Source organism: Coptis chinensis, chromosome 7 (assembly GCF_015680905.1).
Source record: "Coptis chinensis isolate HL-2020 chromosome 7, ASM1568090v1, whole genome shotgun sequence".
NCBI classification, from domain to species: domain Eukaryota; kingdom Viridiplantae; phylum Streptophyta; class Magnoliopsida; order Ranunculales; family Ranunculaceae; genus Coptis; species Coptis chinensis.
The window spans coordinates 1,574,000-1,632,475 of NC_141462.1; the positions used below are offsets into that span (position 1 = coordinate 1,574,000).

Consider the following 58,476-nt stretch of genomic DNA (forward strand, 5'->3'; position numbering starts at 1 on the left):
CTCCTAAATACCAACACGTTAGAACCAGCTATCTTTAGGTTGTACTCCATAACTATCTACAATTTCGTAAGGAGCTTAACAGATTGTTGTGCCAAGAAACTAACAGTGTTGAAACTGAACGGAATGAAACATTGCTGGTTAACTTTAAAAGCCTCCTCGTGTTATCATACAATAGGAAAGAGAAAGCACATAAAATGAGACATGTGCTTTTGTCTGAACATTCTTACGTGGTATGTGCGTGAAAACTTAAGTTTTGCAAGATGGGTTTTTTAACTTCAGATTTCCTAAATGAAGATCGTGGCTTTGTAATGAGGTAGAACATATGGAAGAATGTTTCACAAGGTAGTTAGACTAATATGTATATTTTGAATTGATGGCGCAAACTTCAATAGTGGAAGTTGTTTGGAGCTTTTAGAGTAGTGCACGCGACTGTATTTGAGCAAAATAAGTTCAGTTCGCTTTGCTTTTGTGAGTTTTTGATTTGTCTTATTTTGATTTGTTTTGATTTGTCTAATTATTTTTTGTTTTTGTAGTGGATAATCTACGAAAAAAAGAAAATGATGATGTTGTTGATGTTGTTGTTGTTGTTTTTTTTTTTTTTTTTTTTTTTTTGTAGTGTATACTCTTCGAATAAAAGAAAATGTTGTTGTTGTTGTTGTTGTTGTTGTTGTTGTTGTTATTTTTGTTTTATTTATAGTATATACTCTTCAAATAAAAGAAAATGTTTTTTTTTTGTTATATATTCTCTTCGAATAAAAGAAAATGTTGGTTCTGTTGTTGTTTTTTAGTGGAAATTTTATTTGTAATGATTACAAAATTAACAAATAATTAGGACAAACGTGCGACAAGCTGTGACGCAAGTCCTTTCTGAATTGCAAATCCTATCCTCCTCAATACAAACTCTCGTTAGAACCAATCATCATTAGGTTGTAGTCCATAACTATCTGCAATCACTTAAGGAGCTTAACAGATTGTTGTGCCAAGAAACCAACAGTGTTGAAACTGAACGGAATGAAACAATGCTGGTTAACTCTACAAGCCTCCTCGTGTTACCACACAATAGGAAAGGGAAAGCACAAAAAATAAGACATGTGCTTTTGTCTGAACACTCTTACGTGATATGTGCGTGAAAACTTAAGTTTTTCAAGATGGGTTTTTTAACTTCAGATTTCCTAGATGAAGATCGTGGCTTTGTAATGAGGTAGAACATATGGAAGAATGTTTCACAAGGTAGTTAGACCAACACGTATATTCTGAATTAATGGCGTAAACATCAGTAGTGGAAGTTGTTTGGAGCTTTTAGAGTAGTGCACGCGACTGTATTTGAGCATAATAAGTTCCGTTAGCTTTGCTTTTGTCAGTTTTTTATTCGTCTTATTTTTATAGGGTTTTATTTTTATTTTTATTATTTTGTTTTTGTAGTGGATAATCTACGAAAAAAAGAAAATGATGATGTTGTTTTTTTTGTTTTTCTTTTTAGTTTTTTTGTAGTATATACTCTTCATATAAAAGAAAATGTTATTGTTGTTGTTGTTGTTATTTTATTATTTTTTTTATAGTATATACTCTTCAGATAAAAGAAAATGTTTTTTTTTTGTTTTATATTCTCTTCGAATAAAAGAAAATGTTGGTTTTGATGTTGTCTAAAATTAGCCAACGATAGTGGATTTTCACTGAGTTACAATAGATTAGCTTTTGCTATTGAGATAGTTGTCGACTTGTGATCTTCCGGACCCGAAACCTTTTTATTATCTCGTGTGTTTTTATCCGATCTTTTGTTAGCGTTTTTTGACGGATGTTTCATTTTTACATTCTTACGGAATAAAACATTCCGTCCAGAATTTTAAAATCACATTTGCATTCGGCAACCCCTAGTAGCTTCTCACCAAGAAAGTAACTATGAGAATAAATAGTCTTATGTGGAGGTAACAAGTTATTGCTTGCATTGAGAATGCTCTAACGAGAACAACACAATTATCTCGACATACATCGGCTTCTCATGCAATCAAGAAAAATAGATATTAGCGGGACCAAATGGATTGATGTGTGGGACATAAGCAATGAATGTGCACTGTTTGTAGGACGAATTGATTTGAAGGGCAGGACACTGGTGTATTAGATTTGGATGATGGTGGTGTTGAGACTTGAGAGATTCTTCGGAAGTGCTACCAAGTTAACTAACCCGCCACCTATCTGGTTCACAACTAATTAATAAGTTCGCACGAGCAATGTAAGTTTTAAGTTGGCAGGGGATGCTGCTTCTAGAAATCATTAGCTCAATGCCAAATGTGCTAACTGTCGTGAACTTAAATTCTATGCACTTATATAAACTATTCATTTTACACAATTAATCTAAGTACAAATTTTTGTTGCTAAACGAAGATTACACAGGATTCTCAAGTAACATCCTTTATAAATCAAGAAATTAGATCTTACGACTGCGCATTAAATTGTTTTGTAGGACACTACGGTTCCCTCAGTATTTTAACTTCAGATATACCTTGAAGTTGGACTTCACTGATATTGCTAATCAGTTTAGACCCAGAGGTAAAAAGTTGATAGCCGTGACACTGGTGTATTAGATTTAACTGATGATTGGGCAAGTTGATAGCTAGTGTGTTAATTGCTATAACTTGGATTGAGATGAAATGAGGAACAACAATTTCACATATCCTGCCGAAACAATATTCACTTTTGAGACGACGCATGCTTCTTTTATTTTTTTTTTCTGCACTTAAACTAGCGAGCGACACAACTGCCTAGTGCCCATACTCTGTCATCAACTGTCTAGAAGACTCATTCAATTGGTAGTTTGTTGATATAATAATACTTTCGTCCTACACCATGCTCCTGTTTGACTCTGCTAACAGAGTTTTCTGATTGTACTATACTTTGGTATTTATAAAGATATATTGAGTAGTTCAAAATCAACATGATGATCATGAACCTATGCTGAAGGTCCTGCCATATGAAACTAAATTGAGAAGAGGAAAAGTAACACAATATTTCGATACCATATGATGGGTGTGTTGGAGGATTTCATTTAGAAAGTCACACCTCAATCTTAGTTCTTTATCCCAAATGATTTCAACTTGGAGTTCACACCATGAAATCACTCCACTGAACTTTGGTAGTTATCGCAACAACACAAATAAAGCAAAACCACTACAATATCATCACAATTGCAAAGAACAATAATAATGGAAGTAACAATGAAGACAGAAAGATTTAGGTGGTTCGGCAAAATGTTACCTACATCCACACACACAAGAGCCAGTTTCCTTTATAACAAAGATTGGAGAGTTCTGAAAGATCAGAATCAATAAGAGGCCTCACTCAAACCACAGCTCAACGAGGCTCCCCAATACTAGAAATGAATCTCTCAAAGTTGTCCTTCAAAACCCAATCTATTTCCTTTATATAGGTGTACGACAAGGGAAAGTAAATGGGCTTCGGGCCGCACTGGTGCGGAGCGACGGGCGTGGCATATAGGTGGCGCCCCTTCATTAAAATCATTAAGGTCGCGGCTTAGGTGGCCTTGGCGCCCTCTTCATTAAAAGCTGGATGCTGAAAGTCTTTTGGCCTAGGTCAGTAAAGCCCTCTTGACAAAAGGCTGGGCCTTGAGCGGCCAGGTAGGCCTTGGCCTTCTAACTTTATTCTTCTTTGTTGCGTCGAAGTGGCCCATGCATGGACGAGCGGTCGGCGCCCTCTTCATCAGTACAGGTGAGTGTGGTATGGGACAGCCGCGGGAGCAAAGCTTCGGCGGTTCCTTCAACCCTAACAATCTCCCACTTTGGAACCTTCGAGATTCTTCATGCACATCACATCTCAATTGTAACAACTCGATCCAAATCCAAAAACTAAAAAACACACCGGCATCGTCATCATGGTCTTCAAGCAAGAAGACCCCGGCGGATGAACACAACTTCAACTTCTCGATAACGCGACGCCTTAATTGACATATATCGGGGATTCTCACTCCGCGGATCTTCTCAAGTGCAAAACCTCATCCTCAACGGTCGGATAAAATGATCCCAGGAGACCAAATGTGGTTGGTCCTAGAATGAAAAGCGGAATTCTTGGCAAGATGTATAGCACTCGACTATCAGCGTAAATAACACACTTTCTTCTTGCTTCATCCCGAGCTCTTCCATCGATCCCAGAACGGATCGTCTCTTTGCTTGCCTGCGTATGCGATACATACTGCGGTAGACAAAGCAACAATCTTAAATGGCGAAATCCAACTTCAGCTGCGGTAGCACCCTCAGAAAGACATAACGGTGTGCTTCTTCTGCGATCTACCTCACCGCAAATTCCGGCATCCCATACCCTTGCGGGTTCACAACCCCCTTCCATAACATAGGCATTTCTCTGAAGTACCTCTCCGGATATCTCAATATCCACTTCACGGCTTCAATGATGTTGCTTGCGAGTTAGACATAAATCGGCGGCTCCCTTTGGCTTGGCTATATCCGGACGTGTGCAAACCATGGCATACATAAGACTTCCAATGGCGGTATGGTACCTTAGCCATGAAGTTTCTTTCCTCAACGATCTTGGGAGAGTGTTCCTTGGACAACTTGAAGTAAGTGGGTTGAACAAAGGTGTGCAAACCGGTTTCGCGACTACCCATCTTGAACCTCTTGATACCTTCTCAATATACTCGACCGAGACTGACTCGAATACCTTTCGCCTATCTCTTACGATCCTCGTCCCAGAATCGTTTTATTTGCACCCCAAATCCTTCATAGAGAACTCACTTGCTAACTTCTCTTTCAATCTCCCAATTTCGACATATCGGAACTTCGCTACTAACATATCATCAACATATAGCGGCGGGATGATGTGTAGGAGTCGAACCTCTTGAAGTAGCAACAATGAATGGTGACGTTGCACTTATAGTAGCCATTTCCTTGCATGAAGTTATCAAACTTCCGTACCCGTACCTAGGGGCTTGTTTCAAACCATACAAGCTCTTTCGAGCCTGCATACCATATTCTCTTTACCGCTTCTTGATGAAACCCTCCGGTTTCTTTGCATATAAATTTCCTCAACTAGGTCACCATGGAGGAAGGGGTTTTAACATCCAACGCTCAAGATACAAATCTTCATTTGCCAATACTTTCAACACCTTAACCGAATAGTATTGGTTTCACCCATTTGGGGAGAATATCTCGTGAAGTCAATGCACGCTTTCTGCTGAAAACCCTGACTACTAGCCTTGCCTTGTATCTCTGGGAACCATCATGTTCTCTTTGACTCTATACACCCATTTGTTACGTAGAGGCCTTCTTGCCCGTGGGTAGTTTGGCTAACTCCCGCGTGCCACGGAGATGGGGACTTCATCTCATCTTGCATAGCAAGCTCCACTTGCTTGCATCACTCACCTCCAATGCTTCATCATAGCATTGAGGCTCGCCACCATCGATAAAAGTAGCAAGTAATTCACATAGGTGGAGGCGGATATCTAGAACTCGGTACATGTGGCACGGATGTCTTCCTTGGGGCCGAGGTGGAGATGGACTCGTGGTGTAGTATCCTCATTATTCTCTCGAGTCACTACCATTTGTCATCCTCATTTGTGGGGCTCCCACTATACCCGACTTACATCAAAGTCTTCCAACTCAACATACTGCGTCGCGGCTCTCTGCCCGATTCCTTGGTTTTGGCTTCATCTCGTCTTGTACATCACCTTTTCATTAAACACAACATCTCTACGAATGATTTTCCGATTTTGATCATCCCAAAAGCGATACCCAAAATCATCACGCCATAAGCCGATGAAGGTGCACTTTAGTGACTTAGCATCAAGCTTGCTTCTAGCTTGGTCACTAATGTGAACATAGGACACACAACCAAACACCTTCAAATGGGAAAGGTTCACATCCTTCCCGCTCCACACTTCCTCCGGAATCTTAAAATCCAAAGGCACCGATGGTCCTCATTGATCGGGTAAGGCTGGTCGTGCTAACACTTTCTGCCATAACAGGCTTGCAAAGCGAAGTGTCAACACCTAGCTTCTCTCTCTCATCGGTGTTCTATTCATCCGCTCCGAACCCCATTCCATTGAGGTGTCTTTGGCAAAGTCTTTTTCCATCTTGATGCCATTGTCGACCGCGGTGCTTCTTTTAAAACTGAATCCTCATACTCTCCGTTGTTTGGGATCTCGGCTTCTTTACTTTCAAGCTTGTCTCATTCTCAACCATGGCCTTCCCAAGTCTTGAACAACTTCAAATGCCGACTTGTGTCTCGAAATAGACCCACACCTTCCTAGTATGGTCATCAATGAAAGTCACAAAATATGACTTTCCGCCAAGTGAAGAGACATTAGTCGCCCCCGGACATCTCAGAGATGTATCAACTCAAGCCTTCTAGCTTTGAGTTCGACCCATTCTCGAAAACTCACCAAAACTCACGCTTTCCAAATACACGTTCTCTCGTAAGTCAATTTCGGGTCGGTCATTAACTTTGGGGTTTACCGGAAGAGTGAAGGATTTTCATTCCTTTCTCACTCATGTGACCAAGTTCATGCGGTGCCAAACATTCGGATCCTCTTTTGCCATGTGCCACGGCAATCGACTCACAACCATAATGCGGTCGTGTAGAAAGTACCATCTTTCTTACCATTTGCAACAATCAATGAACCGCCGAGGACCTTCCAAGTATCACCGGTAAAGATTGTAACAAATCCTTCACTTGCCAATTGCCCCATTTGAAATCAAATTCTTCCTCGAATCCGAACATAATCGGCGTCCCTCAATAACCATGCCGAGCCATTCATCTTGATATGCACATCACCCTTGCCGACAATGTCACAAGGTTGGTCATCACCGAAAGGCCGTTCCAAGGTCACCCGGGTGTAGTTCTCAAGGAACTCTCGATGTGAGGTAGCATGGAAAGATCTTGGCGGAATCAAGTACCCAAGACTCTTCTTGTGCTCCATGAACATATCAAAGCGTCATCTACCATCTCAACAACATTAGCTTCTTGATTCTTTTTCTTGTTCTTATTAATGTTGTTGTTGTTTCTTGGTGCGGGCAATTGGGGCTATAGTGGCCGGGCCTACCATACAATTAAAACACCACTTCACTTATGTCTCGAGGTTTGTGTTCAACGCTTTGCAATTGGGAGGCTTGAGATTTCGATCTCCCCTCCACTTTTTCTTACTCGACTCTGTTTGGCTTTCTTCCTACTTTCGATGCTCAATGCCGACCTCGAAGTTGATCCGAAGATGACGGACAATCGTCTCGGATTTCCTCGGTTAGTACCATACTAACAACATGCTCAAACTTCAACTTGGTCATTCCCAGAGAGCCACTAATAGCGCCATAATTAGCGCTTCCAACTTGAGGCAATTGTCCAAGTATCGCCAAAGCTAGCACCTCATCACTAAATGTAATCTCAACCGACTCAATTGGTCCTTAGTTTGGTTGAATTCATTTAGGTGATCTGAAGGAAGTCCCTCCAACATTTTCATACTAAACGACTTGGTGATCAAATAGACTTTGTTTCGCGGTAGGGTTGTTCATACATCGTAGTAAGTGCCTCCATGGGAGACTTCGCCGTCTTCCGGGTTTTAATATTGAAGGCTACCGACTTCGAAAGACTCGCCGGATTTATTGGCCAAGGCCTTTCTATCTTGCAAATCCCATTTATCTTGTGGAATCTCCTCGGGCTTCTCACTTATCAATGTTTCCATCAAATCCTTACGATAGAGAACATCCTCAATTTGCATCTTCCAATAGCCGAAGTTTGTTAGTCAAACTTCTATCTTGTAGCTTTTCCTTTTCGGTCGCCATAACTTTCTTGAATAAAAACCTCACGATTGGAGTACCTCTCGGAGGAATTTCCTCAAACACCACCAGAGCTCGACGACGGTCACCTATGCTCGATACCACTTGTTGGGAGATTTCACTAGAAAGTCACACCTCAATCTAGTTACTTTCTATCCCAAATGATTTCAACTGGAGTTCACACCAAGGAAATCACCCACCCAAGACTTTGGTAGTTATCCGCAACAACCTCAACAAAGCAAAACCACTACAATATCATCACGATTCATAGCAACAATAATAATGGAAGTAACAATCTGAAAGAGACACAAAGATTTAGGTGGTTCGGTGAAATGTTACCTACATCCACACACAAGAGCCGAAGTTTCCTTTATAACAAAGATTGGAGAGTTTCAAGAGATCAAGAATCAATAAGAAGAGGCCTCACTCAAACCCTAGCTCAATGAGAGCCCCACAATACCCTAGAAATGAATCTCTCAAAGTTGTCCTTCAAAACCCTAATCTATTTCCTTTATATAGGTGTACATAGACAAAGGGAAGTAAATGGGCTTGGGCCGATTCCGGAGCTTGGAGCTTCATAGGTGAAGATATTATACGCGCCTCTTCATTGGAGCGGAGCGAGTCTTGCAACAGGTGTGGTGCGCCCTCTTCATTAAAAGGATGCGGATCTTAGCGAGGTGGTGAGCCTCTCTTAATAAAGGCCGGGCGAGTGAGCGCCATCTTCTTCTTTAGGCATCGGCCTTTCTTTAGGCTGGCGCCGAAGTTGCGTATGGACGGCAGATGCGTTAGCGCCCTCTTCATCGATGCCGGGGATTGAGTGTGGTATCTGACAACCCGACAAAGCTCGACGGTTCCACCAACCTAACAGGGTGGCTCAAAATGTTGATGATGATACACACACTCACAAAATACAGATTTGCGACCTATCATCCATGATAAGTTTTTTACGCGCGTACAAAATCTTGTTTCTCTGAATTACAAACCTTTTACATTATGAAAGTATGGCTCTTGTAATTGGTGCGCATACATAGACATGGCGTATTGATATTACATCATTGATTCCTAGCTTGGTCACATTTTTTTTATTCCAAAGGAAAAAATGTTCACTGTGCATATTGATCGAATTACTAGGCCAGTATGAAATGGTATTGAAAGGAAAATGGCAAAGGAACTTGCATACTTGCGTTAACATTTCACATTCACCTCAATGTACTCCATGTCTCCATGCAAATAGAATTATAGATGTGATCTTTTACTTATTTTGTGATATGGTTTTGATTTTACCAAAAAAATACATTGGTTTTGATTTTCATGAAAGTATGCACATGGAGCCGAAGAAAATTGACCAAGTACCAAATCATTAATCGCATTGGCCTCTTGTAGTTAAATACAGTAAAAAAACGGGGTGGTTGTAAATATTTATGGAAAATGGATCAAAAACGTTGCATTATATTCTTCAGCCTTAAACCCAACTGATCATTTTTAGCACTTAATATAAACATTTGGTATCCAATGAAGAACCATATTTAATTTTTCTAACAACTAACCAACACACTCACTTATTAATTGTACTGCACCAAATAAATACCTCCATTCACTCCTTTCATTTAACTAGTGAAACCAAAGCTGCAGCAGCATTTCACACTGCTACAATGGCCATGAAATTGAAATCACATTGTCTTATTGTGGAATTCTTCATGATGCTGATGTTGGTGTTTATGATGGTTGATTATGCAAGGTGTGATGATCAGAAACAAAGAGAAGAGTGTTCCCAGCAATTAATTGGTCTGGCAACGTGTTTAGATTATGTAGGTGGACAAGCTAAAGCTCCAACTCCTGATTGTTGCAAGGGTATGAATACAGTTCTTGCAAAGAGCAAGAAATGTTTGTGCCTTCTTGTTAAAAATCGAAATGATCCAAGCCTTGGACTCAAGGTCAATGCTACTCTTGCTCTGAACCTACCTTCCATCTGCAAATCGGATGTTAGTATTGCTGATTGTCCTGGTATGTAATCTTCATAGCACTACATATAGCAACAAATAACTTGATTGTATGTTTGGCACAATCGTAGTTTGGCCATAATAAGTTGATTAATTAACCATGAAACCAGCATCCTCCAACAACGGATTCAGAACCTGGTTTAGTACAACATGTCCCATAGAAACTACGGTTGTGAGCTTGTGATCTAAAACTGTGTTCAACAACTGTGTCTGTATAGTATATAGTTTTGCATGTTTATGCAAATGCATGTGTTCAGCCAACTTTGAACAGCCTCAAAATTGTATGTTTCACTTACCTCAGCTTGGTAATTAGTGTAGTAGAACTATCTCTGTAAAGCAAGAATAGTACTATTAATTGTTTCCAACACTCTTATGTTTATTGTTATTCACATACATTATTGCTGATAATTCTTGTGAACCCATGTTACTGGATGGATGATATATTTGGTGGATCAAGCTCTTCTAGGTTTGGCTCCTAATTCAACAGATGCTCAAGTTTTCAAGCAATTCGAAAGAAGCTTGCATAATAAGACGTCTTCATCTTCTACTGGTAACATACTAACTTAGCGTGTTGTTGTTCATTAGATTCTGAGGGAAAAATTAAAACACAGAAAAAAAAATTCTGAGGGAAAAATTAAACACTAATTTTCATTTAAGTCCCAAGTGAATTGGATACCCCACACAAGTCATTGGTGGGTGCAGTATGGACCATTGGACCATCATATTTACTAGTCCGATATTAATGTATGAAGTATGTACAGTAGCAGTAGTTAAATGGAAGACTTAACATGTATGATGTATCTGACCAAAAGGGTTCCTGGTTCTGTGGTTCATACTTCATACAATCATACCCTATGTTCCCTGACAATTAATCTGTAACCTCCTTTTTTTAATTAATTAATTTTTCGAACTTTTTAACCTCCATGTAGTGTACTAAGAATATAAAAGATTCCCCATATACTAATAATTCTCTGACTGGTTTTTGTCTGGGAAATTCAGGCAATTCCACTGCTACTGGATCAACTGCATCAGGGAACACTAGCACTGTGGTGGGACTGAAGTTTGATGGACTCATTGCCCTTTTGTGCTTTGCATTGATCTTCAGGATTGGAGCATAACAGGATGATCGGCATCCCTAATTAGTTATTTAGTCTTCGTGCTAATGTTGTATTATTCAAAGTGAATCCTAGTGTTCATATTCTGTTTAATTTCCCTACTTACTTATGGACTCTGGTCATGTGTTAATATATATATGAGGATGTTGACTTGTTAACAAAAGTTCCTTCCGGAAATTTGATGCAATCATGCAAGTTTGGTAATTTTTCCGGTGTGGGGTTACGTTATTATTTTGGGTTTTATACTTCATGTCTCCTTATCTTTCTCACTGCTTGCCGACGGAAATGCTCGATATTTAGAGCAACACTTGCCATGAATATTGCATTTTGAATGAACATTCTGGAAGGCAATGACCAAGTTTATCTATAATCTAATATGAGACCGTCTGAATTAAGTCATCAAATTAGAAGCAGTAGATATGAATTTAATCATGAATTATAGCCTCAAACTTGAACAAGATTCAAATGCTACAAAAGTTCTATTTGAAAAGTTAGTCGAGGGAGCGGAGCAAACGTTCTTAGGCAGTTATGCCTAGGGGGTATGGGTCCATAATGTCAATTGACATAGTTCTTCTCACTGTCTCTCCAAACTCTCATCTCTTTCTCCTCACATAACTTCTCTCTCTCTTGTTCTTCTCCTAAGACTCTCAACTCACCCTTTGCTCTGCTCATGCCCCCTCTGCAGTTTTTCTAGTTAATTTGGAAATACTATGATCTTCAGATCTCATGAACAGGAAAATTACCTATGAGTTGAACTTTTAAATTTATATGACAAAAAATAAGGTAGTATAACTTTTAGGACCAATCAATTGGTAATTAACAATTTTTGTTACCAAAAACCATACTAACCAATTAAGGGTCCAATTATATTAACGCAATGGCATTGTTTTATTACGTTTTTTTTTCTCATAAATATTATTTTTTCAAAATTTAAAACGATGCATGATTCTCTCCCTTCTCTTATCTGTCTTTGTTGCTATTAAACCTCTTCATTTTTCAATAAGAAGTTAGAATACCCTATTCGTTTCCTCTTCATTATTACATCAATAATTGATATAAGTAAACAACATATTCAGCAACTTCAAAATCAAAAAAAGAAAATTTAGAGTTTATGTAAAAATTTTAAAGTAACATTTTAATTGGAGAAAAAATCTTTAATTATAGTGCTTATTGGTTTGATAAGGTGAAGCTAGAGTAGAAAAGGAGAATGATGAAGTAAAGAAGATCAAGAATTGACTAAGAGAGAAAGAAGAGAATGGATGTAGATGTGAGAATATTTGAGTGAATTACTTTCCGGATTCATAGATTTGAAAAAGAGTAGAGGTGAGAATATTTGAATGAATCACTTTCCGGATTAATAGATTTGAAAAAGAGTAAGGTTGTTAGTAAATAAAATTGAAATAAAAAGAATATGTCTGGAAAAAAGAATTAATTTATGTTAGTTAGTGTGGTTTTTTATAACAAAAATTATATATTACACTAGTTTTAAAAGTTAAGACCACCTAATTTTTTTGTCATAGAAATTTGAAAATTCCAGGCCCAAATCCTGATTTAAGTTATAAGTTTTAACTAACAAATAATGGGCTGATAAGTGGGCAATGATGATGATGAATATATAATTACTTAAATAGCCCCTTGCCTCACTCTTTCATTTTCACTCAAAATAAAAATAAAAAACAGAGTCGACCAAATACAGAAACACAAAAACAAAAACACGATAAAATTCCTTCACCTCATTTCTCAACCGAGAGAAAAAATAAAAAATAAAAAATAAAAAAATCCCTAATTTCAACAAATTTTTTTTTTTCTTTCCTTAATTCTCCTCTTCTCAATCTTCAATTCGATTCAACCATCTATTCTTGACAAACTCAAAAAAATAAAAATCTAATCTTTTCATTCTCAGATGCAGAAAGAGTGATTTTTTGTGGGGTTTAAGGATTAATATGGTTATATTTATTGAATTTTAAAGGGTTTAGTTGAGAGTGATTTAAAGGCTGGCAAGTTTTAATGGTTTATGAGTGATGGCGGATCTGCCTGACTTCTGTCTGAGTTTAACAAGTGAAGAAGAAGAAGAAGAAGAAGAAGAAGAAGAAGAAGAAGAAGAATGCTAAGTGTGCTTAGAGTACATCTTCCGTCCGACATTCCAATTGTAGGATGTGAGCTAACTCCTTATGTACTTTTACAACGCCCTGATACTTCTATTACTACTGATGATGTTCCTGAATCTTCCCCTGTTGATGGTTTTTGCTTGAGGTATAGGTGGTAAGTTTCCCACCCTATATGGAAGTGTAAGAGACTAATAGGAGGATGCACTAATTTTCTTTTCCATATGATGTTATTGGCTTGTGTATGTTAGTAGGTAATATTGTTTGGGCTGTTGTTTAGAGGCATCTATACTTAGAATAATAATCACATTTTATATGGTAGAGTGGCTCTGTTGCATGGGTACGCCCTAATTTCCTCTGTATCTCGTACCCGTGTCCTGTGGACACTGGTACGGACACGGACACCCGGACACAAGCAAAACAGACCCTAATTCTCAGATCTCGCCTTGTCCAAATCGTCGTACCCGTGTCCAAACCAGACACTCCGTCCCGTACCCATGCAACACAGAAGAGTGGCCTATAGCCTTGACAGAGAGCTTAATTTAGTTTTGTACTTGCTGTTCATAACTAAGGGAAAGAATAAGTAGTGACTGTTTATTGGACGTGTTAGTAAAGACAACTGTTTGTGATGATGGAAATGGGAAGTGTCCTTGATCCATTCACTTGAATTCTCTCTAACAATGTTTCAAGCAATGCATAGTCATGCTATGTTGTTATTGAGATTGCAAAAGTCATTCATGTGATGTAGTTAGATGTATGTTTTCTTTTGCAGGTATCGCATCCAAAGTGACCGAAAAGTTGCAATTTGCAGTGTGCATCCTTCTGAACAAGCAACCTTGCAGTGCCTTGGTTGTGTCAAAGGAAAGATACCTGTTGCGAAAAGTTACCATTGCTCTCCTAGGTGCTTTTCAGATGCGTGGCAGCATCATCGTACCTTACATGAAAGGGCAGCTATTGCTGTAAATGAAAATGGCACTGAAGAGGAAGAGCTTTTTGGACGCTTTAATACTTCTGGATCTGGAGCTAGCAATGCGAGCCTGTCCGGTTCTACTCCAAGTATAGGGCACAATACTAGTTTAAGTAATGGATCTACTCCTTCATATCCAGCAGCTGTTACCGAAAGGAGTGGTGGTGAAACCTGGTTTGAGGTCGGACGATTGAAGACCTATACACCAACAGCTGATGATATTGGGCATGTTCTCAAGTTTGAGTGTGTGTCATTTGATGCAGAAAAGAAATTGCCTGTTGGTCATGCTAACACAATATTGACTTCCCGTGTAATTCCACCCCAACCCCTAGCCCAAAGGCTTTGGTTCCAGTGAATGGTGTTGATGTGATGGGCAATTTAGATTTGGACGGTCGTACTGCATCTTCAGGAACCTTTACTGTGCTCTCATACAATATTCTGTCAGATGTGTATGCTTCAAATGATTTGTACAGTTATTGCCCTTCTTGGGCCCTTTCTTGGGCCTACCTTGAATAAAACTTATTATTGCGAGAGATTGTTGGATATCGTGCAGACATCCTTTGCCTTCAAGAGGTACTCTCACGTTTTATTGTCCATTATGAAAAATCATTTGATTCGTGTTTGGTGGGTCTGCAAGTCAATATCTTGTTTTAATTGTTGACAACACTTGCAATTTCTTATTCCAGTCATGTTACATCTTATTTATGACAGTCAGCGGCTAGTCAAACTGACAGGAGTAGTGAATTTGCTTGCGCTAGTTTGTTGAAATTGTTCCATTAGGAAGTGTTATGTTTGCGAATGTCTATCTTTTTTCTGAACAGAGAAGCTAACCAGAAGTCATCAAAGTATGATAATGTCTAATCTTACCCTGTCTTGCCTGTATCACGAAGTATATTGGTCTGTTGTATATTTTTATATTAGATATGGTCTTGAAGTTTTGAGGATGTGATCTTGTAAGATATGACTCAAACTAAGCATCATAAAATGTTTTCAGGTTCAGAGCGACCATTTTGAGGAATTTTTGCACCTGAACTGGAGAAGCATGGCTATCAAGCTCTTTACAAGAAAAAGACAACGGAGGTTGGTTTTAAATTGGCTTTGTCATGGCGTGATCTCAAACTGTTGGATGTGTTATATTGATGTTTTTGTTAAGGTGTGCAGGTATATAGCGGAACTATCTTTGCAGTTGATGGTTGTGCAACATTTTTCCCAGAGACAGATTTTCCCATGTCAAAAATATGAGGTATAAACTTTTCCTTTCTGTGTCTGGGGTAGATTTTCTCATATGTTTAAGAGGTTCCTCTTTCCTGCAGGTTGAATTTAATAAAGCTGCACAATCCTTAACAGAGGCAGTGGTTCCAACTCATCAGAAGAAAACTGCTTTGAATCGGCTACTGAAGGTGTCCTAAATGCACCAAGTGTTCTTTCTGCGTACTTTCCTTGGTGTCTGTAACCTATTAATTCTTGTGAATATTCCATTAATTTGCAGGATAACGTCGCTCTAATAGCAGTTTTAGAAGCAAAGTTCAGTAACCACGGGGCGGACACCCCTGGAAAAAGACAACTTCTCTGTGTGGTTAGTATATAACTTAGGAACTTAACTTTTTATTCTTCCTTTTTCTGGTTTAACATGCTACTTAGTCCAGCTTTATACTCTTTGATTTGGTAGGAATTGTGTTTTTTCCCCCGCATACATAATGGAACTTGGGATCTGTCAAGGGAGACCTTTCATCTCACTCTCGCCGCCCCCATTTTTCTAAGGAATAGCTTGTGCTTTACCCCCAAGCATGGTTCACATGTTACACCGCATTTCGAGTTTGTAATAATTCACTTTGCAGATTGTATCCATCTTTGTAGTTCTTCTTCATGGTGGTACCTGAGGAAAAAATTTCTTTAAAGGGTTAAACTTGTCTTTGACGTCTCCTAAAACAAGCTTTGCTCTGTTTTGAGCCTTCATGTGTCCTGACACGAGTTTTGCCCTGTTCAGTACCTTTTAGCATCTTTTGTTAATGGTAGAGTGATTAAAGTGCGTCTTGATTGGTGCACTTTCGTCAAATATCTCAGTAGGAGAACAACAGATTAATATGGAGAGATTATCTGGTCTGTGCACCTAGAGGAGTAAGTGACGATGAGAGTCATTGCCAAAACATCGTTATGTGAGCAATTCTATATATGAATTCATTCTTTTCTAGACATGTAGAGATCTAATAATCCCCTAGCTCTGGCTGGATATTGACTAAAAATTGATGAGTTACTGTTTGCACTTTGCACCCAGTCGTTTTGGGAACAGGCTTGTTAATGGAGTGATCTGCTTGATTCCATTTTTCTATGGATCTCTTTTATACAGTCATTGAATGTGCTCCAAATCTCTACAAATTTGTCACCCTATATGTAGATTAGTAGATGGTCCTCTTTAATTGTTGGGCAGAGTCTCGAGTAGGAGTAGTTCTAAATAGTTTTGTAGTAATCATTATATTGGCCAGATATCTGCAAAATGTTATATGTTGCGTGATGTTTACTTTTATCCTCTTGCTCGGAGTACAGGCAAACACACATGTAAACGTTCACCAGGATCTTAAGGATGTTAAGCTCTGGCAGGTTCTCATTCTAGCATTTTACTTGTGTTGAGTTGATATTACTCTTGGATCTTATCAATATGTTTGTTAATTTTGAAAATCTTATCTTATTAGGTGCATACTCTCTTGAAAGGTTTGGAGAAAATAGCTGCCAGTGCTGACATCCCGATGCTGGTTTGTGGGGATTTTAGTTCTGTTCCTGGAAGGTGTGAACAGTCGTAATACAACTGTTTCTGATGTAAACATGTAATTTAAAGTAATATGCAGTAAAACATCTTATGAACAATTTTGGACTTCATTGCAGTGCTCCGCATGCACTTCTTGCAATGGGTAAGGTTGATCAGTCGCATCCAGATTTAACAGTAGACCCTCTCCAAATAGTGCGCCCTGCCAGCAAAATAACTCATCAGCTTCCGCTGGTACACTCATTTTTAAGTTATAGTCTGGTTACCAAATTTTACTGTTCGGAGTTATGACTATATTTTTAAAACAGGTCAGCGCATACTCGTTGTTTGCTAGAATGGGTATTGGCATTGGTTTGGAGCAACAGAGAAGGAGAATGGACACAACTACAAATGAACCTTTATTTACAAATTGCACTAGAGATTTTATTGGCACCAATGATTACATATTTTACACAGGTAATGCTTTGTCATTTCTTTGGTTCTGTTTCTTAGCATTTTCATCAGCTTGAATTTTCAGAATCAGATGTAACTGATGGAAAAATGGCTTCTTATGTAAAAGAATCCTAACATATTGTTTTGTGACTTCAGCGGACTCTTTGACGGTGGAATCCTTATTGGAGCTCTTGGATGAAGAGAACTTGCGAAAAGATACCGCACTGCCTTCTCCAGAGTGGTCCTCTGATCATATAGCTTTGTTAGCTGAATTCCGTTGCATGCCTAAAACGAGGCGTTAATGGTACTGGGTAAGCTGCTGATTTCTTTTTTTCCCCTCCATTCTAAGTTTCATTTTTCCTATTGATAGGGATCATTTTGACCCCCTTGAGGGTTACCCCCCCTCCCACTCTTGTCATATTTACTACTTGTTAACCCTTCTTTTTATACCCCCTCACCCTCGGCCCAAACTAAAGGAGAAAATGTTTTTCTAATGACCATTTTTTGTTGTATGCAGGCGTTCAAATGTGTGTACCCGACGAAACCAATGTACTTAGATTCATTTAGGTAGTTTATGAAGTGGAGGGGGCAGATTCGAAGTCCTGGTTCTTCCCCAGAGGTTTCTTTATTGTGATCGATCCTGATCTGTTGTATTATGTTACTTGCTTCTTGAAGTGGGGAATCCACTAATAAGTTTTCTCCATTTTCTTTTCCTCCTACATTTTTTTTATTTGTTTCTTAACGGTGAATCTGTTCATCTGTTAGTAGGTATAGATTTAAAACTAGAATAGCCAACAGGTCAATTCTTATACCACCTCGACCAAGCCTTACATGGTGATACTGGTGTCGAGCTGTTTTGAATAGTTTAGCTGGCACCAAAAACGAAATATTGAAGTAGACTTGTTCAATACTCTTCATCTTTGAATGAGTTAATGTTCTATATGATCAGTTATTTAGAAATACTTTCTTTGAAGCCTCAAAATTCAGATGTGCATGTGAATCAGACATTTGAAAATCACTTCATGCAACTCGCAAGCTCGTTAGCCACTTGCAAAAAAATGTGATGGTTGGTAGTTGTAATTGGTTTGTGCTACCTTGTATTATTATTGTACAGTATCATTGATAATGACTCTAAACTTGACAAAAAAGAAAAGTGATACGAGAGGAACTCAAAGTCGACAATGTAATCATAGAGGTGCACCGTATATGTCGAACAAAAGAACTCAATACTTGGGCCGATGATAGCCCATAAGGCCCAAACCCTCAATATTTGGGCCGGTGATGGGCCATAAGGCCCGAAGTATGGGCCTGAAGTGGTTTATTATTAAATTAAAGAGGAGAACGGCTTCATTCATTCGTTCATTTATATTCGAGAAAATTTGGAGCGCACTCGAATCTCCCTCTTCCCTTCATTCATTCCAACATATAATAATAAATTTGCAGCATACGAATCAGTAAGTTTTCCTCTCTCTCGATTTTAATCTTTTATTCATTGTCAATAAGAGTGTCTATGGTTTCTGAGATGTGAATTTAATGGAATAATAGAATGAAAAATATCTGTCATTTGATGGTCTCAGATGAATGTAAATTCCAAGGTGTCCAAGTTTGGAGTCAAGTCTGGATTTGTCATACCAAAGAATAAACTATCAGGATCCCTGGTTCCTGGAAAAGTGGAAACTGATGCAGTAAAAGAAGAAAGTAGTAAAAAGATCCAAAGGAAAACAAAATGGGGAAATCATCTAACAGAAGATGATTCTGTTCGAAAAGGAAGAGCATTAGCTTATCAGGTATATTGCCAGTACACTACACTGATGACATAAGTTTTAAGAAATGGGTATCAAACATTTTTAGCCCCTTTCAATGAGGAGAAATTTCACTTGCGGACTTGTGGCAAGTGAATATTTTCTCGACCAGGTTGGGTGCTAAAATGTGGTATCTTCCTTGTGAATTCTCACATGGAAGGTTCCCATTCCAGGTGGCATTAAGTGATATTACTGCCTGTGTGCTGGAACATATTTTGAGCAGACTCGAGTGGAGCAAATCACAAAACAGTTGAAGTTGGGTATACTGGAAAAGGGAGAAAGCGATCTTAACTCACACTCACCAAACCATGTTCCAGATGACGAGTCTTCTAAGCACCGGGTTGATGATCAGGTAGTATTGCGGATGAGGGTTGATTAATTTCGGTCACTCCTTTTTATTGAATCTCAATGTTTATCAAGCTTGATCATTTACGCAAATTTGGCATTCACAGAAGTTGGAGATCTTGGAGTCGGAAAAAGGGGAAGCTATTGGTAAATTTGTTTAGCACTCTTTCTTGATATTTTTTCTTCTGTTTTATGTCTAAATTATTTTTGGTGATGTGCACACTTTGGTCAAATTATATTTGGGTGTCCAGGTGAGATATTGAAGTTAAATCCAAGTTATAAGGTTCCACCTGATTACAAACCGCTGGTGAGAGAGGCCAAAGTTCCTGTTCCTGTAAGTCTGTTGGCATTGTCTTCTCTTCTTTCCACATCAGAGCTTACTGTTTTTCTTATAATGTGAAATTGTAAACAGTTTTTCTGTATTTACTATGATACTGTCAGTGTTTTGTTATATCATATATCTTATCGGAGGGTTATTAATGTCTACTGCTTTAGTACAAGTGCAAAACTAGTGATTTACTTGAAGTGGTTTCGAGGTACCCTTTATACTTGTAACCTCTATGTCAATCATAGAAGTTAAACGAAAAATATTATGAAGATAAGTAGAAGCTTAGCATTAAATTGTCTATGTGTTTAAATCGAGTAGTGTATAGAAGCGATTATGCTCTGTGATTGTAACATTAAAGCTTATCAGACGAAAAGCAAGTTGCCAGTTTAGTTCACTACTTGCTTTTTTTTCCCCTCTCGTTCAGTGTATGATTTTTTATTATTAAAAATCAAGATTTAATTGTTGTGGGAAACATGTCAAATCAATTATGCTTCCTACGAAATTTTTATCCTCGTCTCTTCTGCAGGTTAAGCTTTATCCTGGATTGAACTTTGTTCGTCTAATATTGGGGCCTGAAAGCAATACTCAAAAACGTCTTGAAGTGGTAAGCTGGCTGAGAGTCATATGTTATTTGTTTTTGTATTTATTTTATTCTCAATGATTGTTTGAATCTGTTTGATATATTGTAAGTGTTCTGCTATCGTTGCTTTATCTCCTTAAAGTAACTGAGACTGGTCGCATGAAGGGTTTAGTGTAGAATATTTTCTCTTTATCCCGATTCCTTTCATTTCTCATGGCTTAGGAAACTGGAGCTAAAGTACGAATCCAAGGCACTAAAGCAGGTTCAACAGAGAAGGTAGTAAAGCTAATTTGTTGTTTAAGACAGAGTTAAATGTTTTTTCATCAAAGTAATCTGGTAGTTTAGAATTGTTTATCTTGGATTAAGTTTTAGTGTAGTGGTGACGCTTTAATGAGTAATCTATTGATGTCCAGGTTGAGATTACTTTGTCAGATAGAAATGATGATCAAGGTTGTTATGAAGAGCTCTATGTCCATGTATCAGCTGATACATTTGAGAAGGTTGATGCTGCAGTTGCCCTTATTGAGCTGCTAGTCACCCCAGTATCTGTGAGTTCACTATGCTAGATAGCAACTATATTCCTTTACACACAACCTCGTTCTATAGCTTATCTCATGATATATACATTGTTTTCTCTAGGGGAGTTCAGGGATGGCTTCCACAACTCCATCTTCAGTTTCTCGGGACGGTACAAATGTGCTTGAACAGAGTCAGAATACCACCTCCAGTTATGTGATGCCTAGTACTATGGTTAACCAGGGGTTGATGCAGTCAATGGTGGGATCCATGCAGCCTGGTCTTTTTCCACAAGTTCAGTTACAATCATACCCTGGTCCCTGGTTTCCTTCTGGTCCAATGGGTCCGCCTAATAACTTTCACACCCCACTAAATTCTTCTTCTTCCGTACTCAACAACACCATGCAATTTCCTTCATCCCCTCTAAATTCCTCAAAAATGCCACAGTTTTCCATTGGACAGCCTCCCTCTGCAGCTGCTTCTGGTTTCACATTGAAAAATCCTTCCCTTGTTTCTCCTGGACCACAGTCACCACTGCAAGGTTTTCAGTGGCCTTACTTCCACGAAGCACCTCCCCATAGTCAAGCTCCCCCGGTGAGAGTGCAGCCTATTTCAGGTTCTCAGGCCCATTTGGCATATCCTTCCCTACCTCCACAATCTAATCCTGCTTTGCCACATCAACCAAGGACTACTGGACCAGGCCCTGGGTTCCTCTCGCTGTCACAACCATTGTTGACTGCTCCATCTGGGCAGCCACCTTATAGACCATTAGCATCTTCTGCATGGTCTGGTTCAGCTGTACCTACTCCAGCACAACCAGTTGATCTGTTTCAAAGACTTCCGTTAGTTTCACAACCTCTAATGGCATCAGTGACAGCTTCATCGAATGCGACGGGAAATATATCCAGAGGACCTTCTGGTAATATGGTGGCTCCTGCTAGCTTTCCTTCTCGACCTTCCACTGCCCAGCTACCGAATACACCAGTTAATCATACTATTACTGGCCCAAAATTTTCTTTTGTAATACATCAAAGGTCTGCATCAACTCCTACAGCCAATGCACCAGTTGCCTCTATCCCAGCATCTGTACCTTCAAGTGTGCCTCCACCCACCTTAGGACCTTTACAAGCACCTTTTTCAATGATGCCACCCTCGGCTATGAACCAGTCTTCTCCTTTGGCACCTAAGCAAACAGTTGGGCCATTAGGGCCAACACCTTACCAATCAATAGTGGGGTCTGCTCTAGTTCCTTCACAACAATCGGTAAACGCGAATTCCATCTCTGGAAGCCTACCTAGTTTCACATCCTTAAAGCCACCAATGAGTAGTCCCCAAAGTATTCCAGCTACAGCACCAAGACCCCAACGACCGAGCTCTGGTGATTTCACTTTTCAGCCTCTTGGGTCACCTGTAGCAGTTTCTCAGACAGTTCTGAGGCCAAGTGATCAACTGTTAAAAGGTTCATCAATGCAACTAAATAGAACAGTGCAGCCTCCTTCGGGACCATCTTATCAGCCAGCTCTGCAGAATTCAGAACAACAGCTTGTCATGCAAGGATTTCCAGGTACTCGGCCGAGGAATCAGGCGCTTCAATCTCAATTTCAAGTTCCATCTCCCACACCATCTCCCACACATCCACCAAGGTTTTTGAACCCCGTTTCACCAACAGCTTCAGGCCTGCATATGGGACCACGAAGCCTTACACAAACACCGCAAATACCCAATTTTCCTGCACCATTTCCTCCCCAAATGATGAATTCATTGCAATTACAGCCGAATCAATCAAATTCAGTAATACGATCAGGTAGTTTCTTGGTGCCAAACCAACACAACCTCGCTTTCTCATCTGGTAAGCCAGCTCTGTCTCCTCGTGGAAACCAAGTATATGATCCATTCGCCCCCACTTCGGCATCTTCTGCTCCTCAACAGCCAGAAAACCATGCCAAAGTCAGGAAACAGGAGGATGATCCTGAGTACGTTGATCTTATGGCATCAGTTGGTGTGAGATAGTTGAAAAGGTTTATTAGTCCAGTTGGTTTGATGATAATGTACCAATCGAAAGAAATGGGAGAATAAATGTGGAGGTGGTTGATGTAACTGGGATTTCTTCAGCTTTGTTTTATTACTGGGGATGTTATGTAGGCAACATTATCTGAAGCTTTCTTATTTGTTTCCAACGTAGGCAACACACCTAGTTCCTACTAACCATACATTATGTTGAGGTGTAAACAGGGAAATAGGTATGAACAGTGAGTGTTCATATGAATAGTGATTGTTCATACTCATGTAGTCATGTGTGGACTCGTCATATACTACTAAGGATGAGTCTGAAAATAAAGCAGTGGAGGAGGAGCCAAGTTCTGAAGAGACAGCGGAGGAGCTGACAGATCCTAAAACGAAAAGAGTCGTGAGAGTCTTCAGGATACGATTCCTAGCCATCCAATGCTGAGTGTACTCTCCTTTAATGGTCTGAACAACAACCAAAGAATCTGATTCAAACCATACCTCTGCATTCCATAGAGGATAGCAAGTTCCACAGCATACTGGATTGCATCCAATCACTGGATATTCTTTTGTCTTTTTGAAGTTGAATTAGCGTTCTTCTCGTCACATTTGACATGATAGCAAATTTCAAGTTTGTACAAAGATATTCGACACAGTAATTGTGTAATTCAAATTTCATACTTCACAGGAATGAAGTATGCTTTTGGTCCGAAAAGACAATGTGTGATTTGTTCTGTTATGTAGCTTACTACCATTCTTTCTGTCACTAAAGTGCTAGCTGGGAAAGTCAAGTATATCTCCTATTAAGGTTTGGAGACGTCCTCGACTAATTTTTTGCTATGGCGAGGAAAACAGCCATGCATTTAACTTAACATTAAGACAGCCAAGTCCATTACTCAGAAGTCAGAATCATGAATATGCTTGGCAAGGAAAAAAACAGTTCTTGGTGAAATATGTAACATTTAGAGCTGAATCTATTCTAGCAGACAGATTTTTGTTAAAAGAGAAGAACTGCGCGCATTATTCAAAATTGTTTACATGAAAGTGAGTTCAACAACACTGAAAATCTCTATTTTAGTGTAGGTACATTAACTACAAGACCAACTAACCAAGTAACTATGGATCCTATAATCCAGATTACCAAGAACAACACTATAACACCAGCCAAGATGGTCAATAATGGAGGGCCTCGAGTAGTATCACTTTCACTCCCCTCGGATTTCCCTTGGATGATATCCCCTTCTTTATTATTAGGACTTGCAAAAACAATATGTGGGATTTCCTTAGAGTTTACTAAGTGGCCAACATCCCCAGACCTGGACAAGGAAACCAACAGTAATCAACATAATAATAATAATAATAATAGCCTAGAAAGCAAAGAAATATATGTACCTGAAATTAGAAATGTTGGCATAGCGAAACTTTAGAGTGGAGATGGGGGTAATTAAAGTCAGTTTGGGATTTGAAGTGTGGAATTTATTAGAGATGATGAATTGGTTGGTTGGGAGCAAGGAAGAGAGAGTGGTCATCTCTTTACTTACCAAGATGCAGATGCTAAAATGTCTGCGTTTATTGAGTGTGAACTCGTGACTTGTGTGTGAAATGAAAATAGACACTGAATTACAGTAGAGTTTTAGACCATGGACTGTCATTTCTGTAAGGGTTATTGATGAGTTACCGTTGCAATTATATGGTCGAACATTGTATTATATATACAACATATAACAATCAGAACAACTTGTGGACGTTCAAATTGACTTGATGTGATTCAATCTTGGCAAGTAGGGAGTTGTTTTCGTTGGCTCTTGGACTACAAAACAATCACTGCTCTAGTGATCCATCTCACATGAGTTGGTTGTTACATTTGAACCGAAAAAATAAAAAAACAAGAGAGACTAAATAAATACATTTAAGACTCAAACCCATAAAATGTTATTACATTTGTTTCACTCCATCTACACCACAATTACCCGTGTATGAACATGTTTTAAACAGATACCATTCTTGCTTCCTCACAAATGCAGCTCTCAATCACCTTAACCTCCAATTCCACTTAAAAGTAGACAACAAAATAAAAAAACAAGTTACCACTGCAAGGCTTTGTGATGGAACCAAATATAAATGCAAGTGCCCATATATTCTACACATGCTCCCCCGATATAACAGTATATAGCTGTTTTGCTGTCCAAGTTACCACTGCAAGGCTTTGTAATGGAACCATAATCTCTTCCCCTATTGTCCTCATTAAGACCCTGCACTCTGCAAAAAGAAAGGAAAACTGGTAACTTTGTTGACAAGACTAAAGTAACACACTCGGGCAACATAAAAAAGTGGAACAAAGGAAAGTTAAGGAGATATAGTTGTCTTCTGGGTTCTGACTTATTAATTTTCTTTCCCTTTGCTTCCATAACTGACATATTTCTCATTTTTTAGCAGCCATATCTTAACCAACAATTAGAAAAGAATGTTGAGATTTCATTCATTAGGGGACATAATGTGTGTACGAGTAGAACCCTGCTTCAAGGAGATACTCTTTGCAAAACCCTGATTCGAGGCCCTGATTTGAAAACTGAAGCTGGCGTGCATTGACAGACATGAGACGCGCCTTTAAGAAAAAAGCAAACTAACCTGAAATCCTGCTGAAATTGAGCAGAGCCAAGGAGGCGAGAACCCTGTGCTCAACTTGGTCCCCATTTTCCAAGATTTCTTTCAGCCGAGGGATCAGAGCTGTAAATGCAGAGAGCTGGAATTCTGCGTCAGACATTTTGGTAAGTGCTCGACTCATCCATGCAACAGTGACCAGGCAAGTTCTCACCAAACTCGAGTCTTCACACCCTAAACATTTGGAAATGATCTCCAAAAACGACTTCCTCCCATTACCAAGTAATGATGCTGCCAACTTTTTCCACCAATCTTCTATTGCCATTTCTTCTTCAGTCTGAAAATGGTGAGCAAAATTCAAGAAATTACAAAATCTGGTGGCTCAACATGAAAAGGTTGAACATGCACATATGAAACCTTGGAACAGTACTTCCTAATGTGAAGTGATCTGCAAACTCTAGAAAAATCATCAACATTTACAATGTGTCCCTAATACGTGTGTTTCTGCAATGTAGAGTAGAAGAAATAAGATTTAACACACCAACAAAATTGTTTCATCAATTTGAAAGTTTTCTTCAACTTTTTCAACGTAGTTGATGTTGCAGCCATCATAAAATCCAGCATGCCTTAAGAGCCAATTCTCCGTTACTAACTCCCCAGAGAAAGAAATGTGCCCACCCAAGATGAGAAGAGCTCTGCAACATAGCACTCGAACTTTCTCATCAGTCAAACTGCATTCTAGAGCCACTGCAATGCTATCAACAGCCTCCTCCCTATATATACTATATTTCCGTTGTTCTACCTGCACCAGAAAATTTTGGAAATACCATTACAGTTATTCAAATACACAATTTCAACTAACAACATAAAATTGATAAACTTAAAACGAGTTAAGGCGAGGAATCTCTATTCTTATTTAATTATTTTATCAATGGGTAGTTTAACTATGTAAGTCATTGAATGTTAACATTGGTCTAGTTAGACAACAACGGTATTCAAATAGCACCAAATGGTATATGGACTAAAGGCGTAAGAAGCATACCAAAAGATCAAAATGTAGCAGAAGAACAGCAACCAAGGGTCTTTGATCAGGTGGGGAGCTCTGGAGATACACAAGTAAAACATGCATTGTGTTCATTATCTCGTCTTTTTGCATGCTACTTAAGAATGATGTGATCTCTGTTCTCCTGTAATTACCAAATAAGGTAACATGGTAAACGTGAGTAAGGATCAATTCATGTCAACAATGTAGTTCAGCAAGCAGTTTGAGCTCATGAAAAAGCATGCACATCTTGTTTATTTTAAGCCAATACTCAGTTTACACTGAGCTCCCTAAATGCCCACAGCGTCTAAAAAGAACTAGCACAAAGGCTATAAAAGGGTGAGGCTATATCTTCAAATTTGATGATCTTGGACGGGTCTTTCCTAAAAATGCGATCATCTTCTATAGTTGCTTATTCCCAAATACTTTTGGCAAAATCACATACCTGCATAGGCAAATCAGTTCCATTAGCAGCATCACAGCATTTCCCCTTGACTTAACTTGCTTATTGTGAAGGAGCTCAAGAAGACATGTCTTGTTGATGTTTTTTGCTATGTAGTTTCTACAATCTCCATCTGCTTCAATACAGCAGGACAAAAGCACAAGAATACGGCTTTTCTCTTCCAAGTTGCCAAGTTCAAACCTCAGTATTAGAAACTGCAAGCCTCCCAAAGAGATGAGGTGTTTGGCATTTGTCAATCTGTCCTCGGTTCTGAAACCAACTAGAAGCTTCTCTAAAATCAAAACAGCTCTTTGATCCTTTGATTTGAAACCATGCTCAGATGAGGTCCCTTGCATTTTAGATGCAAAAGCCAAGAGATTACCACAGTGCTCTGATTTCCAGCGATCAATAACGCGCTTCAAAACAAAGTTTGTAATTGGTAAACCAAGGGACTCCAAGTTTTTTCCAGTGATTGGACATGTTCTTTTTCCTTTATCAAACCACTCCTTGATGGCTGTTCGTTCAAATGTTTGACCAGTCTCTAGTGTTACTGGTTCTTCAAACAACTCTCCAGTTAAAGGGCAAATAAAGTCATTCGGAATGTTAGAGAAATAAGATTCTTCCTCAAGATATTCGTCACTAACAGACTGCCCTGCACTGAGAAAAATTAGCCTTGAGAAACTCGGTCACAACTGGCCTTGCAACATTTTATCTCATTACATAATCTGGCAGTGATTTTTCTAATTTAAGGGAGTTGCAAAATTCAGATTATTCAGTAACCTGCCTAAGGGTTCTGCAGTTTTTCGAAACTGTAGTAATTTTTATTTTGTCAACATGGTAAAAATAGTATTGGCATCCTCAGAAACCTACTATGAGATATTTGAATAAAATGGTGTGTGTGCACAGTTCTGCCTGCTAAGTGCTGACCATACAAACTTTTAAACCAAATTAAGCTCCACAAATGCTCACATTATCAAAACTGGTATTCCATCCTATACTACCATTTCACATTTCAGAATCAAAATACAACATACATTAAGGCGATTTTATGTATAAATGCAAAGTAAATTAATAATATGGGCTCCATATGGAGAGCAGTCGATGGGGTTTTCGGGCGAAGATAATTCTCTCATTATAAAGATCACCCTAGAACATCATTCTCTAATTAAATAGCTGTAGAGTTGATGTTCTGGATCAACATATATTCTTGGAAAAAAAATTATGTTATCCTCTTCTTAAATGTGAATATGGAATGTTCTTAAGCTCACCTTTGACATGGAGACTTAAGTTGCTTAGCTGCATTCCAAAACAAGAAGAACCATCAGAAAGTGATGACAGCTATTGGTTTTGAGAAAGAAAGAAAGAATAACGTAACAGTCATTTTTTGGTACCTTGAATGAATCATGCATAGAATGTGAGATTTGGACGGAAGCAGAGTTATGATTACAATTGTTGGCCGCCGGTTGCTCAAAGACGGACTCAGCCAACTTCTTCAGTATAAGCTCATTCGCCTTCTTATGTGGAAGAACATGTAACATATTGGTACTTCCAAGGGTTGTACACCACAAAGGAGTAATCTGAGCTTCACCCTTGAGATTATCTTCGAGAGGAAAAGCTTTATGTAATTGACATTCTTCCTCCGAAGTTGGTAAGAATTCATCTGCCTGTGGGATTTTGAAGTTCTTAATGATATGGTACTTGATAGATTGGCTTGTCAAATCTTTATATAAACAAACTTAACTATTTCATAACAAACATGGGGTCTAAAGACACTTGCAAATAGCAACACTGGAGTACATAGATATTGACTCAGGCAAAATACAATCAGGGATCCTAACCACCAAAAAGAAAGAAAAAAAACTGAGAATAGAGCTCAGGAAGTAACCTAGCAGAAAAGAGTGGATGTGTTTCATGATGAACTTGCTATGTTCATATAGAAAAATAAAGATGCTAAAGAAACTGGCAATCCAGGTAATCCCAGTGTAAATTCGGCTTCCTCACGTATAACTAATTACAAGGATATGCATAGGTTGTTGGTACAACTAAAGTATGCATAGCAGCTTTTAGGTGCATGGGCCATAAAGTTTGTTTGTTTTATCGTTGTGAACTTTTGCCAAATCTTTCAAACACACTATAAGTTCATCTTCCTATAAATACTCTTTCAAACTGGAAAATGAAAGCAACTAAATCTATAAAGAAGAAACTGAAGTGAAGTGTATATTACACATCGTAACTCCCCTTGAATGTAGCTTTCAGCAACCCAATCTGTTTGACTACGGTACAAAATACTATAAGCAGTTCCTTACTAATTCGATATAGGAGCACGAGCTGGAAGTAGCTATGCTAAACATTAAGCAAGCACAACAAGAATAAAGAAAGACTTACTTGATGGGGTGCACCAGTTGCTATATTCATAGTAGTCTGTTCATGAAAATTTTCTTCTATATACCTCCCTTGTTCAGGAGAGCATGTCACTGTTCTTTTGTCTTCATCAGCAGTACCATCAAAGCTGCTTGCACAATTATCAAAGTCCTCTCCCTCATCTCCACCTTCAACTTCATCAACACCTTCCAATTTTTGGGAAAGGCCAAAAACAGTGTCATATAGCTTTTTACTGATCAATGGTTGAGATGAAACAGAACCAACCGGACTAGCTAGCTCTGGAGAATGTCCATGTGAACTTCCCTTGGGAAATCCCAGGACCGACATTGAAGGGACGTGGATAGAGGGAATGGAAGGAGTTTCGACTCCTTCAGTCAGCCAATCCTTGTAATACACTGCAAACTGGTAAGTACCAGAATCCAGAATCTCATTATATACCTTCTCAAGAAGCTTCAATTTCCTTGACTTGCTGGAAGTATCTTGTATGGATGATGCCTCTTGGTCATACCATACCTTCAAATGAGAAAGATTAGGAAGAAAGAGAACGTCCCACAGTTCTGGCAACAATCTCGTCCGTGCTTGAAGGGGCGAGTCACAGAACACTTGCAGAAGATGCTTTGCAGATAGCTTGTCCTTCTTCTGTAGATTATAGACCACGCTAAGGTAGAGATGAGCACAAGCGGACAGCTGCGCATTAGGAATCCCGGACATAAAGCCATCCTTTAATTCCTTTGTATTCAAACTGGTAATGACACTCAGCTGAAAAGAAGCTTTCTTCAATTCTTTTGCATATCCAGTCTCCTCTGTAAATCTTTCTACTGTCTTTATTGCCTCTTGAAGATTAACTATGACTTTGATGTCCACATGTTCACTTTCTTCTGGTGTAGTTGGAACTAGGCATGACAAACAACCGTGACGAAGCGATCCTCGGAACTCCTTATCTTTGAGAAAACGTCTGATATAACCACTCAAAATAGAGATGGCGGCTTTGACAGCAGCCTCGTCAAGTGCAGGTTCAGGAACTGATTTTTCCATATCTGGATGCTTTCGACTATGTAACGTTTTAGTAGCTTTCCTGGAAGAAGATGCAGGTTTCTGCAAGCCTTTACCAGAATTACTGCCAAAGCTCGAGCGTCCCAGCATAAGTTTTTCAGAACTGTTCTTATATTTCTCCTTCTTCTCAAAACCACTGGAGTAACCATTAGTCCTGCTCTCACCTTCAAACACCTCATTAGAATATATGTCTTTAAATCTCTGAGTTTCTGGTGTATCACTTAGGCGCCGTCCGTTCACCATCTCATTACCTGGAATATCTTCGGACAACCTGGCATTTAATCTCTCGACTTCCTGTAAAACATTAGGATGTCTTTCTTCATAAGTTTCAATTTCCTTTGGATCCTTCCCATTTGATCCTCTCACAATTCTATTCTTCCCAAGCAAACTCTCCCTAGGCAGTTGACTCCTAACTCCTTTAGTTTTTGTAAATTCATTTCCCGTGGTATGCCTCGAGACGTCAGACCTACTCCTCTCTGTCCGGATTTTAGCACTTGACGAAGAGGTTAACTTAGTATGCTCATTATAAAGGTAAAGTGGCATACTCATTCCTTCAGATCCAAACGAAGATCTATGGCTTTTTCTCGATTTACTTCCTTTGAAGCCTTCCTCCACAAGAAGCTCCTGCAATGACGGCGATGACATCTTTCCTCGAACCCCTGCAAGTTAAGCTACTATAAGTTAAAAGCTAAAACCTTAAAATTCAACACATAGAACCAGTGAATATATATATATATATAAAGAATATCACCTCCCTTGAAGCTGCTTAGTTTTGTGAATCAAGAGAGCACAATGGGAACTTTAATTTTGCTTCAGTTAGGACTTTGCTTCTTGCTCATTGAAACAGAATCCAAATCAGAAGTACATTACACCATCCCTGGAACTCCTTTTGGAATTGACAAGTAAAATTTACCAGGTTGGTGTTCTTCGAAGCGACTTTTCGTGCTCGAAAGCCAAGTTCTAAGACACTATGATGCTTGAAGCTAACAATAAGGTTTGAAGATGTTGGAAACGAGCATTTAGGCATGAAATACAACTGTTGGAAGTCAACTAGTAAGTTGAGGTTCCATGACGTTTGATTGAAAGGGAAAAGAAGAAGACTAAAAGAGAATGATGGAAGGTTTGAAAGAGAATAATGATAAAAAAGAGCCATTAAGAGGGAGGGAGGGAATGAGGCCTGCAAAAAAGCCGGAGCAAACAACAAATGGGGAGATACAGCAAAGTTGGAGAATAGAACAAGGGGAAAACCAGACAAAGACAAAGGGAAACATACAACTTCCTCTTTTTGGCACCAAAACAAACCATTTCAACTGCCGTCTTCCTTTCTTTTATGTCTGGTTTTTTACTTGGCACGCTTTCAAGATTTGCTAGTTGTTGGACTTGTTTTTTTGTTAACTCCTACTTGTATCAATTTCCAATTCTACTTACAAAACAATTTGATTAATAATTCTACTGATGGCCTCTCACTCTCTCCCTTCCAACCAACAAAATTAGTTATATTATTCAAAAACATCTTAAGCAATTGCAGCAGTATCAGCATGTCTATGGCACTTGTTTATACAAAAATAATAATAAACACAAAAGTATGAACATTTACTCTGGCTTTGTATCTAAATTTCTCAAACTTCTTCACATATTTCAACTCACTCATACAGAAGTAACCAAGCTGAATGATCAAATAAAGAGAAGCTCTAAAACAATACAATTCCTATACAAATGTGTAAACAGAACCAAGATAGCATATCTGTTGCTGATTACAAGGAAGTATCTGCCGGCCCATATATTCTTTATATATACCCTGGGAATCCTACTTACTGGACGAAATCAATGGGAACATCAGAATATTAAATCAGTTTGCACAACCACAAACACAATAACAAATGGATATATATAAAGTAGATACACGAAAAGGACAGACTAGTGAAGCATACATCAAATAGAGCTTTAACCCAATATCTGCAGTAGGTAAACATTGTGTCATCCATTTCTGTTTAGAGACAGAATGAAACAAGGAAAATTGTACAGGAAAGAAGACTCAATTTGGGTTTTTCTCTTGGGTCTTGGAGCTACCAATTTCAATGGAAGCTGCCAAGTTTCGCCTTTCGTCAGAAGTAGCTGTTATGAGTGGCATCCAAAGTTGAGCAGTACTACTCAAAAGAGTTTGCACTTGTGGGTCTGCAGCCATGGTTGAGGAGATGAGCTCATCTACATGATCTAACTTGGCTGATAACTTGTCTAGCTCCTGGGCTATTTCCAGCTATAAAACAAATCACCCCAGTGAGAAGGAAGTTGGAATTTCACTTTGGTTAAAATGATCCAAACTGAAACTACCTCATCAAGAGTTTCTGATGGCTTCGATGGCACTTTTGTAATCTCTAGTCCGAGTGCTTCAATTTTAGCACGTAGTTCAACCTCTTCTTGATTAGTTAGAGCTTCAACCTACATAAGCAATCACCTTTCAGATGTTATATGAACTATCTGTCCATAATATGAAAACAAATGAATCTCAACCACAATATACATATGTTTAATATGAAAACAAATTTGAAAACAAACGAATTGGGTATGGACCTGTTGAAGGAGACTTCCGAGTACTTGAAAGAGCTGTGTATCCCCTGTTGCTGTTGCTGTTGCACCACCCTGTTCACCTTCTGCCATTTTTTTTTCTTTCTCGTTCATCACGTACTTAGATATCGACATGTTTTGATATATTTGACATATTATATCGAAAACTTACACAGTTAAAACTTGAAACTTTGGTTTGTACAAAATCAATAATCTTGACCGAGTCTATTAAACATATGGCTAAGAGCAAGTCCAGTAGATAGGTGCTAAATTGGGCTCCTAAAAGTGCCATGTAATTTGGCTCCCCAAAATAAAAAAACCAATCCAATTGCGTTTTCTGTTTTGAAGTGCTAAATGATAAAGATGGTATAGTTTCTGCCGTCCATCCATTATTTTTTGAATTTTTTTTGAATGGACGACACAGTTTCTTCTGTCAGTCAAAATTTGACACACGTCCGTCTCCCGAACTTATTATAGCAGCTGCTAGCGAAGGTCTTAACTTTGGGTTGGGTTTTTGACTCCTTCCAAATTTAAGACCCTTTTAGCAGCCCCATTGGAATGACACTAGCTTTCGAACCCGTCCTACGAACGGGTGCCGTTATATTAAATTATTGTAAAAAATATTAGCAACAATGCATAGCTATGAGATATGAAAATTATATTAATCAGTCATTCAAATTTCTTGCACCACTCTCTATAAAAATGAAGCATCAAACCTTGATAAAACTCATCGACTTCTTTTTGTTGTTAGGTTTAATAATAGAAGTTTGATTGAAATTTTGTGAGAATGTCTAATGTGACGAAAACAATATTGAAGCTACTTGAATAGCATGACATTCTTAATCATAATAAAAAAATTATGATAAACACTACTTAAAATGAAAAACTATATTTGTCGAGATATTTATTCTCTCTACTTATAATACAAACATGTTTTAGGGTTATTAGTTCAATGCATTTGCATTAAGTTTATGATTTTCCATTAATTATTCTTTGAAGTTAGTTCAATGTAGTACATTGCATTCAGTTTCCAATTTCTCATTAATTATTCTTTGAGGTTAGTTCAATGCAGTTGCATCAAGTTTTCGATTTCCCGTTAATTATTATTTGAGGTTAGTTCAGTGCAATTGCATCCACTTTATAATTTCCCGTTAGTTATTCCTTAAGGTTAATTTAGTACAGTTGCATCCAATTTTTTATGTTTAATTAATTAGTCTTTGAGATTAGTTCAATGCATTTGCATCAAGGTTCCAATCTCCCGTTAATTACTCTTTGAGATTAGTTCAATACATCTACATCCAATTTATGATTTTCCATTATTTATATTTTGAGGTTAGTTGAATGCAGTTGCATCCAATTTTCGATTCCCGTTATTTATTTTTTGAGGTTAGTTTAATGCAGTTGCATCCAGTTTTCGATTTCTCATTAATTATTATTTGTGGTTAGTTCAATACATCTGTATCCAATTTTCAATTTCATGTTAATTGTTCTTTGAGGTCAGTTAAATGCATTTGCATCAAGTTTCTGATTTCCGGTTAATTATTCTGTGAGATTAGTTTAATGTATTTGCATCTAGTTTTCGATTTCTCGTTTATTATTTGATAAGATTGCATTTGCATCTAGTTCCCGATTTCCAGTTAATTATTGTTTGAGGTTAGTTCAATGAATTTGCATCTAATTTTCGATTTCCCGTTAATTATTTCTTGATGTTAGTTTAATGCATTTGCATCCAATTTATTATTTATGCTTTAAAGTTAGTTCGATGCAATTACATCCGGTTTCTGATTTCTCGTTAACTATTCTTTGAGGTTATTTCAGTGCATATTTGCATTTAGTTTCTGATTTCCCACCAATTATTCTATGTGGTTAGTTCAATGCAGTTACATTTGGTTTTTGATTTGAACTGCAAATCCTATCCTCCTGAATACAAACTCGTTAGAACGATCTGTCATTAGGTTGTAGTCCATAACTATCTGCAATCACTTAAGGAGCTTAACAGATTGTTGTGCCAAGAAACCAACGATGTTTTAAACCCGAGCGGAATGAAACAATCTTTGGTTAACTCAACAAGCCTCCTCATGTTATCACACAATAGGAAAGAGAAAGCACATAAAATAAGACATGTGCTTTTGTCTGAACACTCTTACGTGGTATGTGCGTGAAAACTTAATTTTTCAAGATGGGTTTTTAACTTCAAATTTCCTAGATGAAGATCGTTGACTTTGTAAATGAGGTAGAACATATGGAAGAATGTTTCACAAGGTAGTTAGACCAACATGTATATTTTGAATTGTTGGCGCGAACTTCAATAGTGGAAGTTGTTTGGAGGTTTTAGAGTAGTGCACGCGACTGTATTTGAGCAGAATAAGTTCAGTTAGCTTTGCTTTTGTGAGTTTTTGATTTGTCTTATTTTTATAGGATTTTATTTTTATTGTTTTTTTTTGTTTTTGTAGTGGATAATCTGAAAAAAAAAAAAAATGAAAATTTTTTTTTTTTTTTTTTTTTTGTAGTATATACTCTTCGAATAAAAGAAAATGTTGTTGTTGTTGTTATTTTCTTTTTTTTTTTTTATTTATAGTATATACTCTTCAAATAAAAGAAATTGTTTTTTTTTTTTTTTTGTAGTATATTCTCTTCGAATAAAAGAAAATGTTGGTTTTGTTGTTGTTTTTAAGTTGAAATTTTATTTATAATGATAACAAGTTTTACAAATAATTAGGACAAGCGTGCAACAAGCTGTGACGCAAGTCCTTTCTGAACTGCAAATCCTATCCTCCTAAATACAAACACGTTAGAACCAGCTATCTTTATGTTGTAGTCCATAACTATCAGCAATCACTTAAGGAGCTTAACAGATTGTTGTGCTAAGAAACCAACAGTGTCGAAACTGAACGGAATGAAACAATGCTGGTTAACTCTAAAAGCCTCCTCGTGTTATCATACAATAGGAAAAAGAAAGCACATAAATTGAGACATGTGCTTTTGTCTGAACACTCTTACGTGGTATGTGCGTGAAAACATAATTTTTTCAAGATGGGTTTTTTAACTTCAGATTTCAGAGATGAAGATCGTGACTTTGTAATGAGGTAGAACATATGCAAGAATATTTCACAAGGTAGTTAGACCAACATGTATATTTTGAATTGATGGCACAAACTTCAATAGTGGAAGTTGTTCGGAGCTTTTAGAGTAGTGCACGCTAATTGTATTTGGAAGGGAATAAGTTCAGATTAGCTTTGCTTTTTTGTGAGTTTTGATTGGTCTATTTTTATAGGGTTTTATTTTTATTATTATTTTTTGTTTTTGTAGTGGATAATCTACGAAAAAAAGAAAATGATGTTGTTGTTGTTGATTTTTTTTTTTTTTTTTTTGTTTTTTTTAAAGTCTTTTTGTAGTATATACTCTTCGAATAAAAGAAAATGTTGTTGTTGTTGTTGTTGTTGTTATTATTTTTATATTTTTTTTGTTTATAGTATATACTCTTCAAATAAAAGAAAATGTTTTTTTTTTAGTATATTCTCTACGAATAAAAGAAAATGTTGGTTTTGTTGTTGTTTTTAAGTTGAAATTTTATTTATAATGATAACAAGTTTTACAAATAATTAGGACAAACGTGCAACAAGCTGTGACACAAGTCCTTTATGAACTGCAAATCCTATCCTCCTGAATACAAACTCGTTAGAACCAACTGTCATTAGGTTGTAGTCCATAACTATCTGCAATCACTTAAGGAGCTTAACAGATTGTTGTGCCAAGAAACCAACAGTGTCGAAACTGAACGGAATGAAATAATGCTGGTTAACTCTAAAAGCTTCCTCGTGTTATCACACAATAGGAAAGAGAAAGCACATAAATTGAGACATGTGCTTTTGTCTGAACACTCTTACGTAGTATGTGCGTGAAAACTTAAGTTTTTCAAGATGGGTTTTTTAACTTCAGATTTCCTAGATGAAGATCATGACTTTGTAATGAGGTAGAACATATGCAAGAATGTTTCACAAGGTAGTTAGACCAACACATATATTTTGAATTGATGGCGCAAACTTCAATAGTGGAAGTTGTTTGGAGCTTTTAGAGTAGTGCACGCGACTGTGTTTGAGCATAATAAGTTCAGTTAGCTTTGCTTTTGTGAGTTTTTGATTTGTCTTATTTTTATAGGGTTTTATTTTTATTATTTTATTTTTGTTTTTGTAGTGGATAATCTACAAAAAAGAAAAGAAAATGATGATGTTGTTGTTTATTTATTTATTTATTTTTATTATTATTATTTTTTAGTTTTTTTGTAGTATATACTCTTCGAATAAAAGAAAATGTTGTTGTTGTTGTTATTTTTTTTTTATATACTCTTCAAATAAAAGAAAATGTTTTTTTTTGTTGTATATTCTCTTTGAATAAAATAAAATGTTGGTTTTGTTGTTGTTTTTTATTGGAAATTTTATTTATAATGATTACAAATTTTACAAATAATTAGGACAAACGTCGTGCAACAAGTTTGTGGACTAAAGTCCTTTCTGAACTGCAAATCCTATCCTCCTGAATACAAACTCGTTAGAACGAACTGTCATTAGGTTGTAGTCCATAACTATCTGCAATCACTTAAGGAGCTTAATAGATTGTTGTGCCAATAAACCAACAGTGTCGAAACTGAATGGAATGAAACAATGCTGGTGAACTCAACAAGCCTCCTCGTGTTATCATACAATAGGAAAGAGAAAGCACATAAAATAAGACATGTGCTTTTGTCTGAACACTCTTACGTGGTATGTGCGTGAAAACTTAATTTTTTCAAGATGAGTTTTTTAACTTCAAATTTCCTAGATGAAGATCGTGACTTTGTAATGAGGTAGAACATATGGAAAAATATTTCATAAGGTAGTTAGACCAACATATATATTTTGAATTGATGGCGCAAACTTCAATAGTGGAAGTTGTTAGGAGGTTTTAGAGTAGTGCACGCGACTGTATTTGAGCAGAATAATTTCAGTTAGCTTTGCTTTTGTGAGTTTTTGATTTGTCTTATTTTTATAGGGTTTTATTTTTATTATTTATTTTTTGTTTTTGCAGTGGATAATCTACGAAAAAAAGAAAATGATGTTGTTGTTGTTGTTGTTTTTTTTTTTTTTTTTTAGTATATACTCTTCGAATAAAAGAAAATGTTGTTGTTATTTTTTTATTTTTTTTATTTATAGTATATACTCTTCAAATAAAAGAAACTATTTTTTTTTTTTTTTTTTGTTTGTTTTTTTTGTAGTATATTCTCTTCGTATAAAAGAAAATGTTGGTTTTGTTGGTGTTTTTAAGTTGAAATTTTATTTATATTGATAACAAGTTTTACAAATAATTAGTACAAGCGTGCAACAAGGCATGTATAAGTCCTTTCTGAACTGCAAATCCTATCCTCCTAAATACAAACACGTTAGAAGCAGCTATCTTTAGGTTGTAGTCCATAACTATCAGCAATCACTTAAAGAGCTTAACAGATTGTTGTGCTAAGAAACCAACAAAGGTTGTAAACCGAAGCGGAATGAAACAATCTTTGGTTAACTCTAAAAGCCTCCTCGTGTTATCACACAATAGAAAGAGAAAGCACATAAATTGAGACATGTGCTTTTGTCTGAACACTCTTACGTGGTATGTGCGTGAAAAATTAATTTTTTCAAGATGGGTTTTTTAACTTCAGATTTCCGAGATGAAGATCGTGACTTTGTAGTGAGGTAGAACATATGCAAGAATGTTTCACAAGGTAGTTAGACCAACATGTATATTTTGAATTGATGAAGCAAACTTCAATAGTGGAAGTTGTTTGGAGCTTTTAGAGTAGTGCTGATGTTGTATTTGAAGCGAGAATAAGTTGAGTTAGCTTTGCTTTTGTGAGTTTTTGATTTGTCTTATATTTATAGGGTTTTATTATTATTGTTTTTTTTGTTTTTGTAGTGGATAATCTACGGAAAAAAGAAAATGATGATGTTGTTGTTGTTGTTGTTGTTGTTGTTTTTTTTTTTTTTTTTTTTTTTTTAGTATATACTCTTCGAATAAAAGAAAATGTTGTTGTTGTTGTTGTTGTTATTTATTTTTTTTTTATTTTTTTTAATTTATAGTATATACTTTTCAAATAAAAGAAAATGTTTTTTTTTTTGTAGTATATTCTCTTCGAATAAAAGAAAATGTTGGTTTTGTTGTTGTTTTTAAGTTGAAATTTTATTTATAATGATAACAAGTTTTACAAATAATTAGGACAAGCGTGCAACAAGCTGTGACGCAAGTCCTTTCTGAACTGCAAACCCTATCCTCCTGAATACAAACACGTTAGAACCAGTTGTCATTAGGTTGTAGTCCATAGACTTTTGTAATCACTTAAGGAGCTTAACAGATTGTTGTCCCAAGGAACCAAAAGTGCCAAAAGTAAACAGAATGAAACAATGCTGGTTAACTCTACAATCCTCCTCGTGTTTCCCAATCTTCTCTGCTGCTGCTCTATTAGTTGGTTCTCCCACCTCAAAGACTCCATTCCCAAGACTTACCAATGGAGATGCTCAAGTTACATCAACACACGCATGCCTCCCCTCAAACCAACTGTAGACAAATACATCTGCTGGCCGAAGTGTTGATCTTCCCTCATTCGTATCAATGAAAAAAATTCAAGGGAGCGTCTTTCTTCACTTGTACTCCAACCTTAAAAAATGCATCACATAAAATATCCCTGAAATGATCAAGTCGGTATTTGAAACCTGAAAAATGTATAAATTATCCTGTCAATGATACTCCGTGCATGAATGTTCTTAAAAAGATGTAAAAGCTATTGCGTACATATTATATTAAGTTTCTAAGAATAAATCCTACTTCGAATACTAGTGTGAGATTTCTAGACAATTTTAATCATAGGAAAGGAAGCAAGACTTTGTCACTAAGTACACTTATTCATAAAGAAGCTCTATACAACCTAAAAACTACGTAAATTTTGCTTCAAGTTCTTACCACCCCCAAAAGGATGCTTTCTCTTCAAAATGTCAAGAGATGAAGAAAGAAAATACATGTGAAGCTTGAGAAAATTTTTAGCTAATATTGCGACAAAAAGTGTGTCGAGCACAATATGTAACATATCAAAAGAAAGTTGAAAATATAACACCAATCAATGAAAACAAACAAATATCACACAATAGGAAAGATATAGCACATAAAATGAGAGATGTGCTTTTGTCAGAACACTCTTACGGGGTATGTACATGAAAAGTTAATTTTTTCAAGATGGGTTTTTTAACTTCAAATTTCCTAGATGAAGATCGTGGCTTTGCAATGAGGTAGAACATATGGAAGAATGTTTCACAAGGTAGTTAGACCAACACGTATATTTTGAATTGATGGCGCAAACTTCAATAGTGGAAGTTGTTCTGAGCTTTTAGAGTAGTGCACGCGACTCTATTTGAGCAGAAAAAGTTCAGTTAGCTTTGCTTTTGTGAGTTTTTGATTTGTCTTATTTTTATAGGGTTTTACTTTTATTATTTTTTTTTTGTTTTTGTAGTGGATAATCTACAAAAAAAGAAAAGAAAATGATGATGTTTATTTTTTTTTTAATTTTTTTTAAGTTTTTTTGTAGTATATACTCTTCGAATAAAAGAAAATGTCGTCGTTGTTGTTGTTGTTGTTGTTGTTGTTGTTATTTTTTTATTTTTTTTATAGTATATACTCTTCAAATAAAAGAAAATGTTTTTTTTGTTGTATATTCTCTTCGAATAAAAGAAAATATTGGTTTTGTTGTTGTTTTTTAGTGGAAATTTTATTTATAATGATTACAAATTTTACAAATAATTAGGACAAGCGTGCAACAAGCTGTGACGCAAGTCCTTTCTGAACTGCAAATCCTATCCTCCGGAAGACAAACTCGTTAGAACCAACTGTCATTAGGTTGTAGTCCATAACTATCTGCAATCACTTAAGGAGCTTAACAGATTGTTGTGCCAAGAAACCAACAAAGTGTCGAAACTGAACGGAATGAAACAATGCTGGTTAACTCTATAAGCCTCCTGTGTTATCACATAATTAGAAAGAGAAAGCACATAAAATAAGACATGTGCTTTTTTCTCAACACTCTTACGTGGTATATGCATTGAAAACTTAATTTTTCAAGATGGGTTTTTAACTTGACTTTCCTAGATGAAGATCGTGACTTTGTAATGAGGTAGAACATATGGAAGAATGTTTCACAAGGTAGTTAGACCAACATGTATATTTTGAATTGATGGCGCAAACTTCAATAGTGGAAGTTGTTTGGAGGTTTTAGAGTAGTGCACGGATCAGTATTTGGAGCGAGGAATAAGTTGATTAGCTTTGTTTTTGTGAGTTTTTGATTTGTCTTATTTTTATAGGGTTTTATTTTTATTTTTTATTTTTTTGTTTTTGTAGTGGATAATCTAAAAAAAAAAAAAAAAAATGATGATGTTGTTGTTGTTGTTGTTGTTTTTTTTTTTTTTTAAGTTTTTTTGTAGTATATACTCTTCGAATAAAAGAAAATGTCGTCGTCGTTGTTGTTGTTGTTGTTGTTGTTATATATTTTTTTTTTTATAGTATATACTCTTCAAATAAAAAAAAAATGCTTTTTTTTGTTGTATATTCTCGTCGAATAAAAGAAAATGTAGGTTTTGTTGTTGTTTTTAAGTTGAAATTTTATTTATAATGATAACAAATTTTACAAATAATTAGGACAAACGTGCAACAAGCTGTGACGCAAGTCCTTTCTGAACTGCAAATCCTATCCTCCGTAATACAAACTCGTTAGAACCAACTGTCATTAGGTTGTAGTCCATAACTATCTGCAATCACTTAAGGAGCTTAACAGATTGTTGTGCCAAGAAACCAACAGTGTCGAAACTGAACGGAATGAAACAATGCTGGTTAACTCTACAAGCCTCCTCGTGTTATCACACAATTGGAAAGAGAAAGCACATAAAATAAGACATGTGCTTTTCTTTGAACACTCTTACGTGGTATGTGCGTGAAAACTTAATTTTTTCAAGATGGGTTATTTAACTTCAGATTTCCTGGATGAAGATCGTGACTTTGTAATGAGGTAGAACATATGCAAGAATGTTTCACAAGGTAGTTAGACCAACATGTATATTTTGAATTGATGGCGCAAACTTCAATAGTGGAAGTTGTTTGGAGCTTTTAGAGTAGTGCACGCGACTGTATTTGAGCAGAATAAGTTCAGTTAGCTTTGTTTTTGTGAGTTTTTGATTTGTCTTATTGTTATAGGGTTTTATTTTTATTTTTATTATTTTTTTTTGTTTTTGTAGTGGATAATCTACGAAAAAAATGATGATGTTGTGTTTTTTTTTTTTTTTTTTTTTTAGTATATACTCTTCGAATAAAAGAAAATGTTGTTGTTGTTGTTGTTGTTTTTTTTTCTTTATTGTATATATTCCTTAAATAAAAGAAAATGTTTTTTTATTGTATATTCTCTTCGAATAAAAGAAAAGGTTTGTTTTGTTGTTGTTTTTTAGTAAAAATTTTATTTATAATGATTACAAATTTTACAAATAATTAGGAGAAATGTGCAACAATATGTGACGCAAGTCCTTTCTGAACTGCAAATCCTATCCTCCTGAAAACAAACTCGTTAGAACCAACTGTCATTAGGTTGTAGTCCATAACTATCTGCAATCACTTAAGGAGCATAACAGATTGTTGTGCCAAGAAACTAACAGTGTCGAAACTGAACGGAATAAAACAATGCTGGTTAACTCTACAAGCCTCCTCATGTTATCACACAATAGGAAAGAGAAAACACATAAAATAAGACATTTGCTTTTGTCTGAACACTCTTACGTGGTATGTGCGTGAAAACTTAATTTTTTCAAGATGGGTTTTTTAACTTCAAATTTCCTAGATGAAGATCGTGACTTTGTAATAAGGTAGAACATATGGAAGAATGTTTCACAATGTAGTTAGACCAACATGTATATTTTGAATTGATGGCGCAAACTTCAAAAGTGGAAGTTGTTTGGAGCTTTTAGAGTAGTGCACGCTGATCAGATTTGAAAGCGAGTAATAAGTTTAGTTAGCTTTTTTTTTTTGAGTTTTTGATTTGTCTTTTTTTTTTTTTTTTTTTTTTAGTATATACTCTTCGAATAAAAGAAAATATCGTTGTTGTTGTTGTTATTTTTTTTTTATAGTATATACTCTTCAAAGAGAAAAAAATGATTTTTTTGTTGTATATTCTCGTCGAATAAAAGCAAATGTTGGTTTTGTTGTTGTTTTTAAGTTGAAATTTTATTTATAATGATAACAAGTTTTACAAATAATTAAGACAAGCGTGCAACAAGCTGTGACGCAAGTAATTTTTGAACTGCAAATCCTATCCTCCTAAATACAAACACGTTAGAACCTGCTATCATTATGTTGTAGTCCATAACTATCTGCAACCACTTAAGGAGCTTAACAAATTGTTGTGCTAAGAAACCAACAGTGTCGAAACTGAACGGAATTAAACAGTGCGGGTTAACTCTAAAAGCCTCCTCGTGTTATCACACAGTAGGAAAGAGAAAGCACATAAATTGAGACATGTGCTTCTTTCTGAACACTCTTACGTGGTATGTGCGGGAAAACATAAGTTTTTCAAGATGGGTTTTTTAACTTTAGATTTCCTAGATGAAGATCGTGACTATGTAATGAGGTAGAACATATGCAAGAATGTTTCACAAGGTAGTTAGACCAACACGTATATTTTGAATTGATGGCGCAAACACCAATAGTGGAAGTTGTTCGGAGCTTTTAGAGTAGTGCACGCGACTGTATTTGAGCAGAATAAGTTCAGTTAGCTTTGCTCTTGTGAGTTTTTGATTTGTCTTATTTTTATTGGGTTTTATTTTTATTATTATTTTTTTGTTTTTGTAGTGGATAATCTACGAAAAAAAGAAAATGATGATGTTGTTTTTTTTTAGTTTTTTTTTTCTAGTATATACTCTTCGAATAAAATAAAATGTTGTTGTTGTTGTTGTTATTTTTTTATTTTATTTATTTATAGTATATACTCTTCAAATAAAAGAAAATGTTTTTTTTTTTGTTGTATATTCTCTTCGAATAAAATAAAATGGTGGTTTTGTTGTTAATTTTTAGTGGAAATTTTATTTATAATGATTACAAATTTTACAAATAATGAGGACAAGCGTGCAACAATCTGTGACGCAAGTCCTTTCTGAACTGCAAATCCTATCCTCCTTAATACAAACTCGTTAGAACCAACTGTCATTAGGTTGTAGTCCATAACGATCTGCAATCACTTAAGGAGCTTAACAGATTGTTGTGCCAAGAAACTAACAGTGTTGAAACTGAACGGAATGAAACAATGCAGTTTAACTCTACAAGCCTCCTCATGTTATCACACAATAAGAAAGAGAAAGCACATCAAATAAGACGTGTGCTTTTGTCTGAACACTCTTACGTGGTATGTGCGTGAAAACTTAATTTTTTCAAGATGGGTTTTTTCACTTCAGATTTCCTAGATGAAGATCGTGACTTTGTAATGAGGTAGAACATATGCAAGAATGTTTCCCAAGGTAGTTAGACCAACACGTATATTTTGAATTGATGGCGCAAACTTCAATAGTGGAAGTTGTTTGGAGGTTTTAGAGTAGTGCACGCGACTGTCTTTGAGCAGAATAAGTTCAGTTAGCTTTGCTTTTGTGAGTTTTTGATTTGTCTTATTTTTAATGGGTTTTATTTTTATTATCATTTTTTTGTTTTTGTAGTGGATAATCTACGAGAAAAAGAAAATGATGATGTTCTTGTTTTTTTTAGTATATACTCTTCGAATAAAATAAAATGTTGTTGTTGTTGTTGTTATTTTTTTTATTTATAGTATATACTCTTCAAATAAAAGAAAATGTTTTTTTTTCTTGTATATTCTCTTCGAATAAAAGAAAATGTTGGTTTTGTTGTTAATTTTTAGTGGAAATTTTATTTATAACGATAACAAGTTTTACAAATAATTAGGACAAGCGTGCAACAAGCTGTGACGCAAGTCCTTTTGGAACTGCAAATCCTATCCTCCAAAATACAAACACGTTAGAACCTGCTATCTTTATGTTGTAGTCCATAACTATCTGCAACCACTAACAGATTGTTGTGCCAAGAAACCAACAGTGTCGAAACTGAACTTAATGAAACAGTGTTGGTTAACTCTAAAAGCCTCCTCGTGATATCACACAATTGGAAAGAGAAAGCACATAAATTGAGACATGTGCTTTTTTCTGAACACTATTACGTGGTATGTGCGGGAAAACTTAATTTTTTCAAGATGAGTTTTTTAACGTCAGATTTCCTAGATAAAGATCGTGACTTTGTAATGAGGTAGAACATATGCTAGAATGTTTCACAAGGTAGTTAGACCAACACGTATATTTTGAATTGATGGCGCAAACTTCAATATTGGAAGTTGTTCGGAGCTTTTAGAGTAGTGCACGCGACTGTATTTGAGCAGAATAAGTTCAGTTAGCTTTGCTTTTGTGAGTTTTCGATTTGTCTTATTTTTATAGGGTTTAATTTTTTTTATTTTTGTTTTTGTTTTTGTAGTGGATAATCTACAAAAAAAAGGAAATGATGATGTTGTTGTTTTTTTTTTGTAGTATATACTCTTCGAATAAAAGAAAATGTTGTTGTTGTTGTTGTTGTTGTTATTTTTTTATTTTATTTATTTATAGTATATACTCCTCAAATAAAAGAAAATGATTTTTTTTGTTGTATATTCTCTTCGAATAAAACAAAATGTTGGTTTTGTTGTTGTTTTTTATTGGAAATTTTATTTATAATGATTACAAATTTTACAAATAATTAGGACAAACGTGTAACAAGGTGTGACTGCAAGTCCTTTCTGAACTGCAAATCTTATCCTCCTGAATACAAACTCGTTAGAATCAACTGTCATTAGGTTGTAGTCCATAACTATTCGCAATCACTTAAGGAGCTTAACAGATTGTTGTGCCAAGAAACCAACAGTGTCGAAACTAAACGGAATGAAACAATGCTGGTTAACTCTACAAGCCTCCTCGTGTTATCACACAATTGAAAAGAGAAAGCACATAAAATAAGACATGTGCTTTTGTCTGAACACTCTTACGTGGTATGTGCGTGAAAACTTAAATTTTTCAAGATGCGTTTTTTAACGTCAGATTTCCTAGATAAAGATCGTGACTTTGTAATGAGGTAGAACATATGCAAGAATGTTTCACAAGGTAGTTAGACCAACACGTATATTTTGAATTGATGGCGCAAACTTCAATAGTGAAAGTTGTTTGGAGGTTTTAGAGTAGTGCACGCGACTGTCTTTGAGCAGAATAAGTTCAGTTAGCTTTGTTTTTTTGAGTTTTTGATTTGTCTTATTTTTATAGGGTTTTATTTTTATTATTATTTTTTTGTTTTTGTAGTGGATAATCTACGAAAAAAAAGAAAATGATGATTTTGTTTTTTTTTTTTTTTTTTAGTATATACTCTTCGAATTAAATAAAATGTTGTTGTTGTTGTTGTTATTTTTTATTTTTTATTTTTTTTATTTATAGTATATACTCTTCAAATAAAAGAAAATGTTTTTTTTTGTTGTATATTCTCGTCGAATAAAAGAAAATGTTGGTTTTGTTGTTGTTTTTAAGTTGAAATTTTATTTATAATGATAACAAGTTTTACAAATAATTAGGACAAACGTGCAACAAGCTGTGACGCAAGTCCTTTTTGAACTGCAAATCCTATCCTCCTAAATACAAACACGTTTGAACCTGCTATTTTTATATTGTAGTCAATAACTATCTGCAACCACTTAAGGAGCTTAACAGATTGTTATGCCAAGAAACCAACTGTGCGTGTTGTTGTTGTTGTTTTTTTATTTTATTTATTTATAGTATATACTCCTCAAATAAAAGAAAATGATTTTTTTTGTTGTATATTCTCTTCGAATAAAACAAAATGTTGGTTTTGTTGTTGTTTTTTATTGGAAATTTTATTTATAATGATTACAAATTTTACAAATAATTAGGACAAACGTGTAACAAGGTGTGATGCAAGTCCTTTCTGAACTGCAAATCCTATCCTCCTGAATACAAACTCGTTAGAATCAACTGTCATTAGGTTGTAGTCCATAACTATCTGCAATCACTTAAGGAGCTTAACAGATTGTTGTGCCAAGAAACCAACAGTGTCGAAACTAAACGGAATGAAACAATGCTGGTTAACTCTACAAGCCTCCTCGTGTTATCACACAATTGAAAAGAGAAAGCACACAAAATAAGACATGTGCTTTTGTCTGAACACTCTTACGTGGTATGTGCGTGAAAACTTAATTTTTTCAAGATGGGTTTTTTAACTTTAGATTTTCTAGATGAAGATCGTGACTTTGTAATGAGGTAGAACATATGCAAGAATGTTTCCCAAGGTAGTTAGACCAACACGTATATTTTGAATTGATGGCGCAAACTTCAATTGTGGAAGTTGTTTGAGGTTTTGAAGAAAGTAGTGCACGGATCAGATTCGGTTAGTAATAAGTTCAGCTTAGCTTTGCTTTTGTGAGTTTTTGATTTGTCTTATTTTTATAGGGTTTTTTATTATTATTTTTTTGTTTTCATTAGTGGATAATCTACTAAAAAAAAAGAAAATGATGATTTTTTTTTTTTTTTTTTGGTAGTATATACTCTTGAATAAAATAAAATGTTGTTGTTGTTATTTTTTTTATTTTTTTATTTATAGTGTATACTCTTCAAATAAAAAGAAAATGTTTTTTTTGTATATTCTCTTCAATAAAAGAAAATGTTGGTTTTGTTGTTGTTTTTAGTGGAAATTTTATTTATAATGATTTCAAATTTTACAAATAATTAGGACAAGCTGCAACAACAATCGTGACCTTAAGTGCTTTCAATCGCAAATCCAATCCTCCCAAAATACAAACTCGTTAGGAATCAATGTCATTAGGTTGTAGTCCATAACTATCAAAGAATCACTTAAGGAGCTTAACAGATTGTTGTGCCAAGAAACCAACAGTGTCGAAACTAAACGGAATGAAACAATGCTAGTTAACTCTACAAACCTCCTCGTGTTATCACACAATTAAAAAGAGAAAGCACATAAAATAAGACATGTGCTTTTGTCTGAACACTCTTACGTGGTATTTGCGTGAAAACATAATTTTTTCAAGATGGTTTTTTTAACTTTAGATTTCCTAGATGAATATCATGACATTGTAATGAGGTAGACCATATGTAAGAATGTTTCCCAAGGTAGTTAGACCAACACGTATATTTTGGATTGACGGCGCAAACTTCAATAGTGGAAGTTGTTCGGAGGTTTTAGAGTAGTGCACGCGACTGTATTTGAGCAGAATAGGTTCAGTTAGCTTTGCTTTTGTGTGTTTTTGATTTGCCTTATTTTTATAGGGTTTTATTTTTATTATTATTTTTTTGTTTTTGTAGTGGATAATCTACGAAAAAAAGAAAATGATGATGTTTTTTTTTTTTTTTTTAGTTTTTTTGTTGTATATACTCTTCGAATAAAATAAAATGTTGTTGTTGTTGTTGTTGTTATTTTTTATTTTTTTATTTATAGTGTATACTCTTCAAATAAAAGAAAATGTTTTTTTTTGTTGTATATTCTCTTTGAATAAAAGAAAATGTTGGTTTTGTTGTTGTTTTTTGGTGGAAATTTTATTTATAATGATTACAATTATTTATAGTATATACTCTTCAAATAAAAGAAAATGTTTTTTTATGTTGTATATTCTCTTCGAATAAAAGAAAATGTTGGTTTTGTTGTTGTTTTTTAGTAGAAATTTTATTTATAATGATTACAAATTTTACAAATAATTAGGACAAACGTCCAACAAGCTGTGACACAAGTCTTTTCTGAACTGCAAATCCTATCCTCCTGAATACAAACTCGTTAGAACCAACTGTAATTAGGTTGTAGTCCATAACTATCTGCAATCACTTAAGTAGCTTAACAGATTGTTGTGCCAAGAAACTAACAAAGGTTGAAACTCGAATGTAATGAAACAATGCCGTTTAACTCTATAAGCCTCCTCATGTTATCAATCAATAGAAATGTAGAAAGCACATCAAATAAGACATGTGCTTTTTTCCTCAACACTTTACGCATATATGCTGAAAAACTCATTTTTTCAAGATGGGTTTTTAACTCAGATTTCTAGATGAAGATCGCGGACTTTGTAATGAGATAGAACATATGCAAGAATGTCCCAAGGTAGTTGGGACCAACACGATATTTTGAATCGGATGGCAAACTTCAATAAAGGAAAGTTGTTTTGAGGTTTTTAGAAAGGCATTTATGCACTGTATTTCGAAAGGTAATAAGTTAGATTAGCTTTGCTGCTTGTGAGTTTTTGATTTGTCTTATTTTTATTGGTTTTTTTTTATTATTATTTTTGTTTTTGTAGTGGATAATCTAAAAAAAAAAAAAATGATGATGTTGTTTTTTTTTAGTTTTTTGTAGTATATACTCTTGGAAATAAAATAAAATGTTGTTGTTGTTGTTGTTATTTTTTATTTTTTTTATTTATAGTATATACTCTTCAAATAAAAGAAATGTTTTTTTTTTGTATATTATCTTGAATAAAAGAAAATGTTGGTTTTGTTGTTAATTTTAGTGGAAATTTTATTTATAATGATTACAAATTTTATTAAATAATGAGGACAAGCTGCAAAAACTGCGGATTTAAGTCCTTTCGAACCCGCAAATCTTATCCCATCAATACAAACCGTTAGGAACAAATGTCATTAGGTTGTAGTCCATAACTATCCGCAGAATCACTTAAGCGAGCTTAAATGATTGTTGTGCCAAGAAACTAAAGGTTGGAAACCGAACGGAATGAAACAATGCAGTTAACTCTACAAGCCTCCTCATGTTATCACACACATAAGAAAAGAAAGCACATTAAATAAGATTTTGTGCTTTTTGTCTAAACACTTTTACGCGGTAATGTGCATTGGAAAACTTAATTTTTTCAAGATGGGTTTTTTTCACCCTAGTTTTCCTAGATGAAGATCGTGACTTTGTAATGAGGTAGAACATATGCAAGAATGTTTCCCTGGTAGTTAGACCAACACGCATATTTTGAATTGATGGCCAAAACTTCAATAGTGGAAGTTGTTTGGAGGTTTTTTAGAGTAGTGCACGCCAATCGCCTTTGAAAGCAGAATAAGTTCGGGTTAGCTTTGCTTTTGTGAGTTTTGATTTGTCTTCTTTTTATTTGGTTTTATTTTTATTATTATTTTTTTGTTTTGTAGTGTGGATAATCTAAAAAAAAAAAGAAAAATGATGATGTTGTTTTTTTTTTTTTTTTTTGTAGTATATACTCTTCAAATAAAATAAAATGTTGTTGTTGTTGTTGTTTTTTTTTTTTTGTAGTATATACTTTTCGAATAAAAGAAAATGTCGTTGTTGTTGTTGTTATTTTTTTATTTATTTTTATAGTATATACTCTTCAAATAAAAGAAAATGTTTGTTTTGTTGTTGTTTTTAAGTTGAAATTTTATTTATAATGATAACAAGTTTTACAAATAATTAGGACAAGCATGCAACAAGTTGTGACGCAAGTCCTTTTTGAACTGCAAATCCTATCCTCCTAAATACAAACACGTTAGAACCTGCTATCTTTATGTTGTAGTCCATAACTATCTGCAACCACTTCGTGAGCTTAAGCATTGTTGTACCAAGAAATCAACAGCAGTTTTAAACCGAATGGAATGAAACTGCTTTGGTTAACCTTAAAGCCTCCTCGTTATCACATTAATAGGGAAAGAGAAAGCACATAAATTGAGAAATGTGCTTTTTTCTGAACACTCTTACGTGGTATGTTCGGGAAAACTTAAGTTTTTCAAGATGGGCTTTTTAACTTCAAATTTCCGAGATAAAGATCGTGACATTGTAATGAGGTAGAACATATGCAAGAATGTTTCACAAGGTAGTTTGACCAACATGTATATTTTGAATTCATGGAGCAAACTTCAGTAGTGGAAGTTGTTTGGAGCTTTTAGAGTAGTGCACGCGACTGTGTTTGAGCATAAAAAGTTCAGTTAGCTTTGCTCTTGTGAGTTTTTGATTTGTCTTATTTTTATTGGATTTTATTATTATTTTTATTTTTATTTTTATTTTTTTGTTTTTGTAGTGGATAATGTACGAAAAAAAGAAAATGATGATGTTGTTTTTTTTTTTTTTTTTGTAGTATATACTCTTCGAATAAAATAAAATGTTGTTGTTGTTGTTTTTTTTTTCTTTATAGTATATATTCTTCAAATAAAAGAAAATGTTATTTTATGTTGTATATTCTCTTCGAATAAAAGAAAATGTTGGTTTTGTTGTTGTTTTTTAGTAGAAATTTAATTTATAATGATTACAAATTTTACAAATAATTAGGACAAACGTGCAACAAGGTGTGACGCAAGTCCTTTTCTCGAATCGCAAATCCTATCCTCCTGAATACAAACTCGTTAGAACCAACTGTCATTAGGTTATAGTCCATAACTATCTGCAATCACTTAAGGAGCTTAACAGATTGTTGTGCCAAGAAACCAACAGTGTCGAAACTGAACGGAATGAAACAATGCTGGTTAACACTACAAGCCTCCTCGTGTTATCACACAATTGGAAACAGAAAGCACATAAAATAAGACATGTGCTTTTGTCTCAACACTTTTACGTGGTTTGTGCGTGAAAACTTAATTTTTTCAAAATGGGATTTTTAACTTCAGATTTCCTAGATGAAGATCGTGACTTTGTAATGAGGTAGAACATATGCAAGAATGTTTCACAATGTAGTTAGACCAACAAGTATATTTTGAATTGATGGCGCAAACTTCAATAGTGGAAGTTGTTTGGATCTTTTAGAGTAGTGCACGCGACTGTATTTGAGCAGAATAAGTTCAGTTAGCTTTGCTTTTGTGAGTTTTTGATTTCTTTTATTTTTATAGGGTTTTATTTTTATTATCATTTTTTTTGTTTTTGTAGTGGATAATCTACGAAAAAAATAAAATTATGATGTTGTTTTTTTTTTTTTTTTTTTTTTAGTATATACTCTTGAATAGAATAAAATGTTGTTGTTGTTGTTGTTATTTTTTTATTTTTTTTATTTATAGTATATACTCTTCAAATAAAAGAAAATGTTTTTTTATGTTGTATATTCTCTTCGAATAAAAGAAAATGTTGGTTTTGTTGTTGTTTTTTAGTGGAAATTTTATTTATAATGATTACAAATTTTACAAATAATTAGGACAAGCGTGCAACAATCTGTAACGCAAGTCCTTTCTGAACTGCAAATCCTATACTCCTAAATACAAACTCGTTAGAACCAATTGTCATTAGGTTGTAGTCCACAACTATCTGCAATCACTTAAGGAGCTTAACAGATTGTTGTGCCAAGAAACTAACAGTGTTGAAAATAAACGGAATGAAACAATGTTGGTTAACTCTACAAGCCTCCTCCTGTTATCACACAATAGGAAAGAGAAAGCTCATCAAATAAGACATGTGCTTTTGTCTGAACACTCTTACGTGGTATGTGCGTGAAAACTTAATTTTTTCAAGATGGGTTTTTTAACTTAATATTTCCTAGATGAAGATCGTGACTTTGTAATGTTGTAGAACATATGGAAGAATGTTTCATAAGGTAGTTAGACCAACATGTACATTTTGAATTGATGGCGCAAACTTCAATAGTGGAAGTTGTTTGGAGGTTTTAGAGTAGTGCACGCGACTGTTTTCGGGAGTAATAAGTTCAGTTAGCTTTGTTTTTGTGAGTTTTTTATTTGTCTTATTTTTATAGGGTTTTATTTTTATTATTATTTTTTTGTTTTTGTAGTGGATAATCTACAAAAAAAAAGAAAATGATGAATTTTTTTTTAAGTTTTTTTGTAGTATATACACTTCGAATAAAAGAAAATTTTGTTGTTGTTGTTGTTATTTTTTTATTTTTTTTATTTTATAGTATATACTCTTCAAATAAAAGAAAATGTTTTTTTTTGTTGTATATTCTCTTCGAATAAAAGAAAATGTTAGTTTTCTTTTTGTTTTTTATTGGAAATTTTATTTATAATGATTACAAATTTTACAAATAATTAGGACAAACGTGCAACAAGGTGTGACGCAAGTCCTTTCTGAACTGCAAATCCTATCCTCCTGAATACAAACTCGTTAGAACCAACTGTCATTAGGTTATAGTCCACAACTATCTGCCAATCACTTAAGGAGCTTAGCAGATTATTGTTGTGCCAAGAAACCAACAGTGTCAAAACTGAACAGAATGAAACAATGCTGGTTAACACTACAAGTCTCCTCATGTTATCACACAATAGGAAAGAGAAAGCACAAAAAATAAGACATGTGCTTTTGTCTGAACACTCTTACGTGGTATATGCGTGAAAACTTCATTTTTTCAAAATGGGTTTTTAACTCAGATTTCTAGATGAAGATCGTGACTTTGTAATGAGGTAGAACATATGCAAGAATGTTTCCCAAGGTTGTTAGACCAACAACACGATATATTTTTGAATTGATGGCAAACTTTGATAGTGGAAGTTGTTTGGAGGTTTTAAGTAGTGCACGCAGCGATTTGTATTTGGAGCGAGAATATGTTCGATTAGCTTTGCTTTTGTGAGTTTTTGATTTGTCTTATTTTTATTGGGTTTTATTTTTTATTATTATTTTTTTGTTTTTGAAGTGGATAATCTGAAAAAAGAAAATTTATGTTATTGTTGTTTTTTTTTTTTTTTTTTTATTAGTATATACTCTTCGAATAAAAGAAAATGTTGTTGTTGTTGTTGTTATTTTTTTATTTTTTTTATTCATAGTATATACTCTTCAAATAAAAGAAAATGGTTTTTTTTGTTGTATATTCTCTTCGAATAAAAGAAAATGTTGGTTTTGTTGTTGTTTTTTATTGGAAATTTTATTAATAATGATTACAAATTTTACAAATAATTAGGACAAACGCAAGTAACAAGGTGTGTACGAAGTCCTTTACGAACCAAAATCCTATCCTCCTTAATACAAACTCGTTAGAACCAATTGTCATTAGGTTATAGTCCATAACTATCTGCAATCACTTAAAGAGCTTAACAGATTGTTGTGCCAAGAAACCAACAGTGTCGAAACTGAACGGAATGAAACAATGCTGGTTAACTCTACAAGCCTCCTCGTGTTATCACATAATTGGAAAGAGAAAGCACATAAAATAAGACATGTGGTTTTGTCTGAACACTTTTACGTGGTATGTGCGTGAAAACTTAATTTTTTCAAGATGGAATTTTTAACTTCAGATTTCCTAGATGAAGATCGTGACTTTGTAATGAGGTAGAACATATGCAAGAATGTTTCCCAAGGTAGTTAGACCAACACGTATATTTTGAATTTATGGCGCAAACTTCAATAGTGAAAGTTGTTTGGAGGTTTTAGAGTAGTGCATGCGACTGTATTTGGGTAGAATAAGTTCAGTTAGCTTTGCTCTTGTGAGTTTTTCATTTGTCTTATTTTTATTGGGTTTTATTTTTATTATTATTTTTTTGTTTTTGTAGTGGATAATCTACGAAAAAAAAGAAAATGATGATGTTGTTGTTTTTTTTAGTTTTTTTGTAGTATATACTCTTCGAATAAAATAAAATGTTGTTGTTGTTGTTGTTATTTTTTTATTTTTTTTATTTATAGTATATACTCTTCAAATAAAAGAAAATGTTTTTTTGTTGTATATTCTCTACGAATAAAAGAAAATGTTGGTTTTGTTGTTAATTTTTAGTGGAAATTTTATTTATAATGATTACAAATTTTACAAATAATGAGGACAAGCGTGCAAAAATCGTGGCGCAAAGTCCTTCTGACTACCGCAAATCCTATCCTCCCAGAATACAAACTTCGTTAGAACCAACTGTCATTAGGTTGTAGTCCATAACTATCTGCAATCACTTAAGGAGCTTAACAGATTGTTGTGCCAAGAAACTAACATTGTTGAAACTGAACGGAATGAAACAATGCAGGTTAACTTTCTACAAGCCTCCTCATGTTTATCACCAATAAGAAAGAAAGCACATCAAATAAGGCGTGTGCTTTTTGTGCGAATACTCTTTCGTGGTATGTGCTTGAAAACTTAATTTTTCAAGATGGGTTTTGTCACTTCAGATTTCCTAGATGAAGATCGCGTGACTTTGTAATGAGGTAGAACATATGCAGAATGTTTCACAAGGTTGTTAGACCAACACGCGTATATTTTGAATTGATGGCAAACTTGATAGTGGAAGTTGTTTGGAGGTTTTATAGTAGTGCACACGTTGTATTTGAAGCGAATAAGTTCGAGTTAAGCTTTGCTTTTGTAAGTTTTGATTTGTCTTATTGTTATAAGGTTTTTTTTTTTTTTTTTTAGTGGATAATCTCTGAAAAAAAGAAAATTTGATTTTTTTTTTTTTTTTTTTTTTTTTTTTTTTTTTTTTTTAAGTTTTTTTGTAGTATATACTTTTCGAATAAAAGAAAATGTTGTTGTTGTTGTTGTTATTTTTTTATTTATAGTATATACTCCTCAAATAAAAGAAAATGTTTTTTTTTTTTTGTATATTCTCTTCGAATAAAAGAAAATGTTGGTTTTGTTGTTGTTTTTTAGTGGAAATTTTATTTATAATGATTACAAATTTTACAAATAATTAGGACAAACGTGCAACAATCTGTGACGTAAGTCCTTTCTGAACTACAAATCCTATCCTCCTGAAAACAAACTTGTTAGAACCAACTGTCATTAGGTTGTAGTCCATAACTATCTGCAATCACTTAAGGAGCTTAACAGAATGTTGTGCCAAGAAACCAAATTGATGTCTTTAAACTGAACGGAATGAAACAATGTTGGTTAACTCTACAAGCCTCCTCGTGTTATCACACAATTGGAAAGAGAAAGCACATAAAATAAGACATGTGCTTTTGTCTGAACACTCTTACGTAGTATATGCGTGAAAACTTAATTTTTTCAAGATGGATTTTTTAACTTCAGATTTCCTAGATGAAGATCGTGACTTTGTAATGAGGTAGCACATATGCAAGAATGTTTCACAAGGTAGTTAGACCAACATGTATATTTTGAATTGATGGCGCAAACTTCAATAGTGGAAGTTGTTTGGAGCTTTTAGAGTAGTGCCTTGTTGTAGTTGAAAGGAGAATAAGTTCAGTTAGCTTCGCTTTTCTGAGTTTTTTATTTGTCTTATTTTTATAGGTTTTATTTTTATTATTATTTTTTTGTTTTTGTAGTGGATAATCTACGAAAAAAAGAAAATGATGATGTTTTTTTTTTTTTTTTTTAGTATATACTCTTTAAATAAAAGAAAATGTTCTTTTTTTGTAGTATATTCTCTTCGAATAAAAGAAAATGTTGGTTTTTTTGTTGTTTTTAAGTTGAAATTTTATTTATAATGATAACAAGTTTTACAAATAATTAGGACAAGCGTGCAACAAGCTGTGACGCAATATTTTGAATTCTTGGCGAAAACTTCAATAGTGGAAGTTGTTTGGAGCTTTTAGAGTTGTACTCGCGACTATATTTGAGCAGAATATGTTCAGTTAGCTTTGCTTTTGGGAGTTTTTTATTTGTTTTATTTTTATAACATTTTTTTTTAGTATATACTCTTTGAATAAAATAAGATGTTGTTTTTTATTTATTTATTTGTTTATAGTATATACTATTCAAATAAGAGAAAATGTTTTTTTTTTTAGTTTTTTTGTAGTATAGACTCATCGAATAAAATTAAATGTTGTCGTTTTTGTCATTATTTTTTATTTTTTTATTTATAGTATATACTCTTCAAATAAAAGAAAATGTTTTTTTTTTTTGTCATATATTATCTTCGAATAAAAGAAAATGTTGGTTTTGTTGTTGTTTCTAAGTGGAAAATTTATTTATAATGATTACAAATTTTACAAATAATTTGGACAAGCGTGCAACAAGCTGTGACGCAAGTCCTTTTTGCACGCTTGTCCTTTCTGAACTGCAAATCATATCCTCCTGAATACAAACTCGTTAGAACCAACTGTCATTAGGTTGTAGTCCATATCTATCTGCGTTCACTTAAGGAGCTTAACAGATTGTTGTGCTAAGAAACCAACAGTGTCGAACCTGAACGGAATGAAACAGTGCTGGTTAACTCTACAATCCTCCTCGTGTTATCACACAATAGGAAAGAGAAAGCACATAAAATGAGACATGTGCTTTTGTCTAAACACTCTTACGTGGTATGTGCGTGAAAACTTAATTTTTTCAAGATGGGTTTTTTAACTTCAGATTTCCTAGATGAAGATCGTGGCTTTGTAATGAGGTAGAACATATGCAAGAATGTTTCACAAGGTAGTTAGACCAACACGTATATTTTGAATTGATGGCGCAGACTTCAATCGTGGAAGTTGTTTGGAGCTTTTAGAGTAGTTCACGCGACTGTATTTGAGCAGAATAAGTTCAGTTAGCTTTGCTTTTTTGAGTTTTTATATTAATTATTCTAAAAAATATTTGCAAATATGCAGAACTATTATATATTAATATTATATTTGTCACTTATCCAAATTTCTTATAACGTGAAAACCTCATCCTCCATTAAAAAAAACTCACATTTGGTAAAACCCTTCAATTTCATTTTGTTGTTTAATAATTGAAGTTTAATTGAAGTTTTGTGAGATTGCCTAATAAGGTGAAGTTCATATATATTGAAGCTACTTGAATAGCAAGACGTTACCAATCATACGGAAAGAGATAAGATAAACACAATTTTAAATGCAAGACTATACTTATCGAGACATTCTCACAACATATAATCCAACTATGTTTTGAGGTTAGTTCAATACATTTGCATCCAGTTTCTGATTTTCCGTTATTTATATTTTGAGGTTATTTCAATGCAGTTGAATCTAATTTTTGATTCCCGTTATTTTTTTTTTAGGTTAGTTCAATGCGGTTGCATCTAGTTTCCGATTTCTCGTTAATTATTCTTTACAGTTATTTCAATACATTTGTATCCAATTTCTAATTCCTTGTTAATTGTTCTTTGAGGTCAGCTCAATGCATTTGCATCCAGTTTCTGATTTCCAGTTAATTATTCTATGAGATTAGTTTAATGCATTTGCATACAGTTTTTGATTTCTCGTTTATTATTTGATAAGGTTGCATTTGTATCTAGTTTCCGATTTTCCGTTAATTATTGTTTGATATTAATTTAATGAATTTGCATCAAGTTTCCAATTTATTGTTAATTATTTATTGAGGTTAGTTCAATGCATTTGTATCTAGTTTATTTTTAAGATTAGTTGGTCTGCGTTGCAAACCGGTTTCGATTTCCCGTTAATTATTCTTTAAGATTAGTTCTACACATTTGCATCATGTTTCCAATTTATAATTAATTTTTCTTTGAGGTTAGTTCAATGCAGTTGCATCCAGTTTTTGATTTCCCATTAATTTAATCTTTGAGGGTTAGTTCAATGCATTTGCATCCAGATCCGATTTCGACAATTATTTTTTATATTAGTTTGATGTATTTGCATCCAAGTTTTGATTTCGTTAATTATTATTTGAGGTTAGTTTAATGCGGTTGTATCCATATTCGATTTTCTATTAATTATTTTTAAGATTAGTTTAATGCTTGCAT

General features: G+C 35.0%; 4 protein-coding genes and 1 pseudogene across 6 annotated transcripts; 3 read left to right on the top strand and 2 right to left on the bottom strand.

The window, feature by feature from the left end:
- The first annotated feature begins 9,392 nt into the window (after nt 1-9,392).
- On the top strand, nt 9,393-11,071 carry LOC147485089 (non-specific lipid transfer protein GPI-anchored 13-like). Its single transcript, XM_086570258.1, has 3 exons — nt 9,393-9,797; nt 10,251-10,343; nt 10,793-11,071. The coding sequence occupies exons 1-3, from the start codon at nt 9,446-9,448 to the stop codon at nt 10,909-10,911; spliced, it is 564 nt and encodes a 187-aa protein (XP_086426384.1). The 5' UTR covers nt 9,393-9,445; the 3' UTR covers nt 10,912-11,071.
- A 1,798-nt stretch (nt 11,072-12,869) lies between these two features.
- LOC147485090 (carbon catabolite repressor protein 4 homolog 2-like) lies at nt 12,870-18,133 on the top strand (annotated as a pseudogene). Its single transcript, XR_015200888.1, has 12 exons — nt 12,870-13,170; nt 13,786-14,553; nt 14,975-15,060; nt 15,142-15,223; nt 15,275-15,380; nt 15,470-15,556; nt 16,525-16,578; nt 16,671-16,762; nt 16,861-16,975; nt 17,050-17,197; nt 17,330-17,484; nt 17,691-18,133. The product of XR_015200888.1 is annotated as a carbon catabolite repressor protein 4 homolog 2-like (transcript).
- Nucleotides 18,134-18,519: 386 nt separating this feature from the next.
- LOC147485091 (uncharacterized) lies at nt 18,520-22,921 on the top strand. Its single transcript, XM_086569687.1, has 9 exons — nt 18,520-18,627; nt 18,751-18,960; nt 19,199-19,327; nt 19,428-19,467; nt 19,572-19,654; nt 20,175-20,252; nt 20,451-20,504; nt 20,642-20,776; nt 20,868-22,921. The coding sequence occupies exons 2-9, from the start codon at nt 18,751-18,753 to the stop codon at nt 22,752-22,754; spliced, it is 2,616 nt and encodes an 871-aa protein (XP_086425813.1). The 5' UTR covers nt 18,520-18,627; the 3' UTR covers nt 22,755-22,921.
- Nucleotides 22,922-24,641: 1,720 nt separating this feature from the next.
- LOC147485092 (putative E3 ubiquitin-protein ligase LIN-2) lies at nt 24,642-31,157 on the bottom strand. Of its 2 annotated transcripts, none has more exons than XM_086569684.1 (9): nt 31,020-31,157; nt 29,219-30,927; nt 28,225-28,497; nt 28,102-28,129; nt 26,837-27,485; nt 26,392-26,536; nt 25,891-26,151; nt 25,377-25,686; nt 24,642-25,007 (listed from the first exon to the last, which is right to left on the bottom strand). In XM_086569684.1, exons 2-9 carry the CDS (start codon nt 30,911-30,913, stop codon nt 24,889-24,891), a joined length of 3,480 nt encoding a protein of 1,159 aa, XP_086425810.1. In that variant the 5' UTR covers nt 30,914-30,927; nt 31,020-31,157; the 3' UTR covers nt 24,642-24,888. The 2 variants fall into 2 exon arrangements, with proteins under 2 accessions (XP_086425810.1, XP_086425811.1); XM_086569685.1 differs by having other exon boundaries at nt 29,219-30,942; nt 31,020-31,152.
- Nucleotides 31,158-32,135: 978 nt separating this feature from the next.
- Nucleotides 32,136-32,995, bottom strand: LOC147485093 (ecotropic viral integration site protein). Its single transcript, XM_086569688.1, has 3 exons — nt 32,840-32,995; nt 32,600-32,707; nt 32,136-32,525 (listed from the first exon to the last, which is right to left on the bottom strand). The coding sequence occupies exons 1-3, from the start codon at nt 32,966-32,968 to the stop codon at nt 32,304-32,306; spliced, it is 459 nt and encodes a 152-aa protein (XP_086425814.1). The 5' UTR covers nt 32,969-32,995; the 3' UTR covers nt 32,136-32,303.
- Nucleotides 32,996-58,476: the final 25,481 nt, after the last annotated feature.

What these genes read in the sequence shown, in the direction of transcription:
- LOC147485092 (XM_086569684.1), bottom strand. Translation starts at nt 30,913, where the DNA reads ATGTCATCGCCGTCATTGCAGGAGCTTCTTGTGGAGGAAGGCTTCAAA. An exon ending in CTTAAGTCTCCATGTCAAAG is followed by an intron (nt 27,486 to 28,101) that starts GTGAGCTTAAGA and finishes TTCTCAGTGCAG; the next exon opens with GGCAGTCTGTTAGTGACGAA. An exon ending in TGCTACATTTTGATCTTTTG is followed by an intron (nt 26,152 to 26,391) that starts GTATGCTTCTTA and finishes TTTCTGGTGCAG; the next exon opens with GTAGAACAACGGAAATATAG.
- LOC147485089 (XM_086570258.1), top strand. Translation starts at nt 9,446, where the DNA reads ATGGCCATGAAATTGAAATCACATTGTCTTATTGTGGAATTCTTCATG. An exon ending in TAGTATTGCTGATTGTCCTG is followed by an intron (nt 9,798 to 10,250) that starts GTATGTAATCTT and finishes TGGTGGATCAAG; the next exon opens with CTCTTCTAGGTTTGGCTCCT. An exon ending in GACGTCTTCATCTTCTACTG is followed by an intron (nt 10,344 to 10,792) that starts GTAACATACTAA and finishes TGGGAAATTCAG; the next exon opens with GCAATTCCACTGCTACTGGA.
- LOC147485093 (XM_086569688.1), bottom strand. Translation starts at nt 32,968, where the DNA reads ATGTCGATATCTAAGTACGTGATGAACGAGAAAGAAAAAAAAATGGCA. An exon ending in TCGGAAGTCTCCTTCAACAG is followed by an intron (nt 32,708 to 32,839) that starts GTCCATACCCAA and finishes TTGCTTATGTAG; the next exon opens with GTTGAAGCTCTAACTAATCA. An exon ending in CATCAGAAACTCTTGATGAG is followed by an intron (nt 32,526 to 32,599) that starts GTAGTTTCAGTT and finishes TTTGTTTTATAG; the next exon opens with CTGGAAATAGCCCAGGAGCT.
- LOC147485091 (XM_086569687.1), top strand. Translation starts at nt 18,751, where the DNA reads ATGAATGTAAATTCCAAGGTGTCCAAGTTTGGAGTCAAGTCTGGATTT. An exon ending in AGCACCGGGTTGATGATCAG is followed by an intron (nt 19,328 to 19,427) that starts GTAGTATTGCGG and finishes TGGCATTCACAG; the next exon opens with AAGTTGGAGATCTTGGAGTC. An exon ending in AGGCCAAAGTTCCTGTTCCT is followed by an intron (nt 19,655 to 20,174) that starts GTAAGTCTGTTG and finishes TCTCTTCTGCAG; the next exon opens with GTTAAGCTTTATCCTGGATT.